The sequence below is a fragment of the Carassius auratus genome, chromosome 4, assembly GCF_003368295.1.
Source record: "Carassius auratus strain Wakin chromosome 4, ASM336829v1, whole genome shotgun sequence".
Classification (NCBI taxonomy): Eukaryota; Metazoa; Chordata; class Actinopteri; order Cypriniformes; family Cyprinidae; genus Carassius; species Carassius auratus.
This window is the reverse complement of record NC_039246.1, coordinates 11403537-11475625: the sequence shown is the minus strand read 5'-3', so window position 1 is coordinate 11475625 and position 72089 is coordinate 11403537. Positions and strand designations below refer to the sequence as shown.

General features: G+C 37.1%; 2 protein-coding genes across 7 annotated transcripts; both read right to left on the bottom strand.

Annotated features, from left to right (window-relative positions):
* Positions 1-2936: 2936 nt before the first annotated feature.
* On the bottom strand, positions 2937-7793 carry LOC113058537 (uncharacterized). Of its 4 annotated transcripts, none has more exons than XM_026226525.1 (7): positions 7572-7793; positions 7048-7097; positions 6462-6523; positions 6065-6292; positions 5442-5609; positions 4873-4968; positions 2937-3795 (listed from the first exon to the last, which is right to left on the bottom strand). In XM_026226525.1, exons 4-7 carry the CDS (start codon positions 6218-6220, stop codon positions 3478-3480), a joined length of 738 nt encoding a protein of 245 aa, XP_026082310.1. In that variant the 5' UTR covers positions 6221-6292; positions 6462-6523; positions 7048-7097; positions 7572-7793; the 3' UTR covers positions 2937-3477. The 4 variants fall into 4 exon arrangements, with proteins under 4 accessions (XP_026082310.1, XP_026082329.1, XP_026082301.1 ...); XM_026226544.1 differs by having other exon boundaries at positions 6065-6288; XM_026226516.1 differs by lacking the exon at positions 7572-7793 and adding an exon at positions 7263-7517.
* A 34595-nt stretch (positions 7794-42388) lies between these two features.
* LOC113058521 (leucine-rich repeat neuronal protein 3) lies at positions 42389-52749 on the bottom strand. Of its 3 annotated transcripts, none has more exons than XM_026226485.1 (2): positions 52414-52749; positions 42389-45685 (listed from the first exon to the last, which is right to left on the bottom strand). In XM_026226485.1, the coding sequence occupies exon 2, from the start codon at positions 45356-45358 to the stop codon at positions 43238-43240; it is 2121 nt and encodes a 706-aa protein (XP_026082270.1). In that variant the 5' UTR covers positions 45359-45685; positions 52414-52749; the 3' UTR covers positions 42389-43237. The 3 variants fall into 3 exon arrangements, with proteins under 3 accessions (XP_026082270.1, XP_026082289.1, XP_026082279.1); XM_026226504.1 differs by having other exon boundaries at positions 42389-45681; XM_026226494.1 differs by lacking the exon at positions 52414-52749 and adding an exon at positions 51986-52378.
* Positions 52750-72089: the final 19340 nt, after the last annotated feature.

Sequence of the window (72089 nt, the reverse complement as noted above, 5' to 3'; positions counted from 1 at the left end):
TGATTCAGATCAGACTACTGGAAAAAGCAATATTATGGATAGAAGATGTATTTTAACTGAAAGCAACAGTTTTGAAGTTAAACATCTCTAAATGATGGATGTGTTTTTACAAATTCACTTCACAAGATCTGACTGAAAAGTCAGTGATGGAGTGGAGTCGTCTGGATTACCAGTGGATTACTGAGATGTTTCTATCAGCAGTTTGGACTCTCATCCTGACGGCACCCATTCACTGCAGAGGATCCGTTGTTGATCCAGTGATGTAATGAATCTAATTTATTTATTTCTTTTAAATCTCAAAACTCATCTACATCTTGGATGGCCTGATGGTGAGTACATTATAAGCAAGTTTTCATTTTTGGCTGAACTATTCCTTTAAGGAAAATTGAAATGGAGATGAGGGTTGAAGAGGTGAAACTTTTATATCCCACACTGCCATCTTCTCTGGCCTCAGAGCAGCGTGACCTGTGGAGAACTGAGCTCTCCTGTTCTCATCTGGGTCTTCAGGGACTTGTTCTGATCCTGAGAGCTAGAGTAACCTGCTTTAACCACATTAGTTAAGTCTTGACCTCTTGGGAACGAATGGGACTCATTAAAGAGCTTAAAATCAAGATTGACTGACCATTTTTCTCAGTAAATATATTTCTAGAGGTGCTGCTGACATTAAATTTTCACCAGATGTTGGTAACAACTCAAGTAATACGTGCAAATAAAATAAAAAAGATAAGTTCAGAAGTTAAGTTATCTGTAATAGAATATAATGACCCAAGAAAAAAAGTATTGTATATATGGTTTAGGGATGTCAAAGGCAAATGCTGTTTCTAAAAAAGAAACCCTGTATTGCTGTTCATTTATTTCTTTGTACTTTATTAATGTTTGCTTGAATGAATCCTTGGGGAACTGTGTTTGTTTACCTTCAAATACTTGCAGGCCACATTCCATTGTTTTAATTCAGTATGTTTTTTAGTGATATTGTGACAAAACTCAATTTCAGTGCATTAAGGTAACCTTGAAGAGATAATGTGAAAGGGACTTTTGTGTTGAAATAGAAAATGATTATTTATCAATTATTTATTTATTTTATTTATTTGAGGTATGAAGGTCTTTGCAGGTTAGGTTAAGTTTTGAATCCAGTACAAGGGGGAAGAGGATAGTGTTTATTACAAAAAGTGATTGTATGGTTTCAGAAGACCTATAGCACTGTTTTGTCATTTTTGGAAATTAATATCTGTGGTTAGAGTTGAATAGATTATACCTGCTTGAGTCTTTAGAAAAGAATTATGTTTCCACCTTGCATTGAAATTCAAGTTATTAGTATTAGCTAATGCATTCAGCATCAAACAATTATTATAACAATGTACACTATTTTGCATCATTTACCAATTTATATGTTGTTTATTTTTTACGTTTTTTATTTGTTCATTTATTTTTATTTTGAAAAAATTAAGCAGCAAAACTGTTTCCAATACTGCTAATAAATCAACATACTCGAATGAATTCTGAAGGGTTGGAGTAATGACGCTGAAATTTAAGCTTTGCATCACAGGAATAATTTATATTTTAAAATACAATAAAACAGAAAAGATGTATAAACTATCTATCTATCTATCTATCTATCTATCTATCTATCTATATATATATATATATATATATATATATATATATATATATATATATCAGTGTTTCTTTTACTGTATTTTTAATCACATGAATGCAGCCTTTGTGAGCATAAGACACTTTCAAAAGCATTAATTTTAATTTATACAGATTTAAATGTCAAAAATGTATTATTATTTTTTTGTGTATGTATAAGTTGTATTATTAAATGCATATTTAATGCATTTAGCAGTAAAGTTTATTATAAATTGTCCTATACTTTTTCTTCTTTAAGCATAAGAAAGTAAGTCGCACAGGTTTGGAACGACATTGTAGGTAAATTGACAGTATCACGCATGTTTTTCTTCCATCATTTTTCCTGTCATGAGATTGTGGTTTTTGTGTCAGTATACAGTCACAGAAGGCACTGTCCTCTCGGTTTCGCGTCCTCCTATAATGAGAGGATCTGTTGAGTAAATGCAGGCGGATGACAGTTGGTCTCCAGAGCTGGGGCTTCCCTGGTGTAAACAGGCTCTGTGTGATTCCAGGGGCCCGTAGACAGGCGCTTCATTACCATCTGTGTCCTGAGAGAACCTCCTTCATAATTAATGTTTCCATGATGGATTACACGCGCTGCCTCCGAACACTGCTGACTCCTACTCGTTTTTGTGTTTTTCAGCAATACAATTTAATTGACGTGTTTGCTTTCCACCTCCTCCTGACGACGAAGTGGTTTCGCGGGAGCATTTGATGATTAAAACGTCCCGTGATGTACAGCTCCTCTTTGTTAGAGGAAATTAGTTTAATGCTTTGCTTCACCCTAATGTTTTTTAAACAATGCTGGATGGTCCTGAAAAATGACACTTTATTGTGGACCTCATAGGTGGCTTCACCCAGCTTTTTTGCATTAATCAACAGCATCGTTACACTGTAAACCCTAATAAGTTCACAGAACTCAAAAATTATTTTGTAACAGATTACACAAAAACATTTAAGTGATGTTTTTAAATGTTTTAAGTTTACATAAAATAAAAATTACATATCCAGTTGCCTTAAATTATCTCAATGTTATCTTATAAATATTGATATTTCTCAACTTATAATTAGGGAGTAATTCACTAAAAAATTTCACTATTTTTCAACTCATATAATGTGGGAAATACACTCAAATTTTTCAATATTTTTCAACTCATATAATGTGGGAAATACACTCAAATTTTTCACTATTTTTCAACTTATATAATGTGGGAAATACACTCAAATTTTTCACTATTTTTCAACTCATATAATGTGTGAAATACACTTAAATTTTTCACTATTTTTCGACTCATAATGTGGGAAATACACTCAATTTTCAATATTTTCCAACTCATATAATTTGGGAAATACATTCAAAATTTTCAATAAATTTTAACTCTTAATGTGGGTGATGCACTCAAAATTAATTCTAAACTGAAATACTGATGTCGGCCCACTACACAATCAGCTAATAATGTTAGAAACCATGAAAGTGACACCACAGTGGCAATTTAACAACTTTTTTTATTTAATACAATGCACTTTTTAAAAGGCATAAATCAAAGGAGCAGGAGTCAAAAAGTGCTCGTGAAATTAATAAAAAAAAGAAAATGACCGCATAAAAACAAAAAGTTTTTTAAAGTACAATATGTGTCAATAATAAAACATTCAAATAAAGTACTGGTTGTACTTCAACTGGCAACATCAAGTTCAATGTCCTAATCAATGTATTAAATCTGAGGTAGAAGAGGCAAACAGTGTCAGATCTTAAATCTGAGGTAGAACAGGCAAATTATTACATTTGTAAAAAGGGAGGGACTTTCTCAATACTCAACTCAACTCAAATAATCCATCCTGAGTGATTCACTCATTAAACAAATCATTCTTCAGCATCAGTAGACGCCCTTTCAGTGGTTTGTTGTCCTCAAGACACATCACAACTTTTTGGATAAATGTGAATGTAAGTTCAAGATTCTTTGGGTACTGTAGGTCTAGTGCATAGACATACCCAAAGAGCAGGAGAAATGAGTCAGCCAGAGTCGTGGGACCACTCACAAGTATTTCATCCTCCACGACGATACAGATGCTCTCAGGGCTGAAGAGGGCCGCATTAATAGTGTCATCCGTGACGACTGTCAGGAGAGCCACCGGAGTGTCAGTGAGGTCTGGACAATCTGCTGACTATAAAACACAAATAATACATGAATGAGTTCAGCTCCTCAAGGATACAAATCATGGTAATGATGTCTAGACATTACTGTCACTTTGCACTTAGACTGCAACTAAGCTACATGTTTAAACTATTTTCTTTACATAGGCTTATATCTTATGTTAGTTTCACACCTATCTGTTAGCATACTTTTTGTTTAGTGGAATGATTTACACTTACCTTTTCATTTATGTAATTTCTACACATCAGTTTGCAGAATAACAACTCAAGTAAAACAGGTCCTGGGGGATATTCCAGAAAGGACGTTCAACAAACTGAGCCTAACCCTGAACTCTTGAGTTAACTTACCCTGTGAAGTGAAACTGAGTTTTCAGTTCCAGAACAGCTGATCTGAGTTAGGTAAGTCGACTCTGAGTATGTTAACTCAGAGTTGAGCTCGTGCCTGACGACTAGTAAAAACTCATCATCAATGGAGCTCCCGTACGGTGACATTTTCTGACTGCGGCCATAATAAAAATCACTGACAGAGTTTTAGATGCGCTCGTCTTTATATTTTGAATTTAACATCACTTTATTTTATATTAGCCTTTGAGGAAGTGGTTGAATGTTGTTCAATGTTTTATTTAAGGCTATTTTATTTAATTCAAATCAGTTGAAAATGAAATATAAAAACAGTCTCACAATGGCTCCTCACTTTGTTTTTATTTCACATATTAAAGTAAAAGTTTATTTAGTGGATAATTTAACTTGTAGCTTTTACCACCAACAGATGCTGTTTAACACATCTGTGTCCTAACATCCTCCTGAGTAGATGAACATGAAGTGGTGCTCACCTCCACCACATGCAACAGAGGCAGAGCAGCTGTTCCTGGGTTAGGGTTTCTCTCTGGAATGGATAACTCTGTTTCCCTCATCTCAGAGTTCACTCTGAGTTTTCACTTGCTTTCTGGAATACTCCCCTGGTTCTCCTAGAGTTCTTTGAGTGATGTCATGTGTTTAAGCTTCAATATGTATATATGTTTAGTGCTTCAGTTCAAGCTGATTGAATAGCTAAGCAAAGGGATTGATAGTTAGGCCAGTACACTTACAATACAGGTCCTGAAGAACTTGAAGGCATCTTCACGCAGGTACACAGGAAGAGCACGAAGGACGAGTGCCCGTCTTATATTTACATTACGTTGTTCCTAGATGTACAAAAAATATCCATTACAATAGTAATTACACAAATGCAGAGCAAACACTTTATCAAAGTGTTAAATAGCTCCATATTCTGGTGGTGGTCATTGTTATAGATGGTAGATTGAGTATTTGAGTCATCATTTCTTCAGTTAAACATTTTTAAAATTAAAACTTTCTATTGTAAATAATTTAACTCAAAGGAAAAACCGTCAAATTGTAAATCAAATTTCACATAAACAGTAGTTATTTGGACTTCTTCAAATTGAAGCTGAAAAGGTATCTTTTTAAGGTTCCTCTTTCTGATAGAAAACATCTTGTCAAGACATCTATCTCCTATGAGATGACAATGTTGTGTTCATGGCATAATCACTTAACCTCACAATTTGAGTCGGGGCAATTAACACGATGGCTTCTTACAGTTGTCTGCAAACAATCTGTTAATAATCTGTTTCTGAATCATGCAAAGTTAAAAATTCACCTGAAGGTCATAAATCATCATGAGCCTGGCTAGCTCCTCCGCTATCTTGCCAGTCTTGGTGGCCTTGTCTCTGAACAAGGTAATGAGTTTAGGCGTGTGTCTGTCCAGCTCCTTGTAGAATTGATTGCGCAGGTTAACATTGTTGATTCGGTGGAACTCTGCAAACACCTGTACACGGACAGAATTACACAGAAATGCACAAAGATAAATTAGGAACAGAATTGTGAATGTATTTTAAAGAAGTTTTCTGTTGACAGGTAGCAAAACCAAGGGCAATTCTATTAGAGACGAGTCAGAATCAAGGTCAAAATAGAAAGTTAATTGTCCTTCATTTAAAACAGGCAGTACAATGTTATCTAAATGAAATTAATCTAATTAACCTCTGTATACTTGGTTTACTGTGAATGGCAAAAATTTGTCACAGCGTGATGTGTTGTCAACTTTTACATCTGCCATTTGCTTTTCGGGGAATTTATTGAAAATTTAGATTTTTAAAAACAGTCATTTAAATATTGGAAAAATCAATCATGTTCAAAGTGCACATGCTAAAGAGTCATGTTGATTAATTGCTCTCAACAGGGAGAACCGTAAAATGATGTAGAAAGATTCTTTTTTTTTTTTACCTGTGACTCCATAAGTAGGGCTGGCCATCTATCCACGACGTCTCTCACCCGTGGAGCTACAAGAGCTCCAACGATTTCTTGCCGACGAAGGGCATAGGTTGTGGTCATTAGGTTTCTCTCAGTCTTTTCGACTTCATGTATGATTTCTTCTCTCATTGTTTCCAGAGTGGCTGGGGTTTGATCCTTTGATAGGTTGATGATGTAGTTGACCTCAGCTTTTCGAGCTTTCTTTATATTTTGATGGGGGTGATCATTGTGAACAATTGTGAACAAGGGGGGAAATGATTATGCCAACCAGCCGACAACACATCAGTAATTAAATTCTGTTCTTCTGAAAAAAATCTAAACCTTGCGAATCATTTAAAATTCAAATTAGTACACAATTTACAAAACTCACCTATTGGCACCTGTCTGATAGTGAAACACTGACTCTCTGTAGCACTCTTTGTAGTCCGATATCTGTACACAACATGCGCACAAAGATGATTTGTTAATGTTCAAACATTTTTTTTAAATAATACATAATGATAAATGAAATTTGAAAAAAGGGAATACACAGATAAAAAAAGTCTCCAAATCTATCAAATACATTTATTGTACACTGCTCCGGGTGTGTGCTCACAGTGTGTGTGTGTGTGTGTGTTCACTGCTCTGTGTGTGTGCGTTTTGGATGGGTTAAATGCAGAGCACAAATTCTGAGTATGGGTCACCATACATGGCTGAATGTCACTTCACTCACTCACTTATTATAGTAAAAATGAAAATGTTAATAGATGAGCAAGTTAGTTATTAACAAAAAAAATTTAAAAAATAAAGTTGTGTGCTTATAGATATGCTATTTATGTTGTTGTTTTTAACAAAGTATTGATAAAGGGTTCAAGTGATCAATTGAAATAAAAAGATTGAAATAAATAGCAAAATAATAACTGTGGAAACACAAAATAAACCAATTGTTAATAACACTCTTTCATAATGCATCCTACCTGAACTGTTAAAATTATTTCGAGAAGATCTCACAACCACACACTTGAGCCTACGAAATACAAACACAGGGCTGGTTAGCATCATGATAACACACTCACATTATGTTGTTTAGTTACACGCAATCACACACAGCTCGACCTAACCCAAAGTAAAATATTTACTGCATAACGCAGACATTTATTTAAATATGTAACGTTATACTCAAAGTACGCACATGCATTAACGACGAACAGCGAAAACGGCGGGAATCAGGGATAACGTTATGCTTTCGGACTCCGCCAGAGAATTCAAAACTCATGGACCTTCCTCAACCGTCAATGTCCCAGGCAAATATGCATTATGGGTAATGTAGTTCATCCAGGAAACCCGCTGATAACGTTACACTGCTGTAAGATGAACTAAGTAAGGTAACTTAACGTTAACGCATTTGTCACATTCAACAACTTCTAAAATTACAATTACTTGGATTTGTAATTATTTTATATATAATATATATATATAAAAAAATGTTAGAGTTACTTACCAAATCAGGGCTGATGATAAGACAGCGCTTAAGAAAATCAGAGCAATAAGACTAATGAAAATAACTGAGGTGGTGGTGGTTTGAAGCGGGGGTATAAAAGTACGCATTCCAAACAGATATAAACAATTAAAAACAAATTAAACTGTGTTCCACATCCACATGAGCTTGCCAAAACTTCACCCGCATCAAGGCAAATTCAAGATGGCTGACTCAGTTTTCCTGAGGGAGCGATAAGACCCACCCACCAATACGTCATGACGTCGATAACGTCATGACGCTAATACATGGTTCCTAAACTTTTTGAGCGTTCCACACAAATTAACTCTAAAATACTTAGCCCTATTCAATTAAAGTGACACAAATCTCAACAGAGCTCAAAACTTTATAGTTTGGTCAACTGCATAACGACATTTGACTGTTATGACCTTATTAGTTATGAGCTAGTACAACTGTTTGGGATTACAGTGTACTGATGCAGAGAGCCGAGTCAGCAAAATCAAGCCTCGATGTTCACTCATGCTGTTCGCTGGCTATTTGTTCACGTCAAAGAACAGTAAAACATTGCGGTCTGATACATATGGATTATTATTGTAATGTGGCGTTAAAATAACTTCATCACGATTTTACTGTGTTTACTGTAACCCAAGAGGCTTATTGCTTTAATAAAGCAGCAGCAGCTGTGATCCAGTGTGACAACGATGTTTCCAAATAGTTATATTGTAATTAGTAAAAAATATTTAATTAATATAAGGGTTTATGATTGCCAAGCAGCTTAGTCATTGATTTGGCATCAAACATGTCTCATCTAATCAGAATTTTGTGTCAAAATGAAATAAATATGAAGATCTGACAGTCTTGGTCAAAGAAAAACAAAGCTCTTGTTTTGTGTTGATGTGTGAGATCATTTGCATATTTTGTCAGTTGATCGGGATAATTAAGAGTTACAATCTAAAGCATCTGTAGAGCAACCCTTTATTCTACGCTTTTATTTTCACAGTATTTTTCATTAAATTGGCAGATGTTTTCTTGTTTTTACGCACAGCATTATTGTTCATAAATATTTGTCACTGAAAATCTTTGAACCTATATACTACTGTCAACATTTCTGAAGTGAAATATAAATAATTATCGGGAAATTATATAATTTATTAGTTGACAGTTGGATGACGGACAATAAATAAATAATATTAAATAAAATTAATAATAAATAAATAAATAGTATTAAATGAATATTAAAATAAATAAATAAGATATACTTGATTTTATTTATTATTTATAAGTTGTACATAAATATAAGGATAAAACGAATTGCTTCGTGGCAGTTTTGCACAGACCAATCACACTAATCAAACTTTTTTTTTCCCCACTGTTTAATTTTCACTATAATTTAATTCCATTTTCAATGTTGGAAAGTACTTTTTTCACTTGTTAAATGGCTCTGAAGCAGTTTGCTCGCCTTGTTTTGGCAGTCTCACACGCTCAATAATCCAGCCGGTTTCGTTTGCGTTCAGATTACACTGTGTGCATTGATTATTTAGCTTTTTCTCCGTCTCTCTGTCGTTCTCTCTCTCTCTCACCTACAGCTCTCTCTGATCATCTCATCCATCAGTGGGACAGAAATCCACTCAGTGCTGAGGTATTCTCAGCTTTACATATCTCACACCGGTTGTATCCTGATCTCTCATAAACGAGGTCTTTCATGTGTAAGGGGAATTCGCTCCTGTCAAGAAGAGTGAAAAAAAGATAATACAGCATGGCTTATCCATGCTCATTTTTCTCTAGCATTGTTCCCACTCATCTATAAAACACATTTTCTTGAATTCTCTTGCTGTTTGAGCTATATGGCACGTGCCAGCTTTGGAAAACGAATACTTTGGATTCTCCCTGTACGATCCATCATCCCAAACACTGTTTGGAAGAAATGATGCACAAATCTCAAACTTATAAGTGCTCTAAATAAACAGTTGTTTGTCAAAAAGTGGCCTCTCACCATTTAAAGCCAACATTAATGAATTTACTACATGCGCATTCCTGGTTTTATTATATGTGATTCATTGTCTTTATAATTAAAGAGAAGACTGATGTTAAGAGAAATTGTATATTGCTGTAGACGTAAATTATCATTTGTTTCACTAATTTCTTTTTCAGGTGATGTCAACAAGACCTAATTTTGGTATGTAAAGCTCTCTCTCCAAGTCGATTTCTACTGGATAAATTATACAATAAATATCCTGTTTCTCTCTGAAATATGTAGAGTAATGGAAGTGAAATGGTGTTGATCTACCAGACTTCACTCTAAAGAGTTTTGTTCTCTCAGATGCATTCATCTCTGTCACTAAATTGCTCCAAAAACTAGATCGTTCTCATTATAGTCTAAGAAGCTGTAATGATTGATGCAAAAGCTGGATTTTATTGCATTGGATGGCAAATTTACACTAGCTTTTAAAAGTTTGAGATCAGTAAAGTTTTTTTTTTTAAAGAATAGTTTCATTCAGTTTTGATGCATTTAACTGATTAACTGAAGTAGTTAAGACATTTATAATATGAAATAAATTAATATTTCAAATGAGCTGAATTTCAATGCTTTGGATGGTAAATTTATAGTCCTGAGATGAGGTATATATATATATATATATATATATATATATATATATATATATATATATATATATATATATATATATATATATATATGTATATGTATATATGTAGGTTTTATATATATACAAAATATATGTATATACATATATATATATAATTTTTTTTTTTTTTCTGCAAGGATGCATTCAGCAAATCAAAAGCTTGGAATCAGTAAGATTTTTTTTTTTTAAAGAAATTAATAATTTTATTCAGCTACGATGCATTCAGCTGATTAAAGTGGCAGGAAACCCCTTTATTATATTACCTTTTTTAATAAATGAATACTTTTATAAAAAAAAATGATGAATGTAACTGATCTAAAGATACAACAATATTAAATAAAATAATAATAATCATAATAATAATAATAATAATAATATATTTCATTTTTATTATACTATGTAGTAATACATAGAAAATACTTCTACAAAAAATAAGCATATTAGAATGATCTCTAAAGGAGCATGTGACACTGAAGAATGATGCTAAAAATGCAGCTTTGACATCACTGAAATAAATTATATTTTAGAATATATTCAGATGGAAAACTGTTATTTTCAGCTAAAATAATATTTCACAATATTCTTGTTTTTACTGTCTTTTTTATTAAACAAATGCAGCCCTAGTGAGCATAAAATATATATTTTTAAAACCTAAAAAAATCTTAATGTCCTTGAAATCGTGAACACTTGCCCATGTTCATAAACAAAGATGAATAATTGGTTTGTGGGCAAGTAGTGCAGTCAAACATCAGCTCGACTCACGTTTAGTCAGCAAAGATGTAGTATCCATCTGTGTTTTCGAAGGGCTTCACTTTCTGCTTAAGACAGATCAGGGTTGTAATGTTCTTGCATCACTTTCTGTCTCCCAACTGTCAACTTGGCTTTAGTCTGTGAACGCAGTCATAAAACAATACGTTGAGAGTTAGCTAATTTCTCACCTATTCCCAGAATGTAATGGCACACGGGAAGGAGCGTAAAAAAAGACATGAGCGGGAGATAATTGACAGCTTGTGAGTAATGTTCAGCTGTCTGCATTGGCAAATGCATTAGGAAGAGCTTCATCCTGAAGATGCAGTGCACTAATTCGACGTACACGACGGCAAGGAAGGTTTTCACTTAAAACGAATTAGCACATGCGATCGTCTCAAATTAAGCAGAGCTTCAGTTCTGGCATCACATTTTTCACCTGAAGCTGATTCAGACTGATAGCCTTAGGCGTTTTATACACTATATTCACCCTCTGACGTGTTTCTTTCCTTCCTACCTGTGTTTTATTTGAAACAATTTGTTCTGTTTTAATTAGCACATTGCATCACCTCAATACACAAAAGGGCCTTATAATTTGGAAAAGTTGTTTGATTTAATTTAAATGGGAACTAAATGCTTTTGATTTAACATCATCCTGTTTCTAGCGAATTCTGGGTTTCCAAGGCAACCCGTGGCAATCTGGGGCAAATATGTGTTGCTCTCAGTAAAGACCACTGGGATTCATTCAATTGCTTTTTAAGAAATGCCTCGTGTCCCCCACCCAAAAGGACAGGACTCATTTTCCAGATGCTTCTTTCTGTATGTCAGCTCTGGTTAACACAAGGTTTTGTTCTTGTTAAGTGTAAATGAGTCGAACTGTTTCTCGTACCTTGAGTCGAATCAAAGCCTCAAACATCTCACATGTTCACCACACACTCCTGTCTAGCCTAAGCTTTGAATTTAGTGAGATGTATGTTTTTATTCTGCCGTTATATAAGCTATTTCTATTACAAAAGTGCATGGTAGCTATACATTTCTGTAAGAAATATTACAGCTCCAACAGCGTAAAGAATGAACTGTTGAATGACAACAGACACATCTATTTCAAATAAATGCTGTTCATGCTCTATTTGAGCATCATGCTCTATTTTCTATTCATTAAATAATCTAAATAATAAAAATTTGCTAACTTTTGCAGTGTTTATAATAATGAGGAATGTTTCAAATCAGCATTTCAGAATGATTTCTGAAGGATCATGAAGACAGAAGTAACGATGCTTAAAAAAAAATTCTGCTTTACATCAAAGGAATAAAATTATATTTTAACATACATTCAACAGAAAAAAAAAATCGTAATAAAAATATTTTACCATATTATGTTTTTACCATACTGTTGATCAAACAAATGGAACCTTGGTGAGCATAAACAAGACTTCAAAAACATGATATGTTTTTTTTTTTTTGGTTCTTTTTTTGGTTCTTTTTTTAATTAGAATTTTTATTTAGCAAGGATGCATTTAATTGATCAAAAGAGGCAGCTATCATAAATAGATTTATATTTACAGTTATTCATCAAAATAATTTGTGGCTTCAACTAACTGACTGAATAAATGTTCGTAATTTATATATATAATGGCATTAAGGAAACATTTCAGAGTCTAAAATATTTCATTAAGTTATTACTTCTTCAGATGCATTCTTTTGTTAGAAGATCGCTGACAAAGTTACTAGGAAACGTTTGAAATTGCATTGGCAATGCAAGGCAATATTAAATATCACCTTCATGTTTATTTTTAGTAAAGTAATAGAAAGCATGCAGCAATTTAGAAGATAATTTTATTATTTAATATTGATTATCTAACCATTAAAAGTTAATTTCATTCAGAAAACAAGTAGAATTTTGATCTAAATGAGTTTAATATGCATTTTGACCTACAGTATGCAGACACACCGATGTGTTCAAGGGTTAATTTCTTGTTTTGAAAGCAGTAGTGTTTTTTGATTGAATCTGTTGTTACCGCAGTAAATATTTGTAAGGGTTTTTCGGGACAGAGTAAACATAATTTTCAGAAAGCAATCTCTCATTGCACTGCAATTTGCACGAATACAAACATGAATTAAGTTTTGAGATTCTTGTATTAAATTGTCATCTCGCTCATGACTAATTAATCAAAAGGAACTCCTCCAATATTCTCTGTGTCTGATGGGTTTTGGTTCCGGGTGAATCAGCTGGAGAGGAGATCTCGGTGTTACCGCTGCATTGATCATATTACATTCTCTCAGGCCCGCAGTGCTCAGTTTAATTGCCCCAGACTAAATCAAATAGGCTTGGTCTCTGGAGGGGAAGGGAATTGCATGCGTCTGGGGTGTAAATCAAGTGCAGGTATAGGCCAGATGAGGGAGCTGGGGCAGGACCCGAGCCTTTGAGAGTGGATGAACCTGTCACTGTCATCAAACAGTGTGACAGCTCGGCCTTCAACTTCCTTTTCATTGTCATAGCAGAAGAAAACAGAGCATACAGCTGCACATCTTACCTGTCACTTCAGTGTGTGTGTGTGTGTATGTGTGTTTGACTGTCTATGTCTCAGTGTATATGTACTTCCCAAATGTGTATGCAAAAATAGAATATATATATATTCACGAAACGTGGATTGTGTGCCTCTCCTCTTTTCCTCCGGACTCTGGGACCCTGATTTCCAAAGGAAATGCAAAATGTACTTTCATCAGAGAACATAACTTTGGACTACACAGCAGCAGTCCAGTCCTTTTTGATGCGAGACGCTTCTGACGCTGTCTGTTGTTCAAGAGTGGCTTGACACAAGGAATGCAACAGCTAGAACTCATGTCTTGCATACGTCTGTGTGTAGTGGTTCTTGAAGCACTGACTCCAGCTGCAGTCCACTCTTTGTGAATCTCCCCCACATTTTTGAATGGGTTTTGTTTTACAATCCTCTCCAGGCTGCGGTTATCTCTTTTGCTTTCACTTTTTCTATCACATCTTTTCCTTCCCTTCGCCTCCCTATTAATGTGCTTGGACACAGAGCTCTGTGAACAGCCAGCCTCTTTTGCAATGACCTTTTGTGTCTTGCCCTCCTTGTCTAAGATGTCAATGGTCGTCTTTTGGACAACTGTCAATTCAGCAGTTTTTCCCATGATTGTGTAGCCTACAGAACTAGACTGAGAGACCATTTAAAGGCTTTGCAGGTGATTTGAGTTAATTAGCTGATTAGAGTGTGGCAGCAGGTGTCTTCAATTTTGAACCTTTTCACAACATTCTAATTTTCTGAGATACTGAATTAGGGATTTTCCTTAGTTGTCAGTTATAAACATCAAAATGAAAAGAAATAAACATCTGAAATATATCAGTCTGTGGGTAATGAATAAATATGATATACAAGTTTCACTTTTTAAATGGAATTAGTGAAATAAATCACCTTTTTGATGATATTCTAATTATATGACCAACACCTATACACATGTAAATATTTTCTTAAATCTATACTGTATGTGTATTTATATATACATATAAATATACACTTTACACACATATATTATGTAAACTTTTATTTTGCAAGCATTAGCAAGCACTCATATTTATGCAAGTGTATGTGTATGTGTGTGTATGCAGTATATGTGTAAAGAAAGAGTTTAACAGCTGCATTGAGCAGTGGGCCGGTGTGTGCTGGTAAACTCCACATTAATGCTGCGATTGGCCCACAGCTGCTAAAGGTCCCTGTGGAGGTTTGCTGTAGGTGTCCTCGTTTTGCCAGATCGATCGGGGTCAGGCTTTACCCGGCATCAAGACTTCCCAAGTTACGGCATTAAACTTTCATTCTAATTGAACTTCAGCAAAGCTAACTGAATCTGTCGCTGTGAGCTGTCAAAAAGCATCAGTCAGTTAAATGGAGCTGTACGCCGGAAAATGATTATTAATACTCGTTTTTCCATGACCTTGTGGCAGGCTTCAACAGTAATGTTGTTTTTCACTTCTGTCACGCTGGGACTTTCCAGAAAAGAGCTACTCAAAGCTTTTCTTTTCCGGTGGTTTATATGCTGTTGTGTTTCACAGGGGTCTGACAAATCTAAATATAAAATTCCCCAAGTGAATACAATGCCAAAGGGGAAATGTAGCATTCAGAGAAAAGTGTGTTGTGCGATTTATTTACTGAATACCAACACTGACATGCGTAGTTTCAAAAACAGTGCTTTTTGAACTATTAAATCACATTCGTCTTTTATCATAGTCAAATATCTGAGTTGGAAAACATTTGCGGGGTGGTTCAGAGAGAGTTTATCCGTCTATGCTGTGATATATGAGGCTTCAGGTATCACTCCGTAGAGCCATGCGTGTGTGCTTACTCTGCAGAGTTTGCCTCAAATCATCCATCACCATCATTCATGAATCTGGAAATATTTGCATCCCTTGGCATTCGATGCAAATGTGCCTTTTCCCTATAATGTGTATTCGTCCTCTCTTATATGTAATGTTTTGGGAATAGGGCAGGTTATGTTTGAAATAGCATACAATTATACAACTTATAGTGTTCCTCCATTGCATCCCATATATATATATATATAAATTATAATATCGTGAAGTAATGTCACAAAATAACTGATTTCTATTTGAATATTGGAATATAATACTGAATATATTTGAATTATAATTATTATTATCAATGTTAAAACAGTTGTACTGCTTAATATTATTGTGGAGATTGTAAAATTAATGACTTTTATTCAGCAAGGATGCATGAAACTGATAAAAAGTGACAGTTAAGACATGGATAATGGCACAAGAAAAACTTTTTTTGAACTGTCTATTCATTAAAAAATCCAGAAAACATTGAAATGTATTATGATTTCCATGTGTTTCCTGAAAATAGTCTTTTAAGATCAGGCGATCTCCCTGTCTTATGTTTTATGAACTCTGTCCATATATTTCAGCTCAAAGCCTCAGGGTTGACGGTCAGGGAAATATGTTGTGCCAGGGCTGCCCACCGCTGCAGGCTACGCTGGCTAATTAAGCACCAGATTAGCTAGTCAACACGCGTAGCTAACACTGATCTAAGTGCGGGTTTGGTTCTGTGCCTGTTAATGTTGGCCAGCTCTTTTCAAAATGCAAAAACCTTGTGCACATCAGTAGCTTGCGGCTCTAATCGCAGGTGTTCCCTAATGAGGCTGTTTTATTCACCAGCCTGACCCCGAGCACAAAACCAGCTGCCATGCCAGTGCCATGCCCAGAAATAAGGCTAATTTATGTCTGCTAACCGGCCTGATAACACAAGCAAACAAGTCGCTGTGCGATTAATTGATTGGTGATTCTACACAGCTGGAAATCATCAGGGAGACTCTATCAAAAGATCTGGGTGTTGTCAGTTTAAAGTAGTTGAGTCAGTCGGCCCCTTTGTTTCTTATCTTGCTGTCTCTCTCTGTTCATTGAAAGCTACAGTCGCTAATTAGTGGCATCTTACGAAAAAATAACTTTGATTGCAGATGAATAATGTGAATTATATATATTTTTCTTACCAGAAGCTTTAAATTAAATTGCAAGTAAAAATTATATATTTTTTTTATATTTAATGGCAATAACCAGCTGTTTGTATGTACTATTCAAATACTACAATACTTATCATAACATTGTAGTTATTATAACAATACATTCACATTACACAAACTTAACTGCTGTATAATAATAATAATAATAATAATAATAATAATAATAATAATCATAATAATAATGTCACTTGTATTGTTTTACATTTATTGTGATGGTTCATTTAGATTATTATTATTATTAGGCAAGGCAAGGCAAGGCAAGTTTATTTATATAGCACATTTCGTACACAATGGTAATTCAAAGTGCTTTACATAAAATAAATTAAAATAATAATGAGGAAAAATAATAACAAGAATAAAGCAAGCAATTTTAAAACTTTTAAAATTTTTTTTTTTTACTAATTTAAAATTAATTTAAAACTGTTAGAAAATGATTTTACATCAAATAAAATTTTATTAAAGTGTAAATACAGTGCAATCAGTTGGACAATCAGTACAGTTATTATTATTATTATACTGTACAACTATATTAATTCTATAATAATATTATAATTAATTAAATGTATTATTAATAATGTTGTTATTATTATTATTATTATTATTATTATTATTATGTATGCTTAATTGAAAATATTTAACAAAATAATGTAAATAATAAAATAATGTTCAATACCCCCCCAAAAAACAAATGTGTCAGATACAGTATATATATATATATATATATATATATATATATATATATATATATATATATATATATATATTCTGTTTATTATATATTCAATGATAAAAAATATATAAATGCATTATATCATTTTTTATACTTTTATTTCTTGTACAATGTCAAATGAATCAATGTATTGTTATTTTTAATTACAGTTACTGAAATGAATCGACCAAATTAACTAATTGGCTAAAATGAATCATATTTACACATATTCATGCTACACTGCTGTTTGTTTACTACACCATTATTTGTTAAACAGGAGAACTCCTTTCACGCTACTTAAAAAATCTAGTTAATTAAATAGCACCTTTTAGCAACTCCCTGAACGGTGCAAACGGAGTAAGCGAGCATGTTTACTTGATCAGACTGTAACTGAGCACTCGATAGCTGCTGTGTCTCGTAGCGCTGCCAGTGTTCAGCTGAGAGAAAAAGCAATCAGAGCAATTAAGCTAATAATGCTTGGTGACATCAGCATTGTTTGAACATCTATACAAAATCACATCTGATTGGATAGAGACCGTGGGCCCAGGCTTGTCTTGTCCTGTGATCTTTAGATGGAAGAGGTGCATAAAGGACATTGAATCAAATATCTCTCGGCTATGCTCTTGATTGCGTTATTGATGTGTTTAAAGCAGCCCGATGCAAATAATGAATAGACTGTGATTGCGAGATGATGCTGAAACATTGTAGAATTGGTGAATAAGCTAATAATGGAGCGCTAGCAAACTTGCTAAAGTTTTATAGGAAGTCTCATTTGAGCAATAATGGATCCACAACATGTTTTTATTACACTGTCATCGCCATACCAGACTTATTTTTCATCCTTTTATTTTCCATCTGTGCCATTTCCCTTTTTATTGATCATAGTGCATGCCGCACATACAGAGACATGAGTCCGTGCCAAATTGAATCAGATAGCTTGCACCAGCCCCTCAGTGACATGGTATGTGGTTGAATGTTGACATCTTCACTTATGCGTGGTTTGTAGAAACAATCATGTGGCAAATCAACTTTAGTTTGGGTTTTGAAAACGTGGTACTTCTGCAGCCCTGCGGATTTAGCTGTAAGCTAAAGTGTGAAAGAGATGAAATAGTCATTTGTTTCCTCTCTTTCCTCTCATAAGCTTTTACATCTTTTGGTTGAATCATTCGGCATTGTGCTATTTAATGACCTGTGATGCAACATTGATTTTATTAGAACTGTCTAATTAATTTAGCAGATTTAGCCAATCATTATGAAGTACAGCGGGCTTGTAGCAATAAACACCCGAAGGCTAATTAACTGATTCAAGTGGATTTTTATTGCTAATTACACAAAAACAAATCTGTTGCTGCAAGGCCTTTCTTTTATGTATTTTAGTTTAATTAAAATCATTTTTTTTATTAATTATCTGCTTTTTGAGAAGCATCATTGTGTCTTTAGAATAGATCAAATTCTAAAAATCACAAGCCTAATTTTCGGTGTGACCATACATTTTGTGAGAGTCATGGCGTGATCTAAATGATCTGGTTGCTAGAGTTATCTTGATGGTTACAAAGGTGATCAAAAAGACTTGGCACCTTGTTCTGGGTGTTGTCAGGATGTTCTGAGATGTTGTTAGTGCGATGTAGGTGTTACCTTGGTGTTTTTGGGTGGATGTTCTGAGTGGTTTTTCTAGCAGGATTTGGGTGTTGCCTGGATGTTCTGAGTGGTTGTTATGGTGTTCAGGGTGTTATAATGGTGTTCGTAACTGTTTCTAGGGTGTTATGAGTGATTGTTAAGGTGATTTGGGTATTGTTATGAAGTTAATAGTGATTGTTAGGGTGATCTGGGTGTTGTCATGGTGTTCTGAGCAGTTGTTAGGGTGTTCTGGGTCCTGTTAAGATGTTATGAGTGCATGGTTGTTAGGGTTATTTGGGTGTTGGGATGTTATGAGCATTTGTTAAGAGTGATCTGGGGTATTTTATGATGTTAAGATCGGTTGTTAGGGTTAGCTGGGTGTTGTCATAGAGCTCTGATCTGTTGTTAGGGTGTTATGAGCAGTTGTTAGCATGATCTGGGTGTTGTAAGGATGTTATGAGCGTTTGTAAAAAATGTAAAAGATTGGATGACCAATAATTTTCTCCTATTAAATTCCGATAAGACAGAGAGATTACTTATTGGACCAAAAAACAGTACTGAGAATTTTGTAGATTACAGTTTGCAACTAGACAGATGTACGGTTACTTCCTCTACTGTCAAAAATCTGGGTGTTATATTAGACAGCAACTTGTCTTTTGAAAACCATATTTCCCATATTACAAAAATAGCATTCTTCCATCTTAAAAACGTTGCCAAGCTAAGAAACATGTTACCTGTTTCTGATGCGGAAAAGCTAGTTCTTGCATTCCTGATCTCTAGATTGGACTATTGTAATGCACTGCGCGGTGGTTGTCCTGCTCAGAGGCGTAGCAATAGGGCAGGCAAGGCATGCAATTGCCTGGAGCCCCACATTTTGAGGAGGCCCCCGACATCTGACCATTGGAAAAATCAGAAATCTTTCTTAATATAACTACTCATGCATTTGCTAATATAAACATTAAGAAGACTTGTTCTTCTGGCAGCCAGACGCGTAAAAAATGAGGAACAAAAATTAACATGCCAGTGGTAAATGATGGCGATAAGATTGACTAAAAGATAATTATATGACAAACTTATTTTTTGTTGTTAATTCCAGCTTATATTTGTTTATTTATTAAAACTAAATTTCACATTACTGCCAAAATATTTTTTTTCTCCCCATGGTAGTTACTGCATCATTAGAGAAAAGCGCAGAAGCAGAATACAGGTTGAGCTACCTTCTAAATGTTCTCAATAATAATAATCATAATAACAATAGTAATATAGGTAGAGCTACATCTGATCATCCTTCTGGCTGGTTTAAAATATTTTTGTTTTTGTTTTCACTTGCCCGACCGGAAAAATATAGCCTGATAAAAACATAGGCCTAAGTGACAAAAAAAAAAAAAAAAAAAAAAAACAAGCACAGCATCAAAACGCGAGAAAGATTCTTTTAATTTTATTAAGACGACAACATACAGAACTACCATATTTTGCTACAAGTATGATTGCATCTTATAAAAATTGCTGTTAATAGTGTTCATTGTCTGTTTGACTGTCTTTATTTTTTCCGAAAATTTCTGCCATATGCACATTAACTTACAGTCACCACTGATATACTACTATGAAATATTGTAGAAGCTAAATTGTAAATTGTTCTGTAAAGTTGCTTTGCAATGATTTGTATCGTAAAAAGTGCTATACAAATAAACTTGAATTGAATTGAATTTATCTGGGTGCTGTTTAGGGTGTGCTGATTGGTTGTTATGATAATTGGGTGTTTTTAGAGTGTTCTGTTGCTCTAGAGTTGCTCTAAGCAGTTGTTAGGGTGTTCTGGGTGGATTCTTAAGTGTCATAGGTCCCATAGGTAACCAACACTTAATTATCATTCTACCTACATACCCTGACATGCTCTTGCACCCCAAACATTGACAACCCCTAAGGTAGCAAGAGGGTGTGGCTGCAGACTTGCACTTGCACTCTCAGACACTTGCACTTCCGTAAGTGACGTCACTTGCAGTCTTTATTTTTTATTTTATTGATTTTTTTTTTTACGTTTAGTTTGAATTTCCCAACATTTTATAACAGTAGCCAGGTGGCGAAGACAAGAAAAAAATAAACTAAATTAAAATGTCACTTGCAATCGCTGCTTTCACTCTCTGCTACCTGCAACACTTGCAATCGACACAAATGGTGCTTGTTGCCAATGGAGACAAGAAGCTGTGGTGGTGAATAAACGCAACGCGCAAAGTTTCGCGTTAAGCATTTTTCCATATAGAATAAACTGTCTACAACTCGTTTATATCACTGTCTTTGTCCATTAAGCTACATTATGTGTTTTATTTATAATGATTTTCTATAGGAGGAAAACGCTTAATGTACAATTTAACGCACTTCGTTCTGTACTCGTCTGCTTGTCTGAACGGAGCTGATCCTTTTAAAATCACTTAATGCATTTCATAATGCACGTTCATATTTGCTGGTCTGTGTATACTTTGAGTCAACAACAAGACATATAGGCTATGCCTACTGAATTGTCTTTATCATCTTAGTCTGTTATTAGGCCACATTAAGTGTTCGCATTGTGTTCATAGCCATCTGCTTGCCTTGTAGTACATTAAATAATAACTATATATCGAATTTGATCTTTTAATTTAATTTAACGTATCCTAATACATTATGCCATATTAAGTGTTTGTTTTTTTTCTACACGAGGAAAATGCTTAACGAAAAACTTTGTGTATAGTAGTAACGTTAGGCCTACGAATTTAGTTTTAATCGTTTATTCACCACCACAGGGTCTTGTCTCCATTGACAACATGCACGATTTGTGTTGATTGCAAGTGACGTCACAGGTAGCGGAGAGTGCAAGTAGCGATTGCAAGTTACATTGTAATTTAGTTTCTTTTTTCTTGTCTTCACCACCTGGCTACTGTTGTAAAATGTTGAAAGATTCAAACAAAAAGTTATCAATAAATAGAAAATAAGTAAATAACAATAAAGACTGCAAGTGACGTCGCTAGCGGAAGCACAAGTGTCTGAGAATGCAAGTCTGAGAGTGCAAGTGCAAGTCTGCAGCCAGACCCTTCTCTAAGGTAGGCCGACTCCACTTGCATTCATCCACATGATTTGTGGAGATGAGAGGTAATGTGATTTATATAGTTTAATTTCGAATCACCCAAGCCATGGCGTTCCACTTCAGCACTGGTTACACACCAGTGTTAGTTATAGTTAAGGTTGGAGGATTTGAAAAACTTGTAACCCCATGCTTCGGTTCACTTCTCTCTGTAGCTGTGCCCTCTCTCACGCTTCTTCTGCTGTGTTCTTTATTTCAGTTTGACAGTTTTGTCCCTCACTGACTGGAGATGGCAGCTTAGTTGATCTTCGTAGATGTGAAATGGAGAGCTGTCTGTCCTGTCTGAATGGCTATTAATGCTGCCCATCAAACCTGTCACGTGGATTTTGTTGATGCTGGCTTTTGCTCAGATTGCTTTTAGGGAACAAATCAGCTGCCTTTCCTGTTTTCAGTCTCAGTAGTAACATCAGTTCGTATTGTAAAAGGGGACAGTTCGTCTTTCTCCTCCAGCTTTTCTCGCGACGCTCATCTCAGATGACTTTTCAAACCGTTTCTGATTTGTGGAACGAGGTCTCTTTTATTTCTCCTCCGTGGCCTGTTTGAATGAGGCATTTTCTCCTTCTAAGCTACATGTGCGGTGGAGAGTGGAAACTCTACAGGAAGCTGGAGCTTTTTCAAATTTAGCACAGCTCAGGAGAGGTTTTTTTTCTCTATTTGATGTCCTGGTGTCTTTTAATGAAGCCTGACACACATTTCTCTTCTACTGCTTCAACAATCCCTGTCCTCATGAATAGCCGCTCAGATCGAGGAAGTTGAAAATTGCCTGTAGTGTCTCGGCGGATAATGTTTTCATTGAAGACACAGCCATCCAAATGACAGTGTGGGGTCGAGCTGGATTGGCTAATGGTGAGGTTACTGGCGAGGCCTATGAGAAGATAAAGGTCACGGCTCTGTGTGATCCCAATCTGCTAAAGTACTGAAAGAATCACTTGAAGAAATTAGTCGTATTTCAGCCCAAAATCAAAAGAAATTAAGCATTCTATATATATATATATATATATATATATATATGCAATGTTACATTTTCTTCATGCAATTAAGCACATTTTAGTACTATTTCTACAGTATAATTATAGGTTTAATTTTTTTTTTTTACATTTTAGTACATTTTTTATATTTTATTATATTTTTTACATTTTAGTAGTGCTGTCAATCAGTTAAAAAAATTAATTAATTGCATTTTTTTTATTCCCACCTAACAATTAAGATTTTAAATATATTTTTATATTGCAATAATTTCAAATTTGATATTCAAATTAATGTAGAAAGAACATAAAGACATAACATGTTTAATATTTGTTTAATTTACTAAATTACAAATAACTGTCTGCATTAACACACTAATTTCGACTGCACTCATTTTTTTCTATTAAATGTTTTTCTTGTATGAATATGAATAATATGAATAATAATAGTGAGACTAATTTCAAGACAAACTTTTTTGATTCAAATTTTTGCACATTTTTTTTTTTTCTTTTTCTTTTGAGGGGCTTTAGCCTACTATTTCCACTCCCCGATTTATTTATTTTTCTTGGTTGTTTATACTCTTCATTTTTATAGTGGTGGCATATTCCTTTAAAATTTCTAGACTACAAATAGAAAAACACTGAAATGTTTGATGATTCAGAAAGGGCACCGTATGGGTTAGTCTAGTTTTCTTTGCCACTGTGGGGGCTCTTGTGGATGTTATGCATCGTATGCTAATTTATTCTCATTTGTTATCAGTCAGGTCTTCCCTCAAAGCTGTTTGGAGTTGTCTTTTGTAGAGAGAAGCTGCTGTTTGTGCTGTCATAAGCATGCGCTTACGTGGGAGCCCTCGGCACTGGCTCTGACCCACGACCGCAGCGCATCAGCCGATTGATTGGCTGGATTCACTGTCGTTATCAGATGTTTTTGAAGCCTGTTCAATGTCTCCTCAGGGCCCTCCAATGATGCCCTTGTGCGTTGTGCCGAGAATGCAATCTGTGGCAAACAGCCCTACGCTCCCAGGGAGGATTAGCAAAGCCTATTTTCTCACGCAGCTCTCTGTTTTAACCGCAATCTTCAGAACGGGGAAGATGAAAGATGTATATTTCCTTTATTGCATGAAATATTACGTGCATAAGGCGGTCTGTGTTTGTTTACCTAAATATGGATGCATTTAAAAAAGATATATGACCCTGGGTTGTTCAAGTAATATGATTGGGACCCCAAATCTGAATCTCAGCGCAATTTCCTCTATAAATCTATTTAAACTCCATTCCTGGCAGCACAGATCTCTTCTAGCACTGTGATCTGAGAGGCTTTCTTTTACCCTTCAACCTCCTGTGGGGTAACACAAGAGTCTTTTCTCGCACACAAACACTTGCTGTGGGCTCCAAGGACACACGGTCAACCTTTACAGTGGCGTTGACAGCTTTATAGCTAGAGTTATTGCCTGCTTAATACCACCCACCCATTTCTAGTGTTCTTTGCATTAACACTGTAATTAACACACCTACCCACATGGCGCCACGTTCACGTTAGCACCGTTGATTTAAAGAGCGAGGTTTCGGAGGTCATGCATCTCGCTCACGCTCAGAATCAACCTCCAAGGACCATTTGCGGCAAAGAGGTGAAGCTTTCAGTCGGAAATCTTATTTGAAGCCTCGCCAAGCACGCAAATCTTCGGATACCCGAGGCTGATTTCTCCCCGCGGGACCCACGTATACCTGCGAGATATGATTTATTCAGCATTGCCAATTTTCCCACCTGCCCCGCAGTTATTACAGTTTGCAAAAGCAGATCTCTGACCTATTTCCTTAAACAGGATTTGATCCATTTTATCATAACAGTGCTTTAAGAGCTTTAAAATCCTATCAGGAAGGCCTAACCGTAGCATCTTGGTCAGTGCGACATGGAGATCGTCCCATCAGTGCAAGCGTGAACAGACTTTACCTTCACCTCGGCGCCTCTGTGGAGTTCGGAAATAGCAACTCGCTCTCCCAGCTGGTTCTCCGCATGGTGATTTAGATTTTCAAGTCTGCGGGAGTTTGGTGGAGAACGCGGGCAGTGTGAAAACGCTCTGGGATTCCACTTCTTCATTTTCATGCTATTTTGAGCCTTTATTTGGTAGTAGCCTTTCACTCTAAGGCCATGTAATTTTCTTTGCTCATTTGAGGGGGCTCTCAACTCTGTAAGTGGGGGAATATATCTCTACTCGAGTGGAGGAGGTGTGCTGGTATTGATTTCTCCTATGCACGTCTACAGGGATACTGGCAGATATGATATTACATATAGATTTCAGAACAGTGACAGTCTAAAGGTGAAATTTTTATTTCTATGAGAGTATCAGGAAAAAAACGGAAGAGTATTGATGGCTGTCAAACACATTTTAGACATTGGCTCCACTCCATAATCAACTCACTGGTTGAGCCAGTTTGTTTTAATGTTTCTGAATGTGACTCGTGTAGGCTGGCTTGGGAGGGTTAGTCTGATGCTAAATGAAGGTTGGCAGTTTTACAAGTATGGGTCAGTCGAAAGGTCAAATGCTTTTACAAATGCATTGGAGCACATGGGCCTGACTTGTCCAATGGTTGCTGCTTTCTCTGAACTGGACTAGGCCTTGGGGAAATCGTTCCTGCAAGCATTGCAGAAGGAGATTACAAGGTCAGTCCCCATGGAGAAGTGAGCTAAAGGGTAAATTAGCAGTAGCTCATAGATTGCCCAAACCTCATGGGGTTTAAACATGCACCACTTGAGTTACCAGTGCAGATTGTACATGCACTGCTGTTCAAAAGTTTGGAGTCAATATATATATATATAAACTTTTAGAACAAAAACACATTTTAATGCCCGGCCATATCCTGGATCCTTTAACCTTATTAACCTTCTTTTGAACATTGTATTCACCAAGGAATTATACTAAACATCCATTCATCCATCCAACCAAACCACCAATTTGGTTTTATTTTATTTTGTCTTTTTACTAGAATGAAGATCATTCAGATGAGAGATGTCTCTCAGAGCACTGTACTGAACATGATTATGGGTCTTTCAGAAGGTCTGAACCTGACCCGAGTGAAGGATTATACTTAATGTAACAAACATTAAGTATTATCACCATTAAAGTTGTTTAATGACCAGTAACGCCAGGATTAGGTGTGAAATAACCACTGTTGATAAAAACGTGATGAGATCACATAATCACAGAGCCGGAAATGAAAGACAGAAGGGTTAGAATCCTCCTAAATAGCATGCACTCATCCGTAACTCATCAAGCACACCATGAGGTATAAAGGATGTCCACTCTCGCTACTCTTTGGCCAAAGCACTAACGCAGCATTTAGTCCTTTCACTGGCAAAGCAATAACATCTCAGGGAAGCAGCAGGTATCATTTATGTGTACTTTTTATTTTCTTTCCTAATTTTTTTTTTTCCCTGCAGAGGCCTGGGGGACCCTGAAGTGGACAGTGGCCTGGCACAGCTATGGAAATCACTCTGTCATCATAATTCAGCCACTGGATCACCAGCTCCATTAAGTCAGCCTGCAGCTGTTGCTACCTGGGGATGGGTAATTGCTCTGCTGGAGTCAGCCCTGCCTTCATGCCTCATTAGGCAATTTTGCCTGCATTTCGCTACCCCCTCGCCCCTCACCCGAATGAGCGAAGAAGCTCTGTTTCGCTTTCCTTCATCCAGCAGCGGAATACAAACCAGTCGGCCCCATCCCGAGATCAACCTTACATCAAATATTCACACACACATACGCGTCCAAGCGTAGATCTCTTCTTTACTCTGAAAACAGTGCTAGATTCATCAGAGAACAATGACACACATGACGATAATTCAGGCTGGCAGGACACAAGGCTTTGCCCATACGTGTTACCTGCACCGGGAGTTACACATGCTTTACATTATTCATTCAGTGCAATTTGCTTTGTATGGGAGATGAATGAATTGAAATGTTCAAGGGTTTGATGGGTTTAGACACCGTGCATTTTGTTCAGCCTCGGGATTGTTTATCCTTGGACTCTTTTGAAACCTGGTTTATCATCTGTTGAGAGACATAATGGTACTAGGACTGGACCATGTACTGTAGCTAAGACAATGCTATCTTTTTATCCATAGTAATAGTTATTCATTTATTTACATAACCATTTGTCCTATCTAGGGTCAGTGCACATATAATTTTATTTCCATTTTTACAATGACTTGAAGAGTTAAGTCAGAGATTTATTTCATTTGAAACAGACCATTTGAATGGTTTCACAGGAAGGAATCAAACTTACAAACTCCAGTGGCATTTTTGCATATTATCAGAGATGTTACTTAAAAAATATCAGCTGTTATTAACATTTCTGTTTTGACGTGAGACTAGGAGGTATTGTGAAACTAGTCACACTGTAATTGTTGTGATGATATTCACAATGTTATAGCACCAAAAGATCATTGCAGAAATTCTGGTTATATCTTAACCGCAACCAACAGTTCAATCTCAGTCTAGATTCAAGAAGTCCAGTGATGTAACCAATCTCACAAGGTTTTATTTTCCAATCTAGGACCAGAAAGATGTAAAAACGTCTGTCTTCCGAGAGTGATTTCCCCGAATGGATAGAAGAGGCCCTTTGATTTGTGAGACAACTATGAAATTATTTTCTGAGAAATGAAACCGTCTCCTGGCCAAAAGATTCAGTATCTGACAAAAAAAAAGAAAAAATAGTAAAAAAAATCGCTCAACAATCAGTGATCAAAACTGGACAGAATAAAATTACTGCAGATCTCTCCTGCAGTTTCATCTGCCTCCATGGCAGGACAGTGAAGAGGGGAAAAGAGAGGAAAGTACTGGGAAAGAAAAAGAAACCAATGCCACAGAATAAAACCCTCCCTGAGGAGTTGATTATGGAGCATAAAATTGCATAATGTGGTAATTTCTAATACAAACGCGGAGGACAGGCTTTCAGGCGCCTGACTTAGAGGCTCGAGCTGAATGTGACCTGTAAGCGTTCTTTAAGTGTAATGATGCTCCTTAGACTTTAATGCATTCACTATAAATTTTGCACGTGGCACAGTTTGTTAAGATAAATGTGTGTGGAAATGAAATGAAAAAATAGCTGGTTCCTTCCCACTCACACGTATTTAAAAAAACAAATTTGGTGATCCTATGGGGTAATAAAAAAAAAAGTAAATACAAACAATTTTTGCATTGAAACTTGCTCCAAAAATGTGCTTGGAAATCCGGAGATGTCCCTGTGAGTTCAGCGTGTGAAGCATTGTGAAAAGATGGCTTTGTGATGTTGCTGATGTTATTAAGTAGGCAACCATAGATATACTGCATATGGCCTACATTCAACGCTCCTGGATGTTTTCGAGTGGAAGGGGTGAAGATATTTAGGTTGTGACATCCCTATATGGCAAAACTGAACTTCATGAATATTAATTAGCTTGCACTTGCATTGATATGTAATCATTGATGTTGCCTAATTAATATTCATGAGCAATAGAAGTGTTACGGTGCCTTGGAATTGGAATCTTTTAATGTCCATTAAGAGCTTAAATGTCAACAAACGTATACAGATTAGATTCTAAATAACATTTTAATGGTTTAAATCATTTAGTGAAATATACTTAGAATTTGAAGAAAACAAAGAAATGATGTAACCTCTAGCCTGCGTTCACCTGCATGTTTATGATTGCATGTGTTCAGCTCAGTATTCAGACAGATCTGACCTCCCGTTACTCAGAGGAAGGGCTTTATTTTGAGGACGGCTATACAGCCCCCCTCCGCTCTAACGGCTGAGTCCTGTCACCTTTGATCTGAATGGCTCTCCATTATGTCAGAGTCTTCACATGAGCCTGGAGCTTCCCACAGCTGAGCTTCATCGGCCCCTGTGACCTGCTCTGGAGTATCTGTGTCATCTCTCCCTCACTGCCTCATAAGAAGCTTTCATGCACATCAGTCATGGCTTACAGATAAAATGTAGGCGTTGATAAAGGAAAATATATGGTCATGAAAAAATAGACTATAGGATCTCAAACAGATGTATAAATAAAATGATTTTTATAAGGGTGGATTTTTTTTTCTTTTTAAGATTTCAGGAGTCAAGAATTATTTAAAACAGTCAATAATTATGTATACTGTATATATTTTCCTCCAAATTAATTTTGTGTTGTAAAAACACTAATTTTAGCATTTAAAATAAAGATATTTTTCACACTTGCATTTACATTTAATTTAATTTGCCTTTTTTGCTGATTTGAGCAATATTTTTTTTCATGCTATGTTTCTTGCATAAATTAAATATGATTGTACATATACATTCTTTCATTATGGTAATGCAAGTTTGTACTAAAAAAGATTTAATTTACAAGCTACAATAATTCTTTTTCCTTAATTCACAGTATTTTTTTTTATTTGTTTTGAAAATTTTTTTAAAAAAATATAAATTGATGATTTTTTTTTTTACTACATTGAACAACAACCCTGTCGTTTCTTTGTAAGAATCAACACATGATAATGTAAATAAGAGTGTAAGAGAGGGACTGTGTGTACAGTCATGCCATGATAGCCATATGGAGAAATGTGGTTCTGTCATTCTGTATCACCCATTATTGACTGGGAGATCTGCTTAGAACCCCGACAGAGCTCCGCAGTGGCTGCTGGCAGCGTATAATAATGCAGATTTGGCTCTTTCTTCCACAGTGTCTTTTCTGTCTCACATTAGTTTTGCTAAGAGGCTGCACTGCTCGACAGGGTTCAACTTTCATGCATATACTTTGAACACACTGCTGAATTTTAACAGCTGCATATTTTATCTCCACATGAATGCATTATTGACAACCGAAGGCTACATATAGTATCGAGCATAATGTGGCAGTGTTTAAGAGAATATAGATCAATAGCAATTTCCTTGTTGGTTTAATTTCTTTGTTCACAATTGTGTGAGTGGTGTTGTGCGTTTCAGACAGGCGAGGATGTCTGAGGCATCTGTGATTTGCACAGATAATGGTTTGTATGTTTGAACGACAGTTTGTTAGATCTGTGCAATTACAGCAATGTATTTACCAGATGCATCAGTGAATTGAAATTTCTACATGAATCTGTGCACGTTTAAATAATACAAGCCGAATTGGCTTGATTTTTAGCTTTACTCAGTCAATAACTCCAATGTGCGCTGACCATGTGTTTCGCTCTGATGTGGAAAGCAGATCACCTTGCAACACCTGAGGGCCAAATCAGACCTGGGTGATGTGTTTGTACCTCGAATGAGAGCAGCGTTACTTAGACATTGCTGTCGGATTGATTCTGAGATATGAAATCGTGTGATGGCCATTTTGCTTAAGGGTTTTGAATGACGTGACTGGCTGTAGAATACATGGATCTTTTGCCTCAGTGAATATGATGAGTTTCTGTGAACAGAAGTAAATGTTTTTTGATAGGTTTTGCCTTTGATCAGCTTCTTTAGTCTTCATATTACCATAAAGTCTCACATGATGAAAAGAGAGAAGTAATGAAAGTTATATCTGGCTAGAGCTTACAGGAGGTAAACCCTCTCAGTTTGACATAACCATGTTTTTGATATCTCCGAAGGCCAAATTTCACTATTCGTATCATCTGTAAGTGACGATAAAGGATAACAAGATGATTATAAGAGAGAGGACCGTTAGAGACTCAAGGTCTTGGTTGCTGACGCGCTTGGTCGCGTTGCCAGGGTGAGAAGACGGATGAAAGGATCGTCCCTATGTGACAGCGAGTGCCTGGGGAAGATAAGCGCGAGACAACAAGAAATTCTCAGCCTGAAGGAACATGCAGGGCACAGAGAGACTAGGGACAGAGGAACATGCAGGTGTACCCCATTCATAAGCACCGCATGGAGCAACATGCGCTCTTTTTAAGGTTTGGGGAACAAGGGATTGAAAAGAAAGATCAATATGGTTTGTTTTGTTGAGGCAGCTTGTTTGTATAGAAGCAAACAAGATTATGAACAAACGAGCGAGTTGCACGCCCAACACAGGGCACCCCAAAAATATCATTGCATTCATAAATAAGTGATTTTTTTTTTTTATGCCTCCGAAACTTTTACGCTCAGAAAGCAGAAGAAAAAGAATTTCAGATGGGTTTCTTCCAACTTTCAAAGGATGGGTTTTGCTGCATTTCTCTTTGAATTATTAGGTAATGCCGAGATATGTTTGTGTTTTTATCAAACTGTTTCATTTGCGCTTACCTGCTGTTTCCTATCACAAGTGAGCCCAAACGATATCCCGCCTCACACCCACTGTTTCTTCAACACCTCTCTGTTCAATAATACTGGGACCTTGGCCAAGATGAGGAGCGACAAAAACGCAAATCTTTAATTTATGAATCGCAAATAATTCATGCATTCAAGCTGTCAAGAGTCCACCTTGAATTATTGTGCTTTGTGTTTGTAGGGATGTAAATAAACCACAACGCCCAGGACTGATGTGCGCCCTTTTTGTCTTTCAAGTAGATGATGTGTTTACCATTGGCTTCACGTGTGCCGTTTGTTCCCTGTTGTTCCCCGCAGTTTTTCTTTGTAATCGGCATACAGGTTTGACAGCAGATCTCTTTGGACGGCATAAACAAGCTGGAGTTCAGATGTTTCTTTTGTGTCACTGCTGGGCTCCTTCCAGGTGTGTTATTGTGCTATTGATGCTTGTTGGGTTTCACCACACTTATGCTGTATACCAAACCACATTGATTTGTAGAACTGCTTGCATATAAATGGGTGGAACCTTATTGGATTTGTTGGTGGTGGAATCACAAGTCTTGACTGAACTGAAAATGGAGGGGTGTTTAAAGCTTCAAGCTAGTCTTTTGCGCTGTCGGCCAAAAGATCAATATTATATTCATGAAAGAAGATGGCTGTGTTGAGACATTTTCTCTGTGTTTTGCTTTTTTTTTTGTGTGTGTGATCTAAGCGTGGTTCCAAAGTTTGGTAAACAACAGTGATTGGTCCATTGGTCCACTTTGAGATCTACCAAATCTCCTTCAAGCACTGCTTCCACTTCGGTTTTAATTAGGACCTCTGCTTTAGTTATCTTCGGTTAAATGAAACCACAGGGTTACACTTTGTGCGAAGCACTGGTTTGATTGTACTCAAGGAGAGCGATAGTTACCTTCAAATGTCTGTGCAATTAAATCAGATGTGTAGCTAGCTACAAACATGTTTATGAGATCTAACTTACTCAACAGATTATCTTCAAACATTTGCTTAGCTTTACAACAGATACTGAACAGAAAATGGGCCACAGAAGATATTTTAAATGATGTACTTAGGTTGCATCACAAATTGCGTTCTGAACATTTTGGAAATGTGAAAATGTGTGAAATGAATCTAGTGTAGCTAGAAGAATCTGTGTTGAAGTTTGTGTATTATGTTTTCGGTCTTCCCCAAACATGCCATCACCAGCATACTGTATCTTCACAGTGTCTTAGAAATCTTACAGTGTTTTTTCACACATTTCGACCATGTTTTCCCAACCATGTGGGATCACTGTACAAGAATTATATGATTTTTTTTTTTATGATATAAATAATTGTTTTGAGTTTCTAATTTTCAAGGTTTTCCATGACCTTGGAAATCCTGCTTACAAAATCTTTTCTGTACAAATATTTAAAATAATCTGCAGAAAGCTATTGTAAATATTAATATTCATCAGTTTTCTCTTTTGATTTAACAGATGAACTTCTCCCAGATAACTGATGTCATCTTATTCCTGGAGACAATCAACTGAAGGTTCAACGTGGTGGAGGATAAATTTATAATTCTGTTAAACATGCCAATATAGAGCATTGGGCAGGGACTTCAAGCTTAATTGATGCAGTAAAAATGAGCATAAATGTCTTTATTGCACCTTTAAAAGCTGTTCCCAACAAAACTCTATGGTGCAGAGTGTTCAGTTAGCAGCTCACAGCCTCGTTCAGTCTCCTAAAGAGCCCCAGCGCTTCGGGGATGGCCTGACATTCTTGTGTAGCCCACGCCAGAATCAATACAACAAAGGTCATTTGCTATTCCAGTCATAGCCAGCTCCATTCCCACCGAACTGTATTTGATGCATACCAAAGATTCGCACAATGACTGCACTCCTCTGTCATTATGCAAGCAACATAGAGCATCTATTCAGCAGAGAATAATGTCATTTAGTCATCTGTCCACTTGAACTCCAGTTTAGGAATGAAGGGAATAAAGAGGTTGTTTATGTGTGTATAAGTGAATGCCGTTGCTGTTTCCTGAATATAGTCAATAAGTGAATTTTACAATGAACATTCTGTTTCTTTTAGAGGACATGCTGTGCGACATGCTGCAAGCTGGTAAGATATGCTGTGTTTTTGCATGTTTTGTTAGCTAAGAAGTTCGTTACATCACTGTTACCGCCTAAACTTAGTTCTCTCTCCGTGGGGATCAGGTGTGTACAAGTGTTGTTTCTCTAAGCTACTCTGACGACTTCTTCCACATGAACAGCCGATTCGCTTAGACATGATACTGATGTCATGCATCGAATGAAAAAGTAAAGCCGACTGGGGAGCAGCGGGAATGCGAGGCTCTCACCATCTGTGCGAGTGACCTGCCAAACACAGGCTCATCATCATCATCACTCAAAGAGCCTACTGAAGGCACCTGACTACTCATTTGTCCATCTGCCAGTGCTGGACTGCCCTGGTTCTGGCACCCTTCAATTGGCCCACTGAGATGTCCATCATCGCAGCCAATCAACAGCGAAATGGAACATTGTTGCTTGATTTGTTTAGGGTGTGATACTCTGTTGGTAGAGGTCAGGATTCATCTAAGCATTTGGCACATAGGCATATTTAGCGTAGCTTTTTAAACAGTATCTTTTAACGTTTTCATGGTAATTGTAAAAAATACAGCTATTCTCTACAAGATGCATGTTCTAGGATCTAGATATTGAGTTATTTTTGCACTGAATTAAGTAATGGATCGCTAAATTACTTACATGGTCCATGCCGGGATGTATCATTATCTAGCATGCTATTGATTACAGGGCTAATTTAGCATGACATATTGCATGAAATATAGCTCAATTCAATTCTGAATCCCCTTACTACCTTGTTCAGTTCTGTTTAGGTACAAAGCAGCAGCAGCAGCGTCAGGTTGTTTGGCTAACGGCTAGCCTCGATGAATAATTCCCTTAGGGAAGAAAAATAATGTAGTGCTTGTTCAAAATAAGATTTCGATTGATTAGCTGACATTGCAGCAGGACAGGGTTGATATTCTTTAAAAAACAAAAACAAAAAAACTCATGTTCTGTGCACTGAGAGGATTATCACCGCCTCATGAAGGGTCTAAGGTTAGAGATATAATAGGTTTACACACAAGTTCATTTGGATTCTGCAAAGCAACATTAAGTAAGCAAGGTCACAGGGTGCAGAGAAGAAAGTCGACGTCCTCATCATCCTAAATTGTTTAATCTGTCAGTTTCTTGAATCGCTCCTAAACCCCACAGACCAGAGTTGGGAAAATTATAAAAAGTGGATACAAAAGCATGGGTGGAGTTGCTGGTACACATTGACGTGGTGATTTCTGACTGCGTTATCATGATACAAATAAAAGGTTTGTTCATCCATGAGTAGAAATTGAGAAGGAATAAGGATGTATACCTACACACATGTACTGTCAGAGTCAATCATGCCCGTATTTGCCTTTTAGATTACGATGAGGACGGTATTACTGCTGCATGGTGCTGGGAAAACAAGAAAAGGTATTTTATGCTGTCAACTGAAGTGTGCAAATGAAAATGTCTCCAGTAGCTGAAGATGATTGAATCTGATGGCCAGTCAAAGTCCCCAAGTGTACTGCCTGATCAAACGCTATTGTTTTGCATTCCTTTGCTGTTTCCCATTCACATGTAGTTGATTCTGATTTGTAGATGTGAAATGTTTCATAGGCCTGTCTGATACAGGGTAATTTATTTTTCTAAAATGTAGCTAAACAAGATTCAATCAAATGTGTATGATTCTTTCTTACATGTTTTTACAAGCACTATGGTCATACCATATGATGGTAATACTATGGTACTTTTTTGAAAATTGATCCCAAAAAATACCATTATTTTATAGTGAACTTAATGGTGCTCATGAATACCCTTACAAAAATACTTTGGTACTATTGTTTTTTTACTATGTTTTTTGTTTTTTGTTTTACCCTGATTTTTTCGACATTCTTGGAAGTATTTTGGAGTACCACGATAGTTTTTTTTTTCTTTGAAAGTTATTTATCAAAGTACCATGATATTTCATGATATTGATATAATTACTGCACCATTGTACCGCTACAGTGCATCTTGTAAGGTTATTCAGGAGTATTTTTACTCATTTCTTTCAGTTCTCATGGACAAATCTGATTTGTTTTAAGTCTGACTTCAAACAAATTGTTATTCTGTCATTGTCTATTTCTGCATTTTTCTTTCTTTCTTATTATTTTTTTGCTTGCTTGATGTGCATTTATGAACCTTGCCTGTCGATGGCAGCATTCGGTTCTGACAATGGAGCTAATTTCTACTCCCGGCCATCAGTATTTCTACATGGCTTACATAAAGGGCCACATAAATACGGTGCTGGCTTTGTTCTGCTGAGAAAGCACACTGCCTAGTAACATCACTCCAGATCGCTGGGATTGGTTTTGAAGTCCTTCAGCGCTCCATTGGCTTGCGGCTTACTGCTGTGTCGTGGTATTCAAAGCCTGTGCGTCTTTGTGACTTGAACTCTGGTGGCAAGTCATAGATCTGATGCTAGTTATTGCATCAGCATCATAGAATATGTCTAAGTAGAAAACTAGAAAAAGTAGGCCATGTACTTTTTAAATGGGGTGTTTTATAAGACGTGGAGCTGTACCAGTACATGACAAAGAGATTGTTTCAGAAAGTGCGTCAATATGATGTATTTCTGTTGGCGGATGTTGAGATATATTGTGGTTTGAGCTCATTTTGAAAAATAACCCCCTGGCGATCTTTCGTTCCTGTAGTAGTCAGTTCAAACAAGGCAGATCTGAGAACAGCAGCTCCTGACAGTCTCTACCTGGAGTGGGATGCTTTGGCTTTAGAGACGGCCATGTTCCTGATTGATTCCCCTCATTGGCTCTATGGATACACTCACACACACTCCAGTTGCCCAGCACGTCTCACTTCCATCCTGTTAACCCACACTGAAGGTTGGATTGGAGACACTTCTTCTATCTTTGTTGCTAACTGTATGATGGCATATATTAACATGCACCTGCAATGGCTAGAAAGCAGTCAGCTCAGGTCTGATGTTAATGATTGCACTGGCACGAGGCGCAAGGATCCATGTGTGATGAACCGGGCTCGCTCTGGTTATCACTAATGGCCTGAAAGACTTCAGAGAAAGGTGGACAGGTCTCATTAACACCAATGTTCTTCCAGAGGCGAAGTGCCTGGCAGACAACAGGCCTCTGTAATTGAGATTGGCAAACGACTGTGAATCCTGAATCTTGAGGTACTGGTTATTTCATCTAAAATAGGGCTGTTTTGAAAGGTCAAATAATTCCACCGAATGGATCTTTAAAGAGAATTTGTTTGGCAGCTATTTACACAATTGAAATTCAGAATTGTCTGTGCATGATTTTGAGGCGTCTTGTAGATTAACTTGATGGAACCGACTGATCATTTTTGTGAGTGCAGATAAGCACGTGGCACAGACTGTCACCAGACAGAGCTGCTAACTACCAGCATGCCTCATCAGAATTGCAAAATAATCTAAATAGATAATTAATGTTGAATGCAATTATCATAAATATGAAATTGCAGTGCATTTTTAGCTGTGATCTGTTATAATTTGGCGGATTCATTTTATTTTGGATGAATGGAAGTAGCTTAAAAGGCAGTGAGAGAGAGAAGAAGAGTAAGGGAGAAATCAACAGAGGATAATGAACATCAAATACTTTTTTTCTGCCGCGCAGGCAATTGTTATTGTAGTTCTCAAGGAAGCGTGTAATGAACTGAGGGAATATGGCATTTTTAATCTTCTGGTGTGTCACAAGGAGCAGGGCTATATGGAATGCATAAGGTGTCAGTGCACATGCTTCCAAGTTTCAGAGATGGAAATGAATGGCAGTTCTGATGTCGTCCCACCTTGCATAAATGTATTAAAGGGATAGTTCATCCAAAAATAAAAATTCTGTCATTAATTACTCACCCTCATGTCATTCCAAACCCACAGGACCTCTGTTCATCTTCAGAACATAAGTTAAGATATTTTTGATGAAATCCAAGAGATTTCTGACCCTACATATACAGCAGTGCAACTATCACATTCAAGGCCCAGAAAGGTAGAAATGATTAGAGCTGTAATCGGGCCATAAATGTTAGGCCCGACAGGACCCGAGCCAGACAGGTTTCAACCCGAGCACGACAAGCACATTTTGATTGAGAGCTTTTTAAAAGCTGAACCCGTTTACAGCCCAACATTATTCAAATGTGCGCGCACACACACAGCTCTTTTGCCTTTTGTGATTTATACCTGTTTTAACATAATTTATTCATAACTAACGTAGACTAGACCACTTGGAAGTTGGAATAAAGAAATTAAATAAGTCCTCTGTGACATCTTAACATCTCAGCACTCTTTTTAACAAATTAAATTAAGATAAATTTTAAATTAAGATAGGTATATGTCAATAAATAAGATAAAGGCTCTGCCAGATTTGCTTCGCCACTTGCAGCTGACATTTAATAAAAGAATAATTCCAACATTAGTGTAAATACTCTGTCCACATTATGCATTTAAGATGAATGTTTAGTTATCATTTGAAAAACCTTTACTCACAGAGATTAAGCCTACATGTTTTTGTGGAGGAAAATTATTGAATCCTGCGCTCACTGATGGTGCGTCATTATTCACTCATTATTCTCATTATAAACATGGTCAAAACTTTTCCACACCTCAGACTTTGCTTAAGTTGCTGGTGCAACCAAAACGTAATTGCCAGAGACAAGCCTCTGCATCCTACACCTACTCAGCATCCATTTTCACAGCTTTCTCTTCTTTCAAGCCCGACCCCGGCCCGAGTCCGCGTAAGATGATATAAATGAAGCCCAAACCTGAACGAACCCGTCGAGTCCCGTTGGGTTTGGGCAAAGATCTTAAACTCTAGTAAGGCTATCATATGGAATATTTTAACAATGTTCTTACTGTACTTTTCACATTTTATGGGAATGGTAAAAAATAATAATAATTACATTTAAAAATAAATCATGATTAAGGGATTTTCTCAAAATGGCTACAAACTTTCTTTTTAGATCAGCTGTGACTTGTACTTTTTATTTCTATGTTTAATGTGACGTTATCGTGGCCATCGACATTGTGGTTTTCATGGACTGTGGGCATGACTATTATTTCATAAACACTATATGGATCAAAAACACTTAACACTTGATTTGTTCTTTATATCTCTGATAACCAGGTTACAGTGCACTCCATTATTATTGGCACCCTTGGTAAATATGAGAAAAAGGCAGCTGTGAAAATAAATCTGCATTTTTTTATCCTTTTGTTCTTTCATTTGAAAAATCCACATAGTGCTTCTTCTCTCAGTTCACCACACTTATTTTCTACAGGTTTCAGGTTAGAGGACTGGGACAGCCATGGCAGAAGCTTAATTTCACCCATTTATGTGTTGATTTTTATATTTGTTTTGGATTATTGTCCTGATGGAAGTTCCAACCACAGCCCATTATAAGATTTCTGACAGAGGCAGTCGAGTTTAGATTTTTAATCTTTTTGGTATCTGACTGTGAATACATTATGCCATGTATCTTAACATGGTGTCCAGGACCTCCAGCAGTAAAAGAGGCCCACAACATTAAAGATCCAGCGGTAAATTTTTCCCTGGACATGGGGTACTTTTTATCCCTGTTTGTACTAAACCCATCTGGTTGATTTGCTGCCCAAAACCTCTTTTTTTAGTTTCGTTATTGGTCATGGGTTTGCATGGGTCATTGAGCCCTGGCTGGTAGATATACTTTTTCTTGTGTTGCCATCCAGATACATTTTCCTGCAGCTCTAAAGTGATAAGTCGCATTGCATTTATGACATGATTGACTCTAATTGGCAATGAGCAAAGATTGCAGTATTGAATTTAATAAACAACTGTATCCAGGTTTCATTGACCTCCATGGTTTTTCCTCTGATCCAGGGGTCAGAACTTTGAAAATGATGCTGGGACACATGCAAGTTCAGCATCAGGCATTAATGGTGAAAGGCTCGGATTTGTTTTACATTGGTGTTGCATAGCAACGGTGCCTTAAAAGCTACCCTGTGTATCGTCAGTTTGAGAAATGGAATACTGTGGATATTTGCTGTGTATACATTTTAAAATCACAAGGACCCCATTTACAGTATCCCTTAATGTGCCGTTATTATGTAATTCTAGACCGTTTTGGTCTAAATTGGGCTGTCTCCATTTACTTGTGTGCACTCCAAGTATTTGCTGCTTTTTGCTCATTATAAAAGAATGTATAAGCTGGCATAATTTGGAAGTGACAAAAACACTAAAATATGGGATTATTATACAGGAATATCTGGTTATGCATTTTTAGATACCATAGTGACATTTAAATTAATTCTGTTTTTGACATAAATGTATGGCATGCTATTTTCATTTTAAAATTTGACCTCAGAAAAGTAAAATGTGTCCCTGAAAAATCAATTCAATGGGAGCTAATTTTATTTCTTAATAAAGAATTGAATTTCTACAATAAATTTCTGACACTGGTCGTGACTATTTTTCTGTCCAGCACACATGTGAGAAATCTCATTTATTGTCCATCTCTTTGTGTGCAGACATGAGTGTGAATAGCTCATTAGCCCATCCACTGATTGGGCTTCTCAGCTGCATTTGTGAAATTTTTTTCCACAAAGACCAAAGACACGGGCTAAATGGCAAAGCAATCGATCAATAATCAGGAAAGCAATGATCCATGCCGGAATCTGAGAGCCAACTGGCTAAAAGGCTCCCTATGGAATCTGACGTTGCCCTCATTTTCACTCTGAGGTCTTAGGAACAGAGGACTGTTAATGAGCCATAACAGGAATGACTGTTTTTGGTATGATAAATGTTACTGAGGTGAAACTTGAAAGATTGTCAAAATGAAATAACAGGTTAATGCCATTTGAAAATATAGAGATCGTATTTGTTAGCATTTTAACGGTGCATCCAAAGAACTACTCTGTTTTTGATGATTGCTCATCTGTGAGTAAAACTTTTTGTTAACCTCATGACAAATGCATCTGGTGGCTGTGGTGCTATTATGGGCAAGAAACATATCTGTCTTGACATTTTGTCTCTCCAGGAAATGCATTCAGTGTGGTCACCACCCAGAATTTAATACTGCCTGGTTAAATGCAAGATTGTCTTTCAAGGGGGAAATTTTTTTTTTACCTAAACTGCATTTTGTGTAAAATGTAGTATGTCAATAAATTACATAGTAGTTTTTATTTCAGAGTTGTACTCTAAATAAAAGATATTTCAGTGTGAACAGTGTAGTATAATTTTGTTAACATTTTAATTTTGCCCCTGCATGATTACAGGGAACTAGTTAGCTCTACATCACACATTGTTTTATTTTTATTTTAATGGGGGTTGCGGCACAGCCTTATTTTGCGGGCCAGATAACATCAGGGTGAGCTCACATAGATTATAAGTGCTATAATTATCCAAATCCCGGGGTGCTTGTGAAATAAATTAAAATTATTGTTGTCATTTCACTTTTTTTATTGCAGCAGAGACCTGTAGCAAGAAAGGCCCAAGTACAAGTATGTAGTTTTTAATAGGGCAATAACTCCGATGTCCAGCTGGGTTTGGCTCAAAAACAAACAGAACTATTGGATGGTTAATTTCTCCTTAGTGAGACTACCTAAGCGAAAAAGACAGTTGTTAGAATTTTTTCCTGCATATGTTTTCAGGCATTATGGAATTGAATTTGTCTTAGACAGTGTAGGTAGCTTGTTCAACAAAAATCTGTTTAGTGAAATAGAGGAGACCTCATTGTTAGGCCCCTAAAGCTTTTAAAATCTCTCCTACTCCTTTCTTAATAAAAGTTATTATCTGGAAATGGTTTCAAATGCAGACAGATGAGTTCTTATATAATGTTTGATGGCCTTGGAGTTCTTTTATCTGTGTGAGGTACAGGGAAATATATTTGAGGATTCATCACGTTTAATTTTGTTTTGTCCAACATTGTGAAATGTTGCTGATTCCATTCATTCAGAATCTATTAGTTTTAAAATAGATATTTTGCATAATTAGTCATTGAGTTTTTACTTTTGTACCAATGCTTTCTATCTGTTGCAGGCTTATGTGGTTTGCCATACATCTGCTACAATGTAATTTTTCTTATGATGCAGTACAGGTATACCGTATGGTGACCTTGTCTGTATCTGCAGAAGCACCTCAACCTGCAATATGACTGAAAAGGGAGCGCAAAGGCTTGTGGATTTCAGTCTGCCTGAACAGTGCCAGCATAGAGTTTGAGTTATAATTTAGCTCTCCTTGTGTTTGACTGATAGCCGGCCTCTAAAAGGCTTGTCTGCACTGCTGAAAGCCTCGCTGATGTATGAGCATGACTGTCTGACAAATCCTCCGTGTCAGTCAGTGGCTGACGAGCATTTGTCATGTTTGTAATTTTTTGGGTTGTGAGTCTGTGCTGGATCTTAAATGGAGCAAATACAATGTGATTCTTTGCAGCTGATTCGGTTGTCTTGACTTGAACCAGGCAGTTCCCTCTTTATGCCAATGGAAGAATAGTTCTCCAGAAAAAAAAATGTTGTCATTTGCTAACACAAGTTTAGCAGAACGTCTAAGCTGTTATTTCCAAACAACGTTTAATTTATTATTCATTGCTCATTTGCACTGCCACATTTTCCATGTTGACTTGTTTTTGTAGGCTTGACAGTGTCTATTCCTATTCACTTATATTGCACCGGTAAGAGCACCTTGGAGATTATGCTAACCTTCTTTTGTGTTCTGCAGAAGAAAAAGTCCTATGACTTTGGAAAAACATGACAACATGAGAACATTCATTTTTAGATGAACTATTCCATCAAGACATGTTTGTTAATCATGGTAAGGCTTTTCCCTTGAACTTAGATCAGTAAAAATACTGATTCCACCATGAGAAGAAAAAAATGCTGACATTTATTTAGTTTTGAAATTACCTTGAGCACATTGGTCTCATTGACTAATGTGCTTAGGGTAGAACAGACAGCACAGTCAATGTAAAAATCGCTTTTTCACACTCAAAGCAAAGACGCAATGCTTTAAACCATGTTTATGCTAAAAATACTCAATATATTATTTGCACAAATTTGCATGTGAGGCTGGAATCATGGCTCTGTTCTCCAGGGATCTCTCAGGAAACCATTATAAGTAACATTCAAAAGTGTTTTTTTTTCTCACTCTCGCTATCTCTCTCGCTTCCTTTCTTTTTTTCTGGTCTAAGATTCAGGAGTAGGCACTTACCCTGTCATGATCAACCTTCTGCAATTTATGTCTGAGAGATGCTTTTAAAGTGTCTGCATTCAACAACATCCAGTCCTGAAGGTAATATAATCAAATATAATATACATTTATGTATATAGATTCCTTAAGATGTACATTTGTGTTTTATTCAGCAAATGACTAGTCTCGTTACTTAAGTTGTATCTTTCATAATGCAAGTAATTCACACTCGTTTGTACTGGCTGGCTACTGCACAGAAGATACCTGTTACATTTCTGGATAGAATATATAACAATTTTAGGCATGAAAAGACAGATCTGCTTTTAAATAGAAAAACAACATAATTCATCAAAAGTCATAATTAAATCATAATCACTGTAATCATCTATTCTACTAGATTTCCTTCTCAACAAACCCTCGGGTCCCTAACACACCTATATGGTTGTCGTACAGCACAGACGGTATTGCTTGGGACCACAAGGACTGTTCCACTACTCTTTACACATTTAACAGTCAGGTATGAAAAACAAAACCTTCCTGATATCTTAATATCATCTGTTTTCAGTGAATAGCCTAGAAATATCACACTGCATATTTTAGCAGCAAGTCTCTGCCTCTCGCTAGTTAACCACTGTTCCACTGCCACTTGCCACATCTGACAGCTCATGATGAGGGGCTATAGAGCTAGTTATAGATTTTTAGACATCCCTTCCATTTGAATTTGATGTCTGTATCAAGGCAAAAAGATAAATGGCAAGTTGGAAAAGCAAGTTCTCCGCTCTTGCCCTGTCAATTTGCTTTTAGTTTTTGTGGTCCTCTGCAAGTGCAGCTTAAAATGCATTGTCCAACACATTTATGACTGTGGCTTTCACCTCAACAGCAGCTGGCATTCCTTTCCCAGAAATCCAGAGCCTTGTAAAGGGAGACTGCTGGCTGGTCTCAGACATCAGAGCCATTTTGGAAGGGTATCGGTTCAGTTCTCCATAAATACAGTGGTTCCTCATAAAGACATAAATAAGAAAGCAAGCCACTGAGATCCCAATGAAAAGCACACCAAAAGCAGCAATCAGCACCATGTCCCACCTCTCAGAGTCCTTTACGTCTTGGTCTAATCCTTTAGTCAGGACATTGACACATCTGCTGTCATGTTTATGATGGATGCTGTGAATGTCCACACACACTTTGTACTGTGTAGCAGGGCTGAGATGTGTGAGATTATATACAGTCACGTCAGATGTTACCCTAGCTGTGAATGCCACTGTTGGATGGTTTGCAGTGGGCATTGTATACCACTTAATGTTTGGTGCCAGGCTACCATGAGAGGCATTCCAGGATATCAAAACAGAGTTGGTCTGTACAGATTCAATGTTGACATTCAATGAGTCATTGACAGGTTGTGGGAAGTATCCATTTACCTCCACTGAGACCGATTTCAGGTCTGCCCCAACAAGATTGTGTGCCACACATGTGTACAATCCAGCCTCGCTCTCAGTGATATCATAAATATCGAGTGTGCCTTCAGGGTGCATATAGAATCTTGCAGAAACAGCATTTGGGAGCACCCTTCTCCCTGACGGAGTCACCCAGTATATGTCTGGCTCAGGTTCAGCAAAGGCACGGCAGTGAAGAGACATAGACCTCCCTCTTTCCACACTGATTTGTGTGGGGAGGCTTTCTGAAGAGATGAGAGGCAGACAGATTTCCATCATCTCTCTGAAGTGAACCTGCCGCACATGCTGACCTTCATACTCTGGAGGTTCCACACAAAACAGGGAATCAGGCTCCATGAAGCGAATGTTTGTCTTGTTCATGTTCATCCATCGTACAACACAGTCACAGCGGATGGGGTTAGAGTGCATGCTAACCTCCCGGAGATTTGGGAGGGACTCCACTGTTATCCTGTGGAGGGCACTTAAAGCATTGCCATTTAACATTAGAGTTTCCAACCTAGGCAGCCTATAGAAAGCATTTGGATGTATGTAGGAAAGTTTGGGGTTGTTGGTGGCTTCGATTTTGGTCAGTTCTGGGAGGTTGTTCAGGGCAAAACTATCAATGGACACCAACTCAGGCATGCTGTTAATGCCCAGCTCCTTAAGATGGAGCATGTCCACAAAGTCACCCCTCTGAATTCGCCCAATGGGGTTCTTATTAAGATCCAAAAACTTGAGGCTCTTCAGATGCCTGAGAGCACCATGGGGTACCTTAGGGAATGTATTATCATAGAATGAGATACTCTCAAGATTGTCAAGGCCCAGAAGTGAGTCATCTGGTATCTGTGACAGGTTCATTCTAGTAAGAACCAGGCTACGAAGGTTTCTCAGAGGCTTGAAGTTCATATCCTGAATAGAGAGGACAGGATTTTCCCCAATCATTAGAATTTCCAAATTTGGTAAGGGCTCAAACCATTCGCTTTTTATACTCTGAAGTCGGTTGGAGTTGAGGTGAAGTCTCAGCAAACTCTGAAGTCCACGAAAAGCCTCAGGAGAAATGAGGGAGATAAGGTTATGATTTAAGTAGAGCTCCTGAAGGTTGGTTAGCTGAGAAAGGCTGTTGTCTTGTAGGGCGCATATCCAGTTCTCCTCCATGTGTAGGGATAAGAGTTGAGGGAGGTGGCCAATATTGACATCACTTATTGATGACAGGTTGTTTTGGGAGAGATCAATCTCAGTGATGTTTGGCAGGTAATCCAATGGGTGCTCAATCTTAGCAATGTTGTTGGTCTGCAGTAAAACGACTTGTGTATCAGATGGCAATCTCATGGGCAGGTCAAAAAGTCCGAGGTCATTACAGTCAACAGTGGGAGCCTCCATATAGACAGAGCTAGGGGAAAACCAGGGTCTAATCTCACATACACAAAGTTTTGGACAACTGAATCTCTCTTCTGTAGCAAGAACCAAGGTAGTCACTGCAAGACCCAGTAGCAAATAATCCGTGAATGATATGTCCTTCATTTTGGCACAGTTCCCACCAGTTAGTAGTTGGTTCTTAAAAATTTTGTGGCAAAAGCACTTCACTTCAAAAAATAATCAACCATTTGTGGTGATCACTTCAATCCAACAGAGGGCCTTCCCTAGGCCCTGACTGATGTGCTGTCAACAGATGCGATGTCCCGTCTCCCGTAATTCAGACTGAAGGTGGTGTATGCAATTTTACTGGTTGGGCAGATAAAGGTAAAAAGGTCACCATCAGGTAGCTGTGGTTTCAGTTAGGCAGAAGCAAGGTCGTTAATTTCTTTTAATAATACAGATGATGCCATCATCAGCCTAATCCACTTCTACCTGAAGAAAATAAGAAGAAAGAGATGAAAAATATTAGCATATAATTACCGGAAAAATGCAAGGGCATCACTAAGGCAAGACAGAGGCATGCTGACATTTACAAAAGCCACATTAAAGCCCTGTGATGTCTGCTGACATTTTATTCAGCAGTACCTTGCACGCTAAGCCTTTGACATAAGGATACGCATGTCCTTCACCTTGGATATTATTTTGGGATTCTGAAGCTGAAAAATGAGTGAATTATGAAGCTTAGTATGTTTGACATATAGGAATTAATATGGATGCTTTTTTTTTTTTAAGGGTAGATTCGCCAGATGCAACTCACCATGATGACATTTTCTAGCCATATACAAAAAAACATTCTCACTAGACTCCACTTTAGTGAAAATATCACAATTGGCTATAAGCAACATATACCATGCCCTCAACACAAGATATTTAAATGGCAAATGGCACATTAGGTCTCAACATTACTTTTAAACAAAATGTGTTATTGTTCCACTGTCAAAATTAACTCTTTGGTGTACTATGTGGAATGCTGATGAAAAATCAGCAATTCTGTTAGAGCTGTCCGGATCACCAGGGTTACTATGAAATGTGCCATAGCCAGAATGCAAGCAAGCAAGACAGACAGAAAGAAAGAGTCTGTTCCATCACACAATCTATCATGCCTCTTTTCAACTTCTGTGCCTAAGGAAGGTGATGAAGTGAGGATACCACAGAAAGTCTTAGGGTAAGCTTCACAGATGGAGAAACCCAGAGTTCATCCCTCAAAGCTCTGTGGAGGTGAGAGTGTGTTTTTTGGTTGAGTAATTGAGGGGGCGAAATATGTGATTTTCCAAGGCAACAAGATTATTCATTAATCCAAACACTCAGAAAAAGCTTCAGTATAGGAACCTTTGTGATGAATAATATTTGCAGCAACAAAATCTGTTTGAAGTACATTATATATAGGGTCTTCCACAGATCAGGTGATTTCTGTCTGGGTCGGGGGTTACTGCACCTGTTTTGTTGTCTCTCTATCACCAAAGTGTACTTGTGTTGTAAACAGAGATGCTAGGAACTACACTGAATTGTCCCATAGACAACAACCATCACATTGTTAATAAGCCTAATGAGGACTTTTAAATGTAGGTGTTTATTACACCTCATAGATGGGCCGCTACTCTCACAGTGGTTGGAAAATGGCTGTTTGACAATACCTGTGTCAGCCATAAATACTGGAAAATGCATCTAGTTTTCCTGACTGACACGAATGGCCTATTTTCCTGACGTGTTAAATGGAGCACTGCTCCTACAGCACCTGCATGTTCTCTCTAATAGTGCAGGTTCACTACGAATGCAGTACGTAAGCATGCTTGTCTGTTGACAGCATAGCGTTAATGTGCAATAAATGAAACTGCAGTTTGTTTTTATTCTAATCTTTAGTCTCTTCTTTTAAATTGTGATAGTTCTGGATCCCTGATTTTCCAAGATATTAAGAGTATTAAGATATTAAAATTATTATTTAGTATTTAACAAATGTTTGGAATTATGATGTATTTAGAAGAACTGCTCTGGCGACCCACGTGGAATGTTTTGGCCTTCTTTCTATTTTCTGTTGTGCAGGAATGTTTTTTCATCTTTCCCTTTTAGATAAGGTCATGCTTTTGATGCAGGGCCAGAGTTTCCGTGTTCAGTGATTTCACATCGTGTACAGGACCATTTAACAATGCATAATAAAGGTGTAGTTCAGTGGGGCATGAATAATTTTGCACTGCTATGAGTGTGTTAAATCAAGGTTTCCATAGTCAACAGCATCCTCTGCAACTGTTAGATTTCTGTACATTATTTCAGAATGTAATTATTTGGCTACATTTAAAAAAAAAAAAAAAGATTAATGGAGTTATTTTAGTCATTTTAAGACTACAAAATCGATACACTATCCTCCAGAAATAATCATGTTAGAGCACTAGTTTCTGTGATGGTAAATAATTTCTTTTTTTAGGGGGTGTCATGGCTGGCTCATGATTGTGTTGTGGAGGCTGTTTCTGTTAAGAGTATCTACAGAAAACACTCCCAGGAGAGGGAGCTGTACACTAATACAACTAAACCTGTATTAACCTCCACTGACTCTGTAACTGCAATAAAGGTATGGCGCACCCATAAAAATTTCCAGTCAAAGACAAATGAAGGAAATTAGGCTTAACCCTGTTAAGTGTAGGTGAGAACCTACAAACGTAAGAACTTAGAACAACACCGTTGCTCATGGAGCTTAAGTGCCAATACCTTGCATAGTGTGCCACACTTTTAGAGACAGAGAGAAATGCAACTAATACCAGAGAAAATGGAATTTCAAGATGGATGCCTCTAATCACTGTCCTGATGTACTGCAGAGTCAGTCAACGAAATTGGAGAGAAGAGGAGTCAGAGAATCATTCCCGCTATTATTTGTCAGACATGATATCACAGAGCTAGCTAGCATCATCTTGATTGGGCTTGTAAAATATAGTGGCATGTTTGAATAAATGTGTCCAGTGGGCAGAAGCCCTACTGACCCTGGGAAGTAACTCAGGCTGAATGGTGGCAGCCCGGCTCCTGTGTTTGCTTTGGGCTGAGTTGTTTGAGATAGGCTGTAAATCTTGGGCTGGGGACTGATAACTGAGCTTGTGGTCCCCTTAAACCCCAAGTAAGTGCCTCTGCAAACTGGAAAATAGCTGTTTTTAAATAGGGATCCACATACATTAATGCTTCAATCTTTGAGAATCGGCTAAAAACACATCTCTTCCATCTTTATTTGACCCTCTAACTCTAGCACTCTCTATTCTAATTCTATTCTTTATAAGAAAAAAAACGTGCACCTTTTAGACTTGCACACTATTTCTAAAAATAGCAAATACAATAATGTATTTTGATTTTATTGTTTTATTCCTTACAGGTCTCAAGCCACCTCTTCCTAGCCACTCCATCTCCAGGTTATTTTAAGCTAATTATTATAAGCACTATAAATATATATATATATATAGGGTTAGAACATAAAAGTAACATTTAACTGACCAGCAAGCTTACATGGTTGTTTGAAATGCATAGGATCCCAGGTGTAGGTAGCTGTAGGCTTTCTTTTTGCAGTTAAACTTCTGTCAGACAGATCGCATGTACAGAAAGTAGGGCAGAGGTGGAATTGCTTCCTGTAGAAATAGCCTTTTGTATTATAGAGATGATTCAGAGGAAATATTGTTCAAATGGTCTTGAGAATTTTTCTCGCTCATTCATACAAATGTCTACAGAAAGACACCCCTGCTCTTAAACCTATGCTCTAGCTCCTCTTTGTGTTTCACTTAAGCTCTTATTTTTCCCCTCCTGTCTTCACATGCTCTGTGTAAGCTGTTCTCTCAGACCAGGAGAAGACGCAAAGGGCCTAGGTGCCAGCCAGTTTGCATAGGCTTCTCAATGGGTGGCATAGTCTTTTTTGATGCTCCTCCCCCTGCCCTGTACTTCACTGATTTGCCATTACACTATTTTCAAGGTAAGGGAAGAGTCCATTAAACAGGCTTTGCTTTGCAATGTGTGTGCATAATGAAGTTTCCAGTGCAATGCTCAAGGAATGTTTCCCTTTGCACCTGCTCCTATGTGCTCACAAAATCAGCACAGAGTCGACATTTAATGCAGAATCAATGTTCCAAATTAACCGATGGACCCCACAGGTTACAGCTTTTCCACTGCCGTCGTTTGTTTCCCTCAATTAATTCAAGTGTACGTTAACAATTCTGGTATTTTGTTACTGATTGTTTGATGCTGATTTGCTCTATTAAGAAAATCTAGTTTGTGCTTATATAAATTAAGCTGAAGTAAATATCAGCGCTTGCAAGGCAGAAAAAGAACAGTGGTGATGTACTAAAGCACAGGTTTTAATATTTGGTTCTATTTAAATGAAATGCAAGATCAAAGCCACTTTTGCTGTTGTCATGACACTCAGCGTGCATCTTATTTTATTTATTATTAATTGTCTCTCGGCTGTGCATGCACCCTCAAATCAAATGCAAAACCATCTTTGCCATGAAAGATGCTTCTGAATGTCTGTGATATTTGATTGATTCGGTTGCGTCGCGGTGTCATTTCGACTTCAAACTCTTAAAGAGATCGGAGGACAAAATTACTTATCGCCAGTCACTACGCAAATAGTTGCAAGGTGGAAGGACAAATCACAATTTGTTTTGCAAATATTAGAGTGGATTTTGAATAATAAACATCAATTACCTTTTTTTATTTTGATATTAGGCTAAATACGTGGGGAAAAAAGTAAAAAGGGGTATATCAATACAGTTCTACCATGCAAGCACTAATTAAATGTATTTATACATATATAATTTAATAACTCCAACTTTACATTCTCATTGAGTTTTAAGAGTTTTCCAGAATTCCAGAAGGTTCCGAATATGCTCTATGAAAATTATGACTCATATCGTTATAACCACATTGGTCATCCAGAGACATGTAACGTTGCTATTTGCTCTAACGTGCATAACCCAGCACTAGGAAAAAAATACCATGCACAATTTGCAGAATAATTTCTTCCCTAAACTACACTATACAGTATATGACAAATCTAATTATGGAAACCAATCAAATCTCCTCAGGGTACAAATACAGCATTTCACTCTAATTGGGCCTGATTGATTGAAAGCATGTTCCCAAAAGCAAGTGTCAGTCATACTGTTGGTGTAGCGGTGTATAGTTTATTGTGTTATAAACATCTCTAACTTGACTTTTTAGACACAATGAGATCCCAGTTCTCACAGTATGTGCTCTATACTGCACCGGATGCCTCTACTACAGGTATCAGTCTAATCTAAGAACAGATGGAGAGCACAGCAGTGCTTCTCAGATGGTTCTGCTCTGTTTACTCGTGAAAACACAGATAGCATATGCTGCTATCATATTCTCTTATTAAAGTCTATATTTTGAAACAGAACTAGTCGAGGCTTTTGCAACAATGAGACAACGTGGAGTGTAGCGACCTTTTCAACAGACAGACAGAGTGTTCCCTGCCTTAGATCTTTCTTTTTTTTTTCCTTATTTGTTTTAGACATGGCAGGTACAACTACACAAAAAAATATATAGCTCTAAATGTAAATTCCTCATGTTTCTGCATGTCTTCTATATTAAGATATTATATTAACATTTTCATTAATGCGTTTGGCAAAGGACCAAAGTGACCCTCAGTGCAATCAAGGTATGCTTTCAATGAGAATTAAACCCATGATATTAGTGTGGCTAGCATTATGCTCTGCCAGAACATGAAAGCATTTTAATCTTTCATTTGTTTGATGAAGTGTTAAGCTAATGAAATGCTACACTTGCTATTTTTCAACACTCATGTTGTGATGTTTTGTTTCGAAGCCCACACCACTTTGCAGTGACAATGCAGGCTTGCATAAATTGGATTTCAAACCACACATCCACCATTGATTTGTGCTTCAAACTGTTTAGTATGACGCAACAATCAGAGAAAGCAATTTCCAAGCATCTCGTCATACAAAGAGGTACTAAGATCAGTTAAACACTCCAATGTGCTCACAGAAGCCGCGTCTGAGAGATCCTTAATATCAAGGGTTTTACTTATTGTCTGTTAATTAGTGCAGCCATCGAGTGGCCCATGTGATTACATCTGTGATTAAGAATTGCCTGCTCAGGTTTTTAGACCTCTTAGGAGTTTGGAGAGTTTGGCATGAAAGAGACTCCAAGGACACAAATTGGTTAGAGTGTATTGTCTACCAATAAGCCACAAACATTTTCGCTTTGCAACAAGTCAGTGGCCTGGCATCAGTGAGGGGCAACTAGTAATGGCAGTCCCAGGCCCTGTGATGGTCCCACTAAGGTCCTCTATGGGAAAGCCCAATCTTTCCATATTTTTATTTTGCCCGTGAAACCAAGTGATCTAATTGGTATCTGACTTGCTAGTAGAGGATCATATATGGATATTTATGTGATGCATTTTTTTTAAATTTTTAAAAAAATGCATGCATTGCAAACACATAAATACTATTTGCAATCCGTAAGACAACCTCTGACTTGTGGTTTAGAAAGTGCAATGCCAGTCTGCAATGATTCCTAACCGCGTCCATATACAAAGAGATGTGGGAAGACAAACTCGCTGGTTGTGTGATTAACAGCTGGGGTAAAAATGTCATCATCTGCATAGGAGGTGTTTTGCTGTGGACTGTATAAATTAGGCTGAAGCAATGCATGCAGATCAGACGAATGGTTCAGAATCACAATGCCTCCATTCAAAGTGATATACATTCATTTAACGATACTTACTGTACAGTGGATGCTCGAGGCGACTGCATTTGAAATTCATGTGCTATAGGGGTGCTGTAGAACATCTTGGACGGCAACAGGGTGATTTAAGGGACATTGAGAACAGCCAGATGCAAGACTGCCTGTGGCTATTCGTCCAGGACGTGCCTTGTGTCCAAAAAAAAAAATATGCCTGACAAACTGGAGCACTGACTTCTCAGCAACAGGAATTCTGTGCTCCAGGTTGGCATGGCTATTTATTCGACTACCTACGTGCTTGTTATCCATTTCCCTCCATGTCTGCTTCTTCACGGTCGTTTTGCAGTAAACTAATCACTCTGACGCATATTCTCTCAACTTGAATGTGGATGATCATGCAGTAAAAACCAACTAAGGTTAATATTTATCAACCAAATAGATGAGGTGGATCGGAAAATGTTCAAACTTACCGTTTCAACATTAGTCATTCCGGTCAATTAAGCGGCATGTATTCCGTTCATCTAGCGCAATGCTCCAGAGAGCGGAAAGCCCGCGCCACGCAAATGAAAATAAGCGCGCGCCTTCTTCTTTTTACGCAGATGGATAAATAGTAGCGTGTCGCACTCCTAACGTTAAGATTTCGCCGTGCGAATGAGGCAAAATCCACCAGGTGAGAGCCGTCTGGAAGCTTTTTAGAGTCCCTCTCAATGACAACCTCCTCCTTCCTCCGCGTTCAGAGGCGCATCTGCAGCCGCTCGTTCGGTTGTCACATTGACATGCCGCTGTCTGCCCAGCGGTCATTAATATCGGAACAGCCCCTGAATCTCCAGAGATCAACCAATAGCGGCGGGGCGGAGAGAAACTCTCGCAGCTGATTGGCTAAACAGCCGCGTCTGTCAGACAACAACAGTTGAAAAAATAAGGAGAGGCAGAAGAAAATGGCTAGATAATATGTTGATATTAATTTCTGATTGCGTTTTATTTTGGGGTTGTTGTTGTTTTGTTTTTCAGATTTTTTTCTATGAGAAAGAGTATGAAAGATTATCGTGTGTTTATATAGTTTTTAAATTAATCTAACCTCACGTTTAAAGCATAATGTGGAGGCAAACAAATGCTAGTTGTCACACTCCAGTGAATATTTCTCAGGGTTGGTTTATTTTTTTAATTTAAGTTAATTTCAACAGGTTCTCAGTCTTGACTTACAAAATCAGTGCATATTGTTATTGTTTGTTGCTGTTACAATGAAAACTTAATCAAAACCTTTTTATCTGAAATTACACTGTAATACACTGAGATAATTAAAGATCATTTAAATAAATCATTCATGAGACCGCAGATATACAATAAAATAACATACAGTTGTTTTGTCCAAAAAAAATGCTTATAATTATTAATTGGCTACAATCATTTTGTTTTTTAAATAATTGTATCATTTTTAAACATTTAAAAGATGTGAAAACTTGGGTAATCACAATGAGATTACCTAATGAGAATGCAGAAAAGGTGTAGCAACTTCATTTAAGGAGCAGAACTGCACACCAACAAGAATTTTGGGACAAAATAAAAAATATAAAAATCTGGAAGCTGAAGGTAGCCTTTGCATGTATCCAATTCTTTTGGTTCTTGTTTCAGGAACTCTGACAGAATACATCCTTCTGCTGTGACCCTGTTTTTAGGGATGAATTCACTGTGAAGGTGCTTTCCTGAAACGGGTCTGTCTTGCTTTACAGCCCATGCACAGGTCCTTCACAGCTCACCCTCGGGACTGCACACACCTTGAGAAAACAGGGATATAACTCATAATAAAACTCCCAATAGGGTCGGACACTGAACCATTTTTTTTCTGTTCTGGCATCAGGAGACTGGTCTGCCGAAGAAAAAATGTGCATCTGCTATAAAAGCATAAATCTGGGTTTTGGTTGATGTCAGCAAGTACCAGGTTTTTCATCTGTCCATGCCCCGATTTATGAAAAATTTAGAGAAATATTAGGAGTTTGTGAGGCGGTTTCGTCGTGGCATTTCGCTGCATCTGTTTTCTGACAGACAAGGCCTTAGAGGGCATTTCAGATTATTGACTACAGTCCCACAGTTATAAATATTTTTACAAGAAACTTAGAGAAGATGGTCTTACAGCCTCTGACAAAGACATAGAACCTGTAAAGTTTTCTGAAGAGCCTTTAACAAAAGTAATTTTAAATCTAAAGCGTATTGATTCTGAAACCACCATTATAGCCAATACTTGCACTGTTGTAAACATTATTATTAAACTGTTTAAAATTGATTTTAAATTTATGATAATATATTTATGTCTAATGGATTCGATGCTTGTCAGTCATAAACTGCCTATGCCAGGTTATTGAACTATAAACTAGTGTTCCACCAAGCAATAGTCAACAGAAGTCCTTTTTTTTTTTAACTGCATATGTCTCTCCTGATTCAGGAAAGACAACCTTTTTTTGGAAGAAAAAAAAGAACTTGTATTTTAGCTAGAAACAGCAGTTTGAAGTTTAACATTTTTAATGATGGATTCTTCATACAAACATGCAGCTTTTCGCTTTACAAGTACATGTAAACTGATAAACTGGAGTCATGTTCATTACTTGTGGATTATTTTGATGTTTCTATCAGCTGTTTGGGCTCTCATTCTGACAGCACCCATTTGCTGCAGAGGATCCATTGGTTCTGTTCTGATTTGTGACTGAACAGAGAAATTGCAAGTGACTTTTTTTTTTTTTTTTATCTCATGAGAAAATTAAGACGAGATCACAAGAAAATGATTCATGACCTCTAAGGTCTTCTGTATTATTCTGATTATTGTAATTTATATAGAACTTCTATCCTTATTAAATTACTGTTGCAGCCGTGTTATAAAATAAAAATGTACTGTGTTAAAGCAATGCCCTTTTGATATGTATACAGTAATAGCTGTTACAAGATCTACAGATAAACAGTCTAATTTCTCATTATCCACTGCATCAGCACATTGCTTTGCAGTTTGGTGGAGTTGCCGAAAGGCTGGACAAATGATGCTCCGTAATATAACGTGAAAGTGGCATGCCTGCAGAGACGCATGAGGTTGCCTGGGAATACGCCTCTCAAGCTGTAGCAGTTCTTGTGGTATGGGGCTGTCTGTGCCCGCAGTGCAGCTAACAGGCTTCCCAGGTGGGGGGTTGTTTAGTTAAGACTGATGTAGAGACATCCTGCCACCAGCCAACCACACACAACATCTCACTCTCCTCATTAGGCCTCCACACTCCCATGATGCTCAACTTACTTTGCCAAGTTAAAAAATAGCTCATTTTCGCTTCCAGTGTGCAACAGAACCAGTGACTGTGTTCTTTCTTGCCTGCTTTATTGCTTTCTTTCTTTGTCTTACTTCCTTTCTTTCAGGAGCCAGGTGCACTGCGAAATTTATTTCACCTATTAAACGCTGCATAATTTGTAAGTAAAAGAGTGAAAAAGGGTAGATTTATTAGCCGGTGATTAGAAGCTTGTGTCAGCACACTGGCTAGCCCTGCAGTTTAGTTTATGTATCTCCAATAAGGCATTTGAAGCTATTTAAACATCCTTGTTAAGAGTGCAAACGTCCTGAGAGGCTGCTATCAAACATATCCAGCTTTCTTCTGTTAAAGTCAATATTATTAATATTCTCACCAGCACCTGTATAACACCATCATCTCTTCAAGCGTTGCTCTGAATGCTACAAAAGCTGACTGGATAAAAGGATAGATTTATTTTTTTTGTTCCATGCAAAAAAAGCAGAGTGAGATTGCAGTTTTAGCTGTGGGATGTTCAAGGGTCTCTCTGAGGAGTTCTGTTGTCTCCCCTGGTGTTCTGAATGGGTTCCCAATAAAAGTGTTGAGGTTGACCTTCCTTATCTCAGCCGATCATGAGGGGAGGCTCCAGGAGACGGGTGGCATATCTTGGAGCTTCGATGTTGGGAAAAGGGTGGTATACATAAGAAAAAGAGAATAGAGAAGAAAAGGCTTTTTGTTGGAGGTGGCACCCTGGTGTTGTGGAAATGGACAAGTGTGGTGACTGAGCTTGAGTTTCAGATCTCCTTGCATACACAGACTTCAAAAGCTCAGTAACAGATTTATGACTGGCTTTGGCTGTCCATTGTTGAAAACCATTTTTATGTGTGTGTGCATTTCTGTGCAACAGAGGCAGAGTGATTTTGAAATTGAATCCTGGGATTTCCACCCAAGCCCGTATAGCTTTTACTTCTTATGAGATACAGTGCAGCTTGATGGGATGGTGCATGTTGAATTGTGCTTTGATAAATTGCCCTGTGCAACTTCTGCATGGACGCCCTGAGTTCATATCCAATATTTCAGTTGAATATTACTCAGTATTTCTCTCATCACAGTTCTCTTTCATCAATACCTTTTTCTCTTGATGTTTCTCATATATCTGGTCTTTGATTAGTCCCTCTCTTTTCTAGCTGAATACTGGTTATAGTAAAGTAGGTATGTATTCCATTTAACTCAAATGTAATCTTTCTTATTTTAATACATTTAAAATCAATTAAAATATCTCTTCTTGTCATTTATTACCATATTTTGACAAAATACATTGAAAAATCAAAATAAATAAGGTATGTTGCCATAGGTATAAAATTTTTTTGTAAAGTTTATTAAACAGTTGTCATGGCAGTGTCTTAGTTTTGAACAAATCGGTTAAGTGATTCATTCAGTGACTCAATTATAAAAAAAACATTACAGTATCAAAACAAATGTCTTATTTTTTAATATATATCATAGGTGCTCTTAATCTTACCCCACACCTAAACCTAACAATTAAATTACTAACTATTAATAGACAGCAAATTGAGTTTACTGAGGCAAAAGTCATTGTGAATAGTTAGATAATAGTGAGAATTGGTCCCCAAACTAAAGTGTGACCAATTCACTTCTCATGGCTACTTTTACACTTTTATAAGTGTGTGAATTTTTTTTAGAAAACAATGTAAAAATGGAAAATATATATATTTTTTTTGTTTCATTTTGGAAAACAGATTTTTATCTTGTACATTTGACTGGATACATGCAGCATTTTGTTTATAAACCTTTCTGAAGCTATGAGTTTAGAATTCAATTCAGGCAGAAAAATTGCAACTATTATACTGTGTGTTTTTATACTCTCCAGCCATATGTCAGTTTGCTCAATAGATGCATGAAAGTGGGGGCATGCATTTTGTATAACACTCAGGCCAGGTGTTGAAACCCTGCAGATCAATGCTCTATCAATTCCCTTTGATGTGCTGGAAACAGCAACAATTTCATTTTCAATGGGAGAAAAATGGCTGTAAAGGCCGTTTCTGAAGTGCACAGACATGGCAACAACCTTCAGATTTGTTGATTAGACTTCAGCAGCGATTGTGCTGGAAAAATCTCACTCAGAGTATCCATTTATGACTAAAAAATAAATAAAATACAAATCGTTCGAGCTTACTAAAAAGAGGAATAAGAAACACAATAATTTGGAACGTGTGGGAACAGTCCAAAGTTTTTGCATGAATGCCATTGTGAAATGAAAATCTTTATGACGTTGGAACTATAAGAACAAACGAACACAGAGATGTGGCAGCATTGTGCCGGCATCTCCCTTGTTACTCTTTTGTTTCATTATATTCCTTTGTGCCACCACAGTGAATGACTGGTACTGATTATGCAAATGAGCCAGAGGAAAGAAGCATGGGTAATTATCACAGTTGTGGATAGGCTTTGGGGAAAATGCTCCCTCTGCATAGAGACGCTATAAGAAGAAAAAAATGTTCAGAGCTTTGCACCAGAAACAGCTTCGGAGTAGCTACCAGTAGATGTATGTGGTCTTTCAATGAAATGCATTGGTAGATTTCCAGCCCATATCCTCTCTAATAAATAAAATAAAATACTGTTTTTAATTTGAGCTTAAAATGCACATTTTGTGAAAGTCCTATTGTCATGTTTTATTCCTAATTTGAAATCTATTATTTAAATGTAACATTGACAAACCGTTGTTTTTTTCTTCCTCCACGCAGGTAGTTTAAGGCTGTAATTTAAGTTTAAGATAGTTTTAAGAATTAAGGTAGTTTAAGAGTGTACTGACTCACCTTTAAGGGATGGAAAATATTACAGGTATCTTAAAATGGCAGCACTATAACAACAGAAACAACACACACTAAACTATTTTACAAAGTTTAGTGTCTATGCTGAAACTTTGGTCTGGGTGCTAAAAGATTGACCTATATCATTACCTGTGTCACTGGAGGATGTCTGTTTATGGAGGAAAGCCTCTCTCAAACTGTTATACTAGTGTTAGAACAAACCAACCTGAAAATGTAGAAACAGAGGGCTAAACCGCTGTGACTGGGTTAACAGAGGGCCAGCGCAGGTCTCCCTTTCCATTTAGTAAATGTAGTGCCTTAGTTTGTATGTCAGTTTGTCTCCTGGTCCTACTGTGCGCAAACTACCGTAATGCAGGTCAATAGGCGGAGAAGCTACTCTGGTGCTAAATTGGAACCTCTTGAAATTGGCTTCTGCCCCTGTATTTAGCCCTGACTCTACTGCGGTGCACATGCTGCACACCTAACTGAACATCGGCTGTCGGAAATTAAATCCTTTTTTTTTTCTCAGAGTAAAGTTTGGTTTAAAAATACCCCCATTGTTCATGGAAAACAATAGCCGCAGATTTGCGGCGGGTGACAAGAGATGACGGTCCAGAGCTTTCCGAAAAGCACAAATGCGGGTCTCTGCAGAGAACATGCTCACATAAATCATGTCCTGAAAAGAAGCTCCCTTGGGAAAATAAAAGTGCATTTGTCGGGGCAGTCAGCAGAGTTCATAGCTCACGGGCAGGCGGCCAGAGTCTTGTGCTGCAGCTCTTGCATCTGATCGCATATCAAATGGGATTATGACATTATGCGCGTTCCTCAGCCCTGTATTTTTAATTGAATTACATGCTCCTCTTAATACAATAATCTCCCGAAGATCCACTGCATAATGTTCAAATCAATGATAATAAAATTAGGCCGTTTCTTTTTGTGAGTCTTGCGGGAGCGACTCAAGATCTCAGACGTCGGATTGGGCCAGAGACGCCGATGCTTGCATAAAGCCATGTGTGAGATGACACCCACGCTCGGGTGAAACACGTTCCAGAGATTGATCTGAATCATTGGGGCTGTTAAAATGGTGATCCTCCCGCATCTGTCCATGTGACACCGTGGTGACTGGTTTTCAGAGAGGGGACCGCGCCATAGGGAACCTTTTGCACGCTGACAGCCAAATAAAAGGCTGGCCGAGGCTCTTTGCCCATTAACGTCATCCCTGAAAGCAGATTGTGTTGCCACGCAATTATACTGCACTGATTCTCAAACAGCGGGTTTGGTTATCATTAATTCATCAGCTCAGAGATGGAGCCTGGCTGGACAGGCACATTTACGCCAGCTGTAGTGTGGGGAATTTACTTTCTATGGCTGCACAGGCTATTATTCATGTGCATTTTTCATTTATTTGTACAGAATTTGGATTGTTGCACACACATGTTATTTTCATTTCATTTATTGTGCGAGGAGAGAAGGATGCATGAGATACAATTTGCACCGAATCGCAAATTATGTTAAAAAGGACATTGCAGAGGGCTAAAATGTTTTTACACGGTAGAGTAGACCAGGACAAGTTGTCATGCGGACTGTGAGCTAAATTACACAAATGTCTTGTTCATTTCATACACCTTGACTGTGGAAACTTTTGCGAATTCTATGCAAACTAAATTCCAATATTATGATATTTCATATCAGTGTCACATTTTGTAGTAGTATTTGTCAAATGGGGGAAGGTTGTCACATATTTGTTGTGTTGGCCTTAATAATGGTTTGATATTTTTATATCTTTGCGTTTCCATTTTTCCACCATTTTGTATACCACAATTGTTTTTCTGTTAAAAAAAAAAAACTTAAATAGACTGTAATTTGATGTTTAGCTGCAGGTTCCAGTTGTGACAATGTCTGTTAAATGAACTGCGGTTTTTATTATTTATTTATTTCCTGGATAATACCATTGGATATGTGCAAAATAATTTTTAAAACCAACACTTTTAGATGTACTGTATGTCTATAAACATGGACTTTTAAAGATAAACCTACCATCAGTGAAAGTGTGACAGCTAGCCCCAGTCTTCCCTATACATTAAATGCATCTAGAAGCTGCCATTTATATCATAAATAGCAAATATAAACTCTTATTTTCATTCAAATGAAGTCTATTTCCTATTTCAGTTTGGCATATTCAGTGAGTAAATTGTTTTTAGTTTTACATTAACAACTCATCTCAAAGCTGATCGCCATCATTTTTGTCCTCTAGTGAATCATTGGTAAATAACCTACAGAATAATATAGAATCTATTTCCAATCATCAGTGCAGACTCCAGCGAGCTGAATCACTGTCTGCCGCCTCCATGAGCAGCTGTCCGCAGTAATGGAAACTTATCAGTGACTGGTTGGAGATGATTTTCGCAGGCATCAACTTCATTGACAGCCACTCAAGCGTCAAGAAAACAGCAGTCATCATGTGACACCCGCAGAAAACAACCTAACGCTCACAGCTAGTACTGACGTTAACGTAACGTCAACTACTATAGGGAAGCTAACAAGCTGACATTAGATGTTCAAACATCCGTAGCACACAAATGTTAAGTGAAATAACACAAATAACATCAGTTTTGAAATAGAGTTGGGAAACAATTAATCGCATCCAAAATAAATTTTTTGTTTACGTGATATTTGTGTGTGTACTGTGTATATTTATTATGCATATATAAATACACACACATGCATGTATATATTTAAGAAAAATATGTTTTAATATTAAATATAGTGCTGGGCGATGATTAATCGCATCCAAAATTAAAGTTTTTGTGTACATATAATATATGTACAGTGTATATATAAATACATACACACGCATGCATATATTTAAGAAAAATATGAATGTTTATATATTAAATATAATTATATATAATATAAATTATATGAATATAAATGTATACATGTAAATGCATGTAAATATTTTAAAAACATATACTATATGTGTGTGTCTTTATATATACATAATACATATATAAAGTACACACACATATAACCAAAAATGTTTATTTTGGATGCGATTAATCGTTGCCCAGCACTAAAAGTATTAATATATAATATAAATTAAATTGATATAAATATATACATGTAAATATTTTCTAAATATACAGGTGCATCTCAATAAATTAGAATGTCATGGAAAATTTCATTTATTTCTGTAATTAAACTCAAATTGTTAAACTTGTGTAAGACCAATAACAATAAACAAGTAAATAAATAAATAAATTTAGTGAATTGTTGGCCTTCTGGAAAGTATGTTTATTTACTGTACATGTACTCAATACTTGGTAGGAGTTCTTTTTGCTTTAATTACTGCCTCAGTTCAGCGTGTTATGGAGATGATCAGTTTGTGGCATTGCTGAGGTGGTTTGGAAGCCCAGGTTTCTTTGACAGTGGCCTTCAGCTCATCTGCATGTTTTGATCTCGTTTCTCATTTTCCTCTTGACAATACCCCATAGAGTCTCTATGGGGTTCAGGTCTGGTGAGTTTGCTGGTCAGTCAAGCACCAACACAATGGTCATTTAAACAACTTTTGGTGCTTTTGGCAGTCTGGGCAGGTGCCAAATCCAGCTGGAAAACGAAATCAGCATCTTTAAAAAGCTGGTCAGCAGAAGGAAGCATGAAGGTCTCCAAAATGTCTTGGTAAACGTGTGCAGTGACTTTGGTTTTCAAAAAACACAATGGACCAACACCAGCAGATGACATTGCACCACAAATCATCACAGACTGTGGAAACTTAACACTGGACTTCAAGCAACTTGGACTATGAGCTTCTCCATCCTTCTTCCAGACTCTAGGACCTTGGTTTCCAAATGAAATACAAAACTTGCTCTCATCTGAGAAGAGGACTTTGGACCACTGAGCAACAGTCCAGTTCTTCTTCTCCTTAGCCCAGGAAAGATGCCTCTGACATTGTCTGTGGTTCAGGAGTGGCTTAACAAGAGGAATATGACAACTGTAGCCAAATTCCTTGACACGTCTGTATGGCTTGACCCCAGCCTCAGTCCATTGCTTGTGAAGTTCACTCAAATTCTTGAATAGATTTTGCTTGACAATCCTCATAAGACTGGGGTTCTCTTGATTGGTTGTGCATCTTTTTCTTCAACACTTTTCCCTTCCACTCAACTGAACTCAACCACAATTAAAAAAACTAAATACTTAAACTACTTCAGTCTGTGTGCAATTAATTTATTTAATACACAAGTTTCACAATTTGAGTTGAATTACTGAAATAAATGAACTTTTCCATGACATTCTAATTTATTGAGATGCACCTGTATACTGTATGTGTGTGTCTTTATGCATAATAAATATACACAGTAAACACACTTTTATTTTTGATGTGATTAAGCACTGCCCAGCACTATTTTGAAATAGCTGAAGAGTTGAAATCGAGTTTAAACCATTGCAAACCAGTGTGACATCTTTTTTCTCCCATGTTCTTTTTTTTTTATGTGCACCAATGATTCATTTATAATAAAACTAGGCATCTTTATTGAGAAAAGTAGGGTAAATTTTAATTGCATGTCGTCTTTAAGCCACCTTCTGTGCTATTTATGTAAAAATCTGCTATTAAGAAAACATAAAAAAGAGAATTTCCAGCAGGGGGGATTTTCTCTCTGTGGACTTTTAGCAGGCCAATTTTAGTGTGATTGTGCCCCATAATTGTATTTTTCCTGAATCAATAAGTGACAAGAACGATTGTTAGCGTAGAAACAAAAAAATCTGAACTGCAACTAAAGATGAATATAAAATATGTGGCAAGCTTTTCCATTTAATTAAATCAGCCCTTAACAAGTTCCATAACGTCCATTAAAACAGTTTTTTCAGTCTAGGGAGAACAATGTGGGAATCTGTGGGAAACAGTGATGGCGGAACGTGCTCTTTTCATCCGGTCTGACTGTACAAATGGACCTCATTGTCTATGGAGAAATTCGATTTTCTGCCATGCGCCAGCTCTACATAAACTCCTCTCTGGGGTCTGATGCCACCATGCTCAGGCTTATCAACAGCACTCAGGGTGTGAGATTGAGTTCTGGCGCATATTAAACCATGGGGAGACCAGGGACGAGAATCAGAAATACAGCATAATCCCTCTAGAGATCCTCCTCTCACATCTGCTTTCATCTGGTACCGACTCGATCCTCTGTCAGAAAAAAACCTCTAAAAACTCTTCCCGATGAGCATGGTCTTCTGAGTGTGTAATTTGCTCCTTTATCTCCTGTTCAGAGCTGGCCCCTAAAATGAAGTCATTATCATCATTCCTTGCAAAGCTCAAGCTTGGTAGGAGAAGCCGTCCTTCTTGGATCCCTAAAGAGGCTGGATAAAGGAGCTTCGCTATCGGCTCTTCGGAGTGAGATGGCTAAAACCACACATGAGCTCAATCCACCTCCCTGCTGCACTCCTGCTAAGCTGTTGCTCGGCATGTTGGAGAAAATTGCTACAGAACCTTCACATGCTCATGGTGCTGTTATTAAATAGTATATTGTGCTCGAAATGGCACACAAACATACTACTCTTGCTTTTTTTTCTCAGTATACAATTAGGGCTGTTGTTAATTATAATTTTTAGGGTTTCCCCACCTCCAAAATTCCAGTTTATCCATTAAGTATATAACAAAGCATACTGCCATTAATACTGTATCCCACAATGCACTGTGCTTGATCTGATCTTTCGTTTAGTAGCATCAGCCACAATCAGTCAATTTTCTTGGCTCATCATGTGATTAAATTGTTAAGTTAAGATGTGTTTTCATATGTTTTGATGTGTTGTGTTGTGTTGTGTTATGTTATACTGCACAGCAAAATACTTTTTAATACTTTTTTTCTGTTCTATTATTATTATTATTATTATTTTACTTTCTTAACCAAGATAAATTTAATAGACAAGCAAAAATAAATTCAGATAAGTCTTTTTGTCTAGGAAATGCATCAAAATTAAGAAAAAAGAAAAAAATATCTGCCAGTGGGGAGAAAAAAGTTAACTTGTTTTAGCTTTGAATTAAGTTTTATTCCATTTAGCAGATATGTGTCATTTGTCTTATTTATAAAGTATTTTCTCTTAAGAAAATGTATCTTGATTTAAGAATAAAATGAAAAAACTAAATAAATATTAAAAGCAGAAAACAAGTTTTCCTCTTTTCCTTTATTTACTTTTTGTTTGTGTCATTCAGATGTATATATATATATGGCAATGGCAGGTTTTTCTTGCATCAGCATGGTAGAAAGATAAGTGATAAATTTGTCTACATAGCCTGTTTCCTTCCTACAGTGAAGAAACACATTGTGGTTACATAGTTCGTCAACCGCAGTGTAAGATGCTCTACACAGAGACAGCATGAAGTAATGCCTCATTTATAGCGACCCAAGAAAGTCACATGATATGCATCAGCTGTGATATACAACAAGAGAGAATGTTGGAGATATGCACATGTGCTGTCATGTGTGAATGAGACAGCGTGAGATTATTTTTTGATAAACCGATGATGATGATGATGCAATGGAATCCCGTGAGGCTTTACCTCATTTCAAAGATAAAAAAATGATTGTAAATAAGACTTTTTCAGGCAGAAGTTCGGCGTGGGTGAGTCAGAACAGACAGCTGTGGGGATGGAGATGGAGAATGAGTGTTGCATTGGAGGGAGAGAAGGAAAGAGGGCTAGCAAGCAGTGAAACACAGAGCGTTGCACATTAAGCATCATGCTGATGAGACGCCGCTGGGTTGCTTGTGGATTTGAGGTTGGCAGCGGGGCCTCCACATTTACCCATGCTCCCTTGGTGATGAGCATAGCTGGAGATGTGTGATTGTCATGGTTGGGCAAAATGTACCATTTGGCTCACATTGAACTGATGAGCTGAAATTTAAATTACATTTACCAACTGGAAATTAATTTTATTACTTGCCATTCATTTTATTAGGTGCACCTGTTCAGCTACTCATAACATAAATATTAAATTAAATTTATGCATTTAGCAGGCTATCAATTTTTACCTATCATGTGCTCCCAGGGAATCAAACCCTCAACCTTGCGCTTGATATCGCAACGCTCTACCAGTTGAGCTACATGAACACATTACAATCAAATTCAAATATCTAATTAGCCGATCACATGACAGGAAATCAATGCATTTAGGCATGTAAACATAGTCTAGACAATCTACTGAAGTCCAAACCAAACATCAGAATGGGGAAGAAAGGTGATTTAAGTGATTTTGACCATGGCATGCTTGCTGGTGCCAGATGGGCCGGTCTTAGTATTTCAGAAATTGCTGATCTACTGGGATTTCCATGAACAGCCATCTCTAGAATTTACAGAGAGTGGTCCAAAAAAAGAGAAAATATCCAGTTTGCAGCAGTTCTGTTGGCGAAAAATGCTTTGTTGATGCCAGAGGTCAGATGGGAATGACCAGGCTGGCTCGAGCTGATAGAAATGCAACAGTAACTCAAATAACCACCTGTACAACTGAGGTATGCAGAACTCTCTGAACGCACAACACATTGAACCTTGAAGTGGATGGGCTACAGAAGCAGAAGAGCACACTTAGTGCCACTGGCTCACTAAAATTGAACAATAGAAGATTGGAACAAGCTCACCTGGTCTGATGAGTCTCTGTTCCTGCTGCTACATTCAAATGGCAGGGTCAGAATTTTGCCAAAGGACATGATTATCAAGAAAAGTAATCATTTCACATTATAGACCAATTACTCGAGCTATTCTCATTTTCAGAGTGTGGCACAAAACATCACCTCTGATGTTCCTCTGGTGTGTACCGCAGCTGCGCCACTAATATGGCGTGCAAATTTTCAAATGAACTCGTGTACAGTGGGCATCTGGCCCAGATTCACGCTGGGATACTTATCCTGTCAGGAATAGAGAAAGAAAATCATTGTTTTCAGATGGGATGATAATTCAATCTGTTTTTCTTTTCCTCCGTTCCCAATCGCCACATCCGTGAATGGAGCTTTTGTCCAATCTCCGGCACATAAAGTCATCCAAGAAGCACGTACAGCCCACGAAAACGTGTTCTCTTTGAAATGTCATTGCTTTTTAACAGCTAAATAACAGTGCTTTTGCAATAGCATGTTATTGCTGTTCTGCTAGTTGGATTTTTTTAATAGAATATGTTGCATTACAATAGCTAATGGTTTTGTTTATGGCTGTATGTTGCAAGGTCTCCGCCGTGGAGAAAGAATAGACCCCCTGGATACACACAGGAAGGAGTCATAGCAGTAATTATGTTTAGGATTGAATGTGAATTACAATTCTGCATAGCTCACATCCACTACACACTGACTATTAACGGTCAATGAAAACGCACATATGCATAAACAGAACAACCAGTTCCACTAATATAAAAACCACTCGGGAGATGTTACACTTTCATTTCTGCAATATTGCTTTCTTCCGTGTTGTTTTCCTGCATTGTTTTACTGAAGCCTGAAATATTCAGTTAATTTGTCTCGCTGGCCCTCTAAATGAAGATTAATGTCATGCTGGGCATCTAATGAGCACCATAACGCCGTTCCCATACCACTGCAGCGACAGAACGTTAAAATTTACAATTATTGGCTTCAATTTCAGCAATTAAGCCCTGAACTTAACATTTCAGCAGATAAATTAGTAATTATAAAGGGATGGAGCTCAATTACATAAACATAATTGACATTAATGTATGCGCTTGTGAGAACACAGACTATGTGAAATATAGAAGATGTCAAGCCTCAGTTTTCCCTCATTTTAAATATTGACATTTTATGAAGACTAACCATTGCACTTTAAAGCAGACGTCACTTTTCATTTCTTGACTAAAACAGGCACTTGAATGCAACATTTCATCCCAAATGTAAATTGTTTCATAATATCTTGGGGACGTTTAGTGCTCAGTCTCACAAATACTTTTTTTAAAGCACATCCATCTATATATACAGTACAGTGAAGTTTCTAAATTTGCAGAGAGAGGACTGTCTGAAGCACAAGCTTTGCATTGGTCTGGGTTTTGTGCCAAATCGCAGATCTGATAGCAAGTGCCAGTGGTTGGCAAACAGTTTGATTTGAGGTGACTTTGTTGCTTAATGCTATTCCTGGAGATGGGTTATACTAAAATGCAGTACATTTTTGTTTTCCCATCATATCTGTCTGAAAGTATTAAACAAGACATGAAACTTTTTTGTACTGGGGTACTACTTTCAATAAAGGTTAAATACATTAGTTAACATGAACGAACAATGAATAATACTTCTAAAGGATTTATTTATCTTAGTTAATGTCAGTTTTGAAACAATGCAAGAAATGTACGTCAGCAAGTCATTGTACATGTGAAGGCTGTCACTCAGATTTGTTGTTGCTAGTAATTCAGAGTAAATACAGTTATTTGGATGCCCTGTCAGCAAACTCTGTCTCCTCCTTTTCATCCAACAACAATCACAGGAGGTGCTGACAGAGAGATACATTTCCCTGTCTTGTTAAAGTACAGATAATGAGATTTGGACACAATCGCAATGCAAATCTAACATGTTTGCATAGCAAGTGCTGCTTTTGTGGATTTAATGATCTTAAAGATGGGGTTAATTCTACACTGTCATATGTAATGCATATCTGTGTAGGTTGCAGGGAGGAATGTGCAGTCATGTCGTTGGCGCCTGTTTTGCAAGCGCCTGTCTTTGATGCCAACTGTAATATTAATGCGAATCTGTGTGGCTGCTGCAACATCATTATTAACTGTCTCGTCACATTTGCAATTTGTTTATTATCCCCTTAATGCTGATGTGTCGAGATAGAGATGCTGCGCCGGTGCTAGACCATTAGCCGTGCGGTAATAAACTCTCTCCAGCTCTTAGGTCAGAGTGTTCATGCTAGTTGAGGGAAGTGAAATTAAACATTTAAGAAAGGCTGTCAGTGCTAATGGGAATATGTTCCTGCGTGTGTGTTTCTATGTTTCGGAGAAAGGGCTTGTGGGAGCAGCGTTTTTTATTTACTACTCGTGCGCTCTGACAGGTTAAGTGATTAAATCCATGCCTCATGCTGAGGGACAGCATATCCCTACAGAGAATCTTCCAGACAACTTAGGCCTACATTTCTCCGGGCTGAGGACAGCTCACTTACTGGGTCCCCGTGGTGGGACACATCAATGGCAATCAGCAAACCTGTCTGCGCTTAAACCTTGACAATAAGCACTTGTCCTGATCCAAATAATCCCAACTGCTCACCAGAAACATCTGGACTTTCAGATATAGTGAGAGTAGCCTATTAACGTCCCTTTCCTGGCATTTATGGGGAACTTTCATGCACCGTGAAGGAGAAGACTGGCGTGCAATGTGCAATGTGGCCTATCATGATTTCAACTTAAAAATAAAAAAATTGTTTGCATTAATTAAAAATAAATAAATAAATATGAATATATAAATATAGATGGAAACTTTATGCTTGCTGCCTTTGAAAATAACTGAAATAAGCTGAAGTACTAAAATTGCTCTAATTAAAACAGCAAGAAAATAAAATAAAACTTAGTAACAGTTTAAAATAGTAAAAAAAAAAGACAGAAAAATCTGAATTAATAATATCATAGTATAAAAAATTATACTAAAATAACACTGACTATAATAAAATAACACTACAATGAATTAGCAATAAAAATATATACAGTATGGTGTTTTATGCTTAAAATCAATTAATTGCCATTGGCTTTATGTTGTGTCTGTGTTTCTTATTCTGCTGAGATATCCGTAAAACATTTTATTGGATTTGTAGAAACATACAGTTTTAACTCCAATTTTCCAAATGGTTTTGCATTGATTGAATTGTCTTTGTCAAACCTCTTACTGAAGAATGTTTCAAAAAGGCAGATGGAGGAAATTAAAGGATTTTCAGCTTTCTTTCAGAACCAAGGCTGTCAAAATTGCACAGTCACTGTTGAGCTCTTTTGCGTTGCAGATTCTATCTTCCTATTTCAGTATATTGTTTTCAGAATGTATAATCTGAGATTGTGAACTATGATAAATATAGTACTGGTATACTACTGACTGTGGCCAAGAGATACAAATCATTCATGAGTTCTCATTAGAATGATTTTTTATGTGGTTGCTCTGATGTCGTTTGTGCCATATAAGGTCAAGCCGTAGTGAAGTTTTGAACTGTTTGCTCGTCAGTAGCAAAAAAATAAAAGTATCAAACCAACTCAAAAGCACCACTGAACTTTCAAAACACCACGGGATCCTCCGGGGACATGGAACACATTTTACGCAGTCTGCATTTTAAAAAGCTTCAATCTAATGAGGAAGGAATTAATTCAGCTGGGATTTTTAATTCTGCCAGGCCACGATTAATCCCATCAGTAAACAAAGCAGAGGTCATCTTGTTTTGGAGAACTCCAATTAGACCCTAATCAGCACTAATCAGACAAGCTGCTCGCCAGAATCTCGCCACATCGTTTTTTGCCTTCCAGAGAGCTTTGGCTCTTCTCTTCCTCCTCTTTGCTGTTGTGTATTCCCTGCCCTTAGCACTGAGTGTGGCCTCTGCTCTGTGATTTCGTGTTCAAGGAGTTAGAAGGAGAAAGAAGGCTAATTACTAACACTGTGGCGTGTAGGCACTCATTAAATAAATAAAGATTAAAGGAGAAGGTGTTCACAGACCAGAGCGGCTTTAGTCCCAGCTTCATTAGCAGCAAACTTTCCCACACCAGCAGAATAAATAGTCACGCTTTCCCTAGACTTGCAATGGACGGTTTATTTAAAGGCCCAGCTCCTCATTTGAAATATTTCAGACACTGCAAACATCTGGTAAAGTACTTTATCACATTAGAGTAATGTGTTATGCAAGACCATACTAGACTAGCCTTTTAAAGAATTAATTAAATTAAATATCAATTAAAAAAAAAAAATTTAAATTAAATGTTTAAAATGAAAAAAATATATATATAAAACAAAAAAGATGTTTAAGAGCTTTTTCATGACGAAGACTTTTATGTATAGTATGCCTACGCAGAAATTGATTTTCAAAAACAAATGATCCCTTACTGGAGTAAAAAGTGTGTCATCTAGCTTCATTCGGAGTGAAAAATAGTGACAGCTTTTGAGCATAATCTCACATATATATGTAAGATGTTGTCTACTTCAGCAGAACTGTCTGGCAGAGTGTGAATGTGTTTGTCACAGCTATTTACCATGTAGGGGAAACCGGGGGCAAATGTAACATTCTTTACATTTTTCATCATTTCACACACTATACTACAAATCTCCTGCCATCCTTTGGTATACAAAAGTGAGTAATTGTATAGTTAATGTAATTTTGAGAAATAATTTGGAAATGTTTTGCCTTTAGAAGATGGTGGAGATCTATGTGTGTGTGTGTGTGTGTGTGTGTGTGTGTTTTAACTATTTAATTGTATTTAATACGTGTCTGGGGGTGTTATTGTTATTAAGTGCCGTACTATTATATTATACATACTTTTTAACTATATCTTTAATTTAGTACTAATTACATACATTGCCCTCTATGAGTATTGGACAAGTAAAGACAAAATTGCTTTCTCTGCTGTCTGTCATCAACTACTGTTGTTTTTCTCAGCCAATCAGGTCGTCTTTAGTTGCTGATGTCACTGGTAGTTTCCAAACTCTTGATTTCTGCATGCCCTTTGTTTTTCCTCTAGTTCTAATTGACTTCCTCTTTTAATTTAGCATCCAAATTGCTTGCTTTTCTTTAAGAGTCGGCTCTCTCGTCTTCATCCTGGTTTGTGTGTGCCATCGTCGAATGCAAGACTTAAAAGGCAGAAGCAATGGCTATAACTGATAAGACACATTCCCTGCTTTTATTATCTGAAGAATGAATGCAACAGGACACATGCAGCAGAACACTTAGAAAGGTCTGTGAGGAAACTGTTCCAATACTTCAGCTCACATCAGATAGGGAGATGAAACTCTAAAAGTGCTGATCTTCTTAGGTGTTAAAACATCTTTGTGTTGAATCACCCAATAATAAAATGTGACATTCTGTAGTTTTTCCTCATGTTCATCTTTTAATCATATTTACAGATTTCTTGACTCCACAGCAAACAGAACAATTTGTTCTTTACTGTTCAAATACTTATGGAGGGCAATGTAAATGTGGGTGTTTTAAATGTTATGTTTTATACATCCTTATACGCGTGTGTTTATTATTATTATTGTTATTATTATTATTATATTTATTATTATTTTATACTTGTCTGTGGGTGTGTTAATATATTATTATTATGTGTAGTAATATAACATATAATTATAGTTTGAATTGATTAATTATTTAAATGTTGGTGTGTTATAAATGTTATATTTTGCGTACATACTTGAGGGTGTGTTATTATAATTAAACAATTTGTAATCATTATTTTATTTTATTATTATAAAAAATGTAATATTATGGACATTTAATTTAATATTATGTAGTTTTTTATATTTATATAAATCTCAAAGGTTTCTGAACATGTGCTGAATTAGTGTAGTCACTTGTGTTTTTGATTTAGTGGTTTCTGTTACAAATTCCCTCGGCCTCCATTACTAAAGCAACAAAAAAGACATTGCTTTAGGTATCTCAAAAAAAAAAAAAATGATCTGAACCTTTGGGGCTGATCAATAATCCAGATCTACTTTATTTATACTTTGATGTGTTCATCATTCATTTCAACTTTACATCAACTCTGTAAAATTACAGTGTGGTTGCAAGGAGCACTCAAAGTTATTGCCTCCAATGAATGCACCAATGTGGATTCATTAATTTAACCAGACAACACGGTTTGCTCCTGCATACAAACAGAGAGCACAGGAACGTTTTCTCCCAAACAGACAAGAGGACGATGAGTCAATGTTTATGTACCGTCAGCGATGTTGGCAAACCCTGCCTTTCATTGCTATGCAGTTAAACCTGGCACGCTTTTTGTGAGCACCTCAGCATAAAGGCTGATTTGTGCTCGAGTGGGTTTGGCAGTTTTTGGCAGGCCATTGTTTGAAACATTTGGTGGGCAGTCACTTTTGTAGGGATAAGCTTGATGGGAC

What these genes read in the sequence shown, in the direction of transcription:
- LOC113058521 (XM_026226485.1), bottom strand. Translation starts at nt 45,358, where the DNA reads ATGAAGGACATATCATTCACGGATTATTTGCTACTGGGTCTTGCAGTG.
- LOC113058537 (XM_026226525.1), bottom strand. Translation starts at nt 6,220, where the DNA reads ATGAGAGAAGAAATCATACATGAAGTCGAAAAGACTGAGAGAAACCTA. An exon ending in CCCTACTTATGGAGTCACAG is followed by an intron (nt 5,610 to 6,064) that starts GTAAAAAAAAAA and finishes GTCCGTGTACAG; the next exon opens with GTGTTTGCAGAGTTCCACCG. An exon ending in TGATGATTTATGACCTTCAG is followed by an intron (nt 4,969 to 5,441) that starts GTGAATTTTTAA and finishes TTGTACATCTAG; the next exon opens with GAACAACGTAATGTAAATAT.